Genomic DNA, 72,089 nt, shown 5'->3' with positions numbered 1-72,089 from the left:
CTTTACTAAGATCCAGGTATACTTAAGGTCTTTAAAATATAAATTTTCAGCCATAGCACTGTCAGAAACATGGGTTAATGAAGCTCGAGGTGTAGATTTCAGTTTGGAAGGTTATGAATTGCATCATTGCAGTAGAAGAGATAAGAGGGGAGGCGGTGTTGCTTTATTTGTGACCACTGATTTGAAATGCAGAGTTGTAGAATGTATGACAACAGCCATTAATGATTTATTTGAATGTATTACAGTGGAGATTGATATGGAAAAGAAGAAGAATGTTGTTGTTACATGCATTTACAGAACACCTGGATCAAAAATTGAAACATTCAATGAACAGCTTGAAAAGGTGTTATGTCAGCTGAATGAAAAGAAAAACTATATTTTGTGTGGGGACACAAACATTGATTTGTTGAGTGTGAATAGACAAGTTGCAGCTAGTGATTATTTAGAGATGTTATACAGTAGAGGGTTGTTTCCATTGATCACAGAGCCAACTCGGATAACAACAACATGTTCGACATTGATCGACCATATTTTCACAAATGTCTTAGAAAGTAAAATCAAGAGTGGTTTGGTGATCAACGATATAAGCGACCATTTACCTGTTTTTTGTGTTTTGGATTGTCAAATGCCCAATGAGAAGGAAGCTGGCTGTAGGACTAAATATGTTAGAAAAAGGACAGATGAAGCAATTTGTAGATTTAGAAATGACCTGAGTGAGCAAGACTGGCAAGAGGTGTATGTTGGGGAAGTAAATGCAGCATATGAAGCTTTTCTAGATAAATATCTTACATTATATGAAAGACATTGTCCATATGTGCATTGTAGATATAAGGATAGCTTTAGCAAAAACCCTTGGATCACTAGGGGATTACAGAATGCATGCAAAAAGAAGAATAAACTTTATAGAGATTTTATCAAATCTAGATCAAAAGAAGCAGAAATGAAGTATAAGCTGTATAAAAATAAATTAACAACAATAATGAGACAAGCGAAAAAAGATTATTTTGGTAGTTTATTCGAAAAAAACAAAAATAATATTAAAGGTACATGGAATATTTTGAATAAGCTGATTGGGAAAAGTACATCAGGTCAGGGCAGTACACCACACCACTTCATAAATGAGGATAATAAGGAAATTGAAAACTTAAATGAAGTAGTAAATGAATTTAATTCCTTTTTTGTAAATGTGGGACCCAAGCTAGCAGAGAATATTGAAAAACATAACTCAGGGCCACAGAGTGGAGGGACAAGGGGGAGTAGAGTACTCCAATCTATGTTTCTTGGAGATGTTAGTGAAAATAAAATTCTATCTATAGTAAATGCATTAAAAAACAAGACATCTACAGATACGGATGGGTTAGATATGATTATTGTGAAAAAAACCATTGATTGTATTGTTAAACCTTTAAGTTACATATTTAATCTTTCATTTCAAACAGGGATCTTCCCTAATAGGATGAAGGTAGCAAAGGTGGTCCCACTATACAAAGACGGTGATAAGCATATGTTTACAAATTATAGACCAATTTCGTTATTATCTCAATTTTCTAAAGTCCTTGAAAAGATTTTTGAGCAAAAATTAGAGGAATTTATTGAAAAAAAACAGTTGTTAAACGAGAGCCAGTATGGCTTTCGTTCAGGTAGATCTACAGCTTCTGCGACCATGAATATAGTTGAGGATATAGTAAATGCAACTGACAACAAGAAACACACAATAGGTGTGTTTATTGACTTAAAGAAAGCATTTGATACAATTGATCATTCAATCTTGTTATTAAAGTTACAATCATATGGTGTGAGAGGAATAGTATTGGATTGGTTAAGTAGTTATTTGAGCAAAAGACAACAGTATGTTCAGTATAATAATAATAAATCCAATAATATGCAAATTCAATGTGGTATACCACAAGGTTCAGTCTTAGGACCAAAACTATTTATACTTTACATTAATGACATTTGTGATGTATCTAAGTTATTGAATTTTGTTTTATTCGCAGATGACACAAACATCTATCTCTCAGGAAATGACTTAAATTAATTGGTAATTAGTATGGAACAAGAAATGGTTAAAGTGAAGGAATGGTTTGACATTAATAGGTTGTCATTAAATCTAAAGAAAACAAAGTTTATGATTTTTGGTAATAGAAAAAAAGATGAAAGTACTGTACTATCAATAGCAGGAACAAAAATAATGAAAGTTAGGGAAATTAGGTTTTTGGGTGTGCTACTAGATGAAGGGTTGACTTGGAAACCACATATCTCACACATTCAGAAAAAGATATCTAAGAGTATTTTTGTAATAAATAAGGTAAAACATGTGTTAGATTATAAGGCATTGAGAACTTTGTATTGTGCACTGGTGTTGCCCTACATCAGCTACTGTGTGGAGGTGTGGGGAAACACATACCAAAGCAACACAAAGTCACTCTTTCTATTACAAAAGAGAGTCATACGAATTATATTTAAAGCAGATTATAGAGAGCACACAAATGCCTTATTTTTTGGCTCTAAATTGTTAAAATTTAAAGAATTGGTCGAATTACGGACACTTATTGTTATGTTTAAAGCAAGAGATAGAGTATTACCTATAAACCTTCAACAATTGTTTATCCTTATAGAAAATGAGGGAAGAAGAAAGGGACATTTTAGGTATCAAACTGCAAGGACAACAGCAAAACAAATGTGTACGTCAGTGGTGGGAGTGAAAATTTGGAATTCTTTGCAAAATGAACTAAAGCAATGTAAAAATATATTTCATTTTAAAAAAAGATTTAAAGATAAAATAATGAATTTGTATGAACAATTATAGAAATTGATGATGATGGTTGTGATCATGGTTGCTTTTGCTTTGGAATCTGTTTCAGGTTGATGTTATGGTTTCTAATTTGTTTCATTTGATATCGTCATGCATTGACGGGGATTTGAAATGTTGAGTTTTTTGATATGTTGGATTTTTTAGGGGGCAGGAAATATAAGATATTCTTCATCCTGCCTCCTTTTCATCATGGATTTATAAATTATATATATATGAGTATGATGATGTAAGTTTTGTTGGAAATATCCATGAATGAAATAAATATAATCAATCAATCAAATTATACAAAGTTATGAACAATTGGTGAGATGTTCATTACACCATCAATTGAAAAGGATATACTTATGGATATATTGACAGACTTAGAGGGGAGGTGTGTGTATGGGGACAGCTGGAAAGACTTTGATGTGACTGACTTGCAAGACTACATTGGGTTGGTCATTTTGGCTATGCCTGAAATATGCAGGTGTCCACAGGTCTGAAGGTGGTACTAGACACGGCTGAGGGACTGAATGGCCATAAAATGACATGATAATATTTTCACATCATATGCCCTGGGTGGGGAACTGCTCAAAAAGGAAGGTTACCGTGTTGGGGACCGTGAGAAAAAATAAGCCAGAGCTTCCCTCTGAGCTTCTAGTGATGAAGAACAGGAAGGTAACATCTTTAATGTTTGCCTTCACTGAAGAAGCCACTGTCATCTTCTATTGCCCCAAGAAAGTGAAAAATGTCCTGCTAATGAGTACTATGCACAAATATGCTGTTCTGAGCAGCAGATATGGGTATTTATGTAGTCAACAAAGATACATAAATTACCTGACACATAAAGATTAAAAAAAATATATATTCTGGAGGTTTAAATCTCTGGGGTCTGAGACGTTGCAATTGTTTTCTGACGGGTGATATGGATCATGTTAGGAGGGGTCAGTGGGAGAAACTAAAATTTAAACTAAAATAAACTAGAATTAAATTTTTTTTTTATTCTGGATGCTAAACATACCATTTCAATGCAGTTTGGGAGGGACAGAAATACCTTTAACGGAGCTAGCAGCAACCCTCTATCTGAGGACTAAGTTAAAGTATCTATTTTGTAAGTTTATGTAAAAGACAGGTTGATGAAAGAACTGTAAGCTCAAATTCAAAAGCTTTTGAAGTCTACTTCATTAAAGCATGTTTACACACACACACACACACACTTACTGTTGTAATGATTTGGCGGACTCAGAGGGATCCATTTGCAGCTTTTATTAGAGTGGTCAACAGGCAGGGTCAAATAGCAGCAGACAGAACAACGGAGAGAACACAGGGCAGATCGGGGTCACAGGCAGAAGTCGAGGCAGGCGGCAAAAGGCTAGGTCCAATAGGCAATCCGGGTCAAGGCAGGCGGAGAACAATCAGAGGTCGGTATAAACAGTCCAAGGTCAGAAACAGAACAGCAAACACAGGGATAAACGCTTGGAGTTGAAAGCCGGGGCAATACAATACTTCGCAATGAACTGAGAGTGAATGAGGTTTATATGGGTGAGTGTGGATGAGCTGCAGGTGTTTGTGTAATCAGTCCCAGGTGAATGAGATGAGTGCTGATGAGTCCGGGCAGTGAGTGTGGGAAATGTAGTTTGTGAGGAAGTGATCAGTCTATTGTGGAGCGCCCTCTGGTGGCTCTAGAGGGCACTCCAGCTGGTAATCGTTACATAGCCCCTCCCCAAAGAGCGGCTTCCAGACGCTCCAAAACTGTCCAGGTGGGAGGTGGCGCGGAGGCGGATCCGGGTGATGGATGGAGGGCCAGGCCCGTGGAGCGGAAGAGGGCCTGGAGATTGAGGCTGGACAGACGACCAGGGCGGAGCAGGCTGTGCAGGCGACCAGGGCGGAGCAGGCTGTGCAGGCGACCAGGGCGGAGCAAGAAGATCAGGCGGAGCAAGAAGAGCAGGCGTCCGGGGCGGAGCAGGCTGTGCAGGCGACCAGGGCGGAGCAGGCTGTGCAGGCGACCAGGGCGGAGCAAGAAGATCAGGCGGAGCAAGAAGAGCAGGCGTCCGGGGCGGAGCAGGCTGTGCAGGCGACCAGGGCGGAGCAGGCTGTGCAGGCGACCGGGGCGGAGCAAGAAGATCAGGCGGAGCAAGAAGAGCAGGCGTCCGGGGCGGAGCAGGCTGTGCAGGCGACCAGGGCGGAGCAAGAAGATCAGGCGGAGCAAGAAGAGCAGGCGTCCGGGGCGGAGCAGGCTGTGCAGGCGGCCAGGGCGGTGAAGACCCCTCGGGCGGCCACGGCGGTGAAGACCCCTCGGGCGGCCACGGCGGTGAAGACCCCTCGGGCGGCCACGGCGGTGAAGACCCCTCGGGCGGCCACGGCGGTGAAGACCCCTCGGGCGGCCACGGCGGTGAAGACCCCTCGGGCGGCCACGGCGGTGACGACCAGGGCGAAGACGACCACTCGGGCGGCCATGGCGGAGACGACCACTCGAGCGGCCACGGCGGAGACCTTCCCTCAGGTGGCCAGGGCGGATCCGGCTCAGGAACAGCAACAGACACCGGCTCAGGAACAGCAACAGACACCGGCCCAGGAACAGCAACAGACACCGGCCCAGGAACAGCAACAGACACCGGCCCAGGAACAGCAACAGACACCGGCCCAGGAACAGCAACAGACACCAGCCCAGGAACAGCAACAGACACCGGCCCAGGAACAGCAACAGACACCGGCTCAGGAACGGGCTCCGGGGATGCGGTGGCCTTCTTGTCCGAAGACACAGGCGTGGAGTCGGCCATCTTGTCCGAAGACACAGGCGTAGAGTTGGCCATCTTGTCCGAAGACACAGGCGTGGAGTCGACCATCTTGTCCGAAGACACAGGCGTAGAGTTGGCCATCTTGTCCGAAGACACAGGCGTGAAGTCGGCCATCTTGTCCGAAGACACAGGCGTGGAGTCGGCCATCTTGTCCGAAGACACAGGCGTAAGGGCAGTCTTGGTGGGATGAGTCTCTTGAACGGCCTCTGGCTGGGCAGACGTGACGTGAACTTCTGGCTCTGGCTCGGCTGACGTGACGTGAAGCTCTGGCTCTGGATCGGCTGACGTGACGTGAAGCTCAGTCTCTGGATCGGCTGACGTGATGTGAAGCTCTGGATCGGCTGACGTGACGTGAAGCTCAGTCTTTGGATCGGCAGAAGTGACGAAAAGCTCAGTCTCTGGATCTGGATCGGCTGACGTGACGTGAAGCTCAGTCTCTGGATCGGCTGACGTGATGTGAAGCTCTGGATCGGCTGACGTGACGTGAAGCTCAGTCTTTGGATCGGCAGAAGTGACGAAAAGCTCAGTCTCTGGATCGGCAGAAGTGACGTGAACAGTCTCTGGATCGGCAGAAGTGACGTGAACAGTCTCTGGATCGGCAGAAGTGACGTGAACAGTCTCTGGGTCGGACGGGACCAGCGGCGCAGGAAGCTCTGGACTGGACGGGACCAGCGGCGAAGGAAGCTCTGGGCTGGACGGGACCAGCGGCGAAGGAAGCTCTGGACTGGACGGGACCAGCGGCGAAGGAAGCTCTGGGCTGGACGGGACCAGCGGCGAAGGAAGCTCTGGGCTGGACGGGACCAGCGGCGAAGGGAGATCCAAGCCAGACGGGACCAGCGGCGAAGGAAGCTCTGGGCTGGACGGGACCAGCGGCGAAGGGAGATCCAAGCCAGACGGGACAAACAAAAAAAGCTCAGCAGGCATGATGCTCTCAGTCACAGGCGCGGCGGGCATGAGGCTCTCAGTCACAGTTTATTCAGAAGTGCTCATGTCAACTATTTGTGCTGTTATGGTTAAACATATTGGAAATGGCATTCCCTTCTACACTAGGATATGCAATACTTCCCCTTTTCTTAAATAGTGCAATCTTAACTTCTTCACTCAAAAATTACGGGTGCATCAATTTACAAATATGACTATACACAATGCCAATAACTTAAAACACAGATGATAAAACCACAAATTAGAGGACTTGTATGCCTACCCTAACGTCTGTCTGCAAGGCATCCCTCACTCTCTCTAAGTTCACATCCTGTGTCCTCTCTGCCTCAACAGCAATCACCATCAGATCAGCCATTCTTTCCTGCAACATTGTGGTACGCAATCTGTTCTTTATGAATTTTAGCGCAGAGAAGCATCTTTCATTGCTGCATGATGTGACTGGCAGAGTGATAATGAGCTGGTACATTTAGCTAATTTCAGGATATGCTTCAACAAGACCATTCTGATGCAGGAACTGATAAATAGCCAACATCTTGTAGGGCGGTGTGTTTTCTCTATTTAATCTGTGTATCCGGAGTTTGTATTCTATTTCAGCTTGATTTGAATTTACATCCCCTTTGTAGTATGCACATAGCTGTTTCAGGTTTGGGACCTTCTCTAAAGATGGTCTTGTGAGGCAGCCTGTGTGTTTGAGAAGAGGTTGGTTCTCAATGCTTAACCTTTCAGTTATGCTCTGAATGCAGAGGTCAAGAGTGGCAAAGTAAAAATTAACCTTCACCTCCTCTTTTTGATTGATCTGTGTCTGGCTTTGGCAGTTGTCATCCAGTCTCCTTGAAATCTTTTGTTGCCTTCTTTCCACCCATTCAACATCAATCTTTGATGCCACCATTTCTGCTTCATTCCACATCTCATTAAAAACTTCATCCCCCCTCAAGACAGACAACTCCATTTTGCAATCATTCACAAGATCTATAGCTGTGCAGATGTCCATGTCTTCACCCTGAAGGTATTTTGAAAGTGTACCTGTCAGAATTCTGCTTAAGGCCACCAGATGGAAACAGAATTCAAAATCAATGGCTCTTCTCAGTGCTATTGCAGTTTCTGATGTGTCCCTGTCAACTTGTCTGAATCCGATCCAATGTCTCCACCACAGAATCTATGGTAATGAGAAGTGCTCTGCAGTTGTCAATTCGTGCTGCCCATCTTGTTGTACTCAAGGACTTCAGTGTCTTGGGTCTCCCGGGTCATTTCCCATCAACTCTTTTTGTACATCAATGAACAAGCTATGTATTTTGCTGGAACCTTCCATGAACACGTAGAGCTGCTCAATGAGACCAAAGAAGTTGCGGGAGGGTATATTTTTACAACACATCAACTACAACAAGGTTCATACGATGGGCATAGCAATGCACGAAATATGCCTTGTCATTGGTCTGTATTATGATCGCTTGTACGCCCCTATATATTCCTGACATGGCAGCACAACCATTATATCCCTGTCCTCTGATGTTGCTGACTTCAAGGTTGTATTTCTCAATTGTCTCCACAAGAGTCCTGGCAAGACCAATACCAGTTGTATCTTTCACGTTCACCATATCAATTAGGCACTCCTGAATATTGGCTGTTTTGTCAACAAAATGAAGAATGACTGACAACTGATCCTGTTTAGCTGAGTCTGGAGTTGTGTCGAGGCACACAGAAAATAATTTTGCTTCCTTCACTTCATCTATTATTTTCCCTCTGACTTATTTTGCAATGCAGCCAATCATTTCATTCTGACTCTGTGCAGAAAGGTACCTGGGCACACCTTTAGGGTTTTTCTTGGCCAATTCAATGTGGGCATGAAGTACATCATCATATCTTGCCATTAATCCTGTTATTTCTCGGAAAACACCTTTGTTTTTTGACGTTTCAGATTAATCATGGCCTCAAAGGCAATCTCAATCTGGCGAGTGTTGATGCTATGTCCGCAAGCCTGAAGACTGCCTGGAATCTGTTCTGCCTTTCTTTTGTTTTAAGCTCAATTTGGTTTGCTCTTTGTACTGACAGCTGTGCATCAACTGGATCATCTATCAAGTACATCTGCCACTTTTGAAAGTTGTCTTTGTGTAGTTAGCTTGCATTATGTCGGTCAAAGCCTTTCCCTGTCTCCAAAGCAGTCTTCCAATCCCTAAACCCCTCAGCAGAAAACTTGTCATGGTATGTACTGTGTCCAAAAACTCGACATGGAAAACAAAAAGCAGCATAATTTGTTTTGTGGTATTCTAACCACTGATACTTCTCAAACCACGACTTGCTGAAACTTCTGAGTTTACTTCCATGTAAAGTTTTTGGATATCTGTCTTCCTCCCTGTGAATAGGCCCTTTCCTTATGTACCTGTCCCTTGCCAAACGCTCATCTGGGATGACAAAATCAGCATCTTCTGCAAAGTAGACAATGCTTAATAATTTGATATTTAATAGAATGTTTATATTATCTACCAAATTGTCACAAAGAACAGCCTTGACTTTCCCCCTGACATAATCACCTTCAATCTCATGGCTTTGTGTGACACTCAGAATCTGAGCGGAATCCTCACAATCCTCAATGCTGACTTTTTTCATTCATTCACGAGTTCACACTTACATATAATTTGAGGGGGTAAAGTTTAATGTGTATTTGGCGTGCTGTCCAGAGGGAGGGCTCCGAGCTCGCAGTTCGGCCCAAACCCAGAGTACTCCCCCCGTATGTAAGTGTTTAGGACTAGAAGCGTGGAGAAGGGGTGGTGGAGGGATGCTGCAAAAACTGTCAATGGAATGAGGTGAGACTGCCGAGTGTGTATATACCTCTTACCATTGATTGCTGAGTGCTCTCCACTTGTGTTAATTATCGGTGTTAATTATCTGAACGTGCTCCTCCCGAACCTTGTTAATAAAACATAATTCAAATCAATACATATTCTTCCCTTACCACTAAATAGGAATTCTCACTAAATCCCACAAATTACTTACCTGCCCTCTCAGTTTCTTGACAGGATACACTAGGGCTGTGACATTCTGGCCTTTTCTTTAGAAAAAATGACAAAATATTTATCTGCATCATGACCTGTAGGTACCAAATAGAATTCAGTGTTCTGCTCATTTTAACTTGTGTTAGTGGTCATATACATAGGCTATATATATATATATTATCTTACTGGCATAATATTTGAATAATATTGAGGCATTGAATCTATCATCTTACTGCCATACTCTTTTACTAATGATAATAATATATTTTGTATTACTGTTGTATTATGGCAAGTATTATTCTTAACATATACTTTATTGTATAGTAAATTTGTGAAATTTGCTTTTTGAAAGAAAACTATTTGTTCATGTGATGCCACCCTATCAATATATCTTACCGGCAATTTTATAAAAGCCCTCTTTTATGGACATGGTCGATAAATGTCCGGGGAACACTATTAATGAGACTATTAATGTACTCCTGCAGAGCGAGGACCACCTTGCGAATGGTTCGACAAACCGTGTTTTCCCCTAGGTTCTGTGCATCACCGACCGTGCAAGTATGTACCACTTGCGGTACAGTAAGTGCATGGATTCGACATGTCAAATTCTTCATGTGCGGCTCAAGAAGTTCGCAAAGATAAGATATTCCTTCTGTGGAAAATCTGAATCTTTCATACAAGTAATCAGGAAAGGCAAGGGGATTTTGTCTGTCCCTAAAAACTCTTTCTCTACAAAGTGCTCGTCTAACGATTTGCGCTGAGATGTTCACAGGATTTGGAAGAAAAGTGAAGCCATTGCAACAGACACTGGGAATTAGTTACGTCACCTATATGTTTCTTTGCTCACAGCTGATTGGACAAACTTCAGTCTGAGATCTCGAATCCAGAACATAACTTGCCCTGGAGGTTAGCCGTGCAGTGTAAGATACCATGGCAACGAACACCGATTAAGGCCAAGCTACTTTCATAGTACCTAAATCCCAGGGTTGGCGGAAACTAAACTGAAACATAGCTGGCTAGCCACCTAAACCGGCTTCATGATATAGGCCCCAGGCCTATGATTACTATTTAAATCAGATAAGGTTAAATGGTAGAAACCATTAAAACTTTGCTAGTAGACCAAAGTAACGGGTTAAGAGATCGACATTGTTACATAAACATAGTATTGTGAACCTTGTCATTGCACACCAAATGCAAACTAAATGCATTTCTGAAAAGCCAAGCATATGTTGATTTTTATTACGGGCACTGCCACTTTCCCTTTCTGCTTGCAAACCCTAAATCTCAAGGGTCGCTTGTTGTGGCTTCAAGCTACTTTTACACAATCCAATGCATTTAGTAGCCTGACCTTTAGTAGCCTGACCTTCCTTCATTTCTTTCTTTCTTTGCTTTCCATTACAACAAAGTTGTCTGAAAATTTTCTTGGTGAGCTCATCGTTATCAATAACAACAATAACACAGAATGAAACAACATGTACTCATAAACACACTTAATGCCAATCCAACAATACAAGACAGAGTATAATGGTAAACCAACAATTACATGGTATGTGATACAGATGCATAAGTACCGGAGGAGTTACAGTAAGAACATGACCTATCCTACAGTATGTACTTTTAAAAAATATTGAATTGCTCCAAGGCAGAGGTGCCCAATCCTGTTCTTGGAAATCTACCTTCCTGTAAAGTTCAGCTCTAAACCTGATCAAACAACTGAAGCAGCCAATTGAGATCTTCAGGAGCACTTGATAATTACACACAGGTGTGTTGGATCAGGGTTGAAGGTAGAGGGCTAAATGGTATCTGGCCGGATATGTGGGATCCATCAGAATTAACGTTCCTTTTCCCAGCAGGCATGACTCATAAATGTCAGCAATGGTGGGAAGATCCTAATATGCCACTAATCTGACCACTCTGCTGAGCTGTGGATTTACCAAACCACTGTGGCTGAGAACGTTGACATGCTTTCCATCACGCTCTATAAAAACTGAACATACAACAAACATTTTAAGCTGTCTTAAGAAGAAAAGCCAATGATGGTACTAAGGTTATCCTCCAGGTTAAAAAGTGCACACGCACTGACGAGTTCGCGAACTCGATGGGAGGGGGCTCGTGGAAGTGGGGGAGGGGCATGAGAGTTGTAAACATTCAAAATTTTGGCTTAGTCCCCTCAATCTGCCAGACTTGCCCACTGCAGTTTTAAGGATTTTTTTTTTTAAACAGGACAGCTGTCCTCAGTCCCTTACAAGAGGAATGTAAGACATTTGATCCAATGGGGCTACTTTCCGATTGCAGGCTGTTCAGCGCCATTTATATTATTAACATCATAGCTAGATGGACTTATGTGCTCTCTTACATAAGACTGGACATCCTGTATGGGACTAGACAGAAATATATTTACCATGTCTTTAAGGAGAATAAGGTGAATTCCTAATTCCAGTTATCATAATGTTGTGGGGATGTTTTGGCAATTGTTCAAGAGAATGGAAAAGAACAGGTCTGTTATTCATGTATTTATTTTTAAATATGTAAGTAGTAAACTGTCTTGCTAACTTATGGAAATTGAGCTAACAGAACCACTGATTTTAGTAATTCCACCCCGAATCATGAAATCTTTTAATTTCCCGGGTTTTGTTGTATACCACATTTTCACAACTTGCATTATACTTACAATAATCAGAGTTAATGGCACACAAATTTGCTGCCCCTTTGATTATGCAAATAAACTGTAACTTATAAGCTTTGCTTTGACCGGGAGCCGGCAGGCCTTGGGTAGTTAAGTGACTCGTAATTCTTATTTCCTGTTCTGTTATTTTTGTTAGTTTATTTTTTATTCCTTAAACATAAGGTTAACATTAAACAAACATGAACTAGAAATTATTTAAAAACATGTTATCTTGATTTTGATCTTTCCCCGCCAGTGTTTTTGATAATTTGCAAAAAAAATTCATGGCACCCAGAATATTTTGTTGCATGAATATCTGAACATGCAATATATCAAAAGAAAGAACAGAACCCTCTGCTTTTAAACAAAACAAAAAAAGTATTCTAGCTTCATGCATTCCTTTTTTTTAAATCAACACTTGAATGTGGGTAAGTTTCATAAAAAAATTAAAAAAAGCAACATTTTGAGCAAAAAGCTGAGAAAAACATGTTTTTGTGAAAGACTACCTCCAGATACGTCCGAGTTCATCAACACCTCCAAAGTTTCTCAGCCCTATAGCTCGTCCTGGGTCAACATTTCATTTCATTCAGCAGTTTTGATTTATATGCTGTTTAATAATGTTGATGATCGCGTTATTTTACATGATATCGCTTGTTTCTGCTTCTTCTTCGCCTGTGTTTTGATCAGGAGATTCAGTACTCTTACAGAAGATGCGTAACAGTGCCCCCTACTGTAAAACAGTGAAAACACGGAAAGCCAGAAAATTCCGTAAATGGCGGGGAAAGTGTTAAGGGACGACATGTGGCTTCGAAAATTCAGTGATCGGGTTCAGCAATTCTTTACAGTTTTCCTTTCTTAAGTGAACTTTTCTGAAGTACTTTGCAATGAAATAACTGAAGTAATTTATTTTCAGCAAACAACTCATTTTCTAATACTTTAGATTTTTTCAGTACTTCTTGTACTCAAGTGAATTATTTCTTAAAGGGATCCTGGACATTTTGGCCGATCTCAAAATCACGGCCAGACATGTCCGGGAAAAAGAGGACTTAAGAGGACGTATGGTCACCCCTACTACTCAGCTTTCTCCACAGAGCAAGTTCCTGTTAGCTTACTTCAATAAAAGATGGCTGACAGATCCCACCCACTATGGGCGGGTTGAAAACATGCGGCACTCGCTCCTACTACTGGCTGTAGTTTTTAGCCTCTAGCCAGAAAATTCCCCGATGACGCAAAATGATGATTTTTGCGTCATCTGAGGATTTTTTCCAGACAAAAAATACAGAAATCTCTCGTCTCAGGGGGACATGAGGGAGGGAAGCACGGTCTTTTCGAAAATACTTACGGGTTTCTACTGATACAAAGCTTAATGATAATCGGTGAAGTATCCCTTTAACTTCAAATTCAAACTCTATTTATATAGCACATTTAAAAATAACTTTTCTACCCAAAGTGCTTCACAATCCTTTTAGAGGAAGAGTGTATAAAAAGAAAAAAAAAAGATAAGAAGCAATATAATAAAATAAAAAAATGTCAACAATTGACATACCTACACACAGATACTCAATCACATTATCATGCCTACAGTAAACACACAGTTACTCAAGTTCCCCTTCAAAAACTAGGTTAAAAGATCCGTTTTCAACTGAGACCTAAAAACCTCAATAGATGGAGCCTGGCGAATACAGATTGGAAAAATATTCCACAATTTAGGAGCAACTACTGTAAAAGCTCGGTCACCCTTTGACTTCTTCTCTGAACGAGGGACTGCCAATGTCCTATAGCCAATGTATAAAATCCTAAAGGGTTACCGATATAAATTGGAGACATGTTGTGAAGAGCTTTAAACCCAATAATAAAATCTTAAAATCAATCCTATACTGAACCGGCAGCCAGTGAAGAGAGGATAACACGAGTAATGTGATCCCCTTCCTTGTAAACGCTGCAAACCAGATAACTGTCGCTGACTGAACCCTGCATAGAGGGAGTTGCAGTAATCCAGTTTTGAGGTAATAAAACCATGAACAACAATCTCCAAATATGTACTTTTTACAACAGATTTAATATGTTTATCAAAGCTGAGGGACGAGTCAATTATGACACCCAGATTCCTCACCATTGTTCCTCGGGGAGCAATAGTTCTGCCTATCTTCTCTTTATCTTTTGATCGACCAAATATTATTATCTCGGATTTTCTTCCATTAACTGAAGAGAATGTAGCAATACTTTTAAAATAAAAAATTTCCAGTACTCTTTCCACATGTGAATGTGTCCAACTACCTTTATGTTCTTGTGGGATTCATTAAAAAAAGAAGAAGTTTGTTTTATTTAGCATCTAATAAAAGGTGCGCCACAAATATTTGTACTTATGCATTACAACATTATAACCATATAACATGTATAATTAGCATACAGTACATTTATTTCCACTAAAAATAAGACTGAAACACTTAATATGAAAATCAATGCTACAGTCCTTGCAACATGTTAGCCCCTTAAGTGCATATCCAATATTCTTTAATGTTTTTACATAATCTTCCATATTTACTCTTTTAGAAATGTATGAATGAATTTGATAGTAATGTCATAAGTTCTTTCCACATCTTTCCAGCCAATGCTGGCCTGACGTTCAGTCACACAGTCATCAGAAGAGCTTTCTGCAACCCTTGTTGGCATGTTATAAATTATTCATATTCAAAGTTTAAGAAAATCTACCCACAAGTGTTTTTATGTTTAATAAAAACATTATAATCGTGATAGATTTTTTGTCAATCGAGCAGCCCTAATGCTTGGTATGCGAAACAAAATGTTACCCACTAATTTACAATTAGTGTAAATAATGGCAGATGCTATTTACATAGTGTAAAAATGGTGAATACCGTTTGTCTAGAAAATAAGACCGACTTCCACTTATTGGTCAGTGCCGAAATACAGAAGAACCATCATATATTTCTGCTGTGCAAACACATTTCTACCTTTCTACCTGCACATTAACAAGAACGTATTCTCTAAGATTTTGTATGGACAGCAGAAAATTTGCTTCTACTCCCGTTTTACTGAACCGGCTACATTTTTATGGAATTATTACATGCCTAAGGTTGTTTTAACAAGCCAACTGTTTTCAAACTACCTGTTTTTTGTTTTTACAAGCCTACAAGCAAGCTTTAACTTACCGGTCAGAAGTAAAACAGGTAGAAGTAAATGAAATAGAGTCCCCACTATGACATCTCGTGGCATTTCACTCTGTGCTCTCATGATGAGTTGTGCTGTGACTGCACTGACAGCACATTAAATCACATCATCTTCAGGAAGTCAACCACCCCCCCCCCACACACACACACACACACACACATTCATAAAAACATGGAAATGCAGATGCACACGTTTTAACCAACATACAGCACATATATTTATGACTGACAGATTCCGATGTTACTGTAATCCAGACTGCACTGAATTATCATGGTCTGGAGTTTCTCCTCAAGACATTAATATTTTTGTGGTGAAATATTAATGAATCAATAAAAACAGTATCTTCTCCTGTAAGAGGAACATTAGGTAAATTTGAAGAGCATATTGTATTCCTGCAAAGATGTAAAGAAGAGGAAAAGCCAGGCAAAGGTGGTCAGGGGGGAATAGATGAGACACTTTTACATGTGGTCCATTTGTATGTGGGGCCATGCTGACTGTTCAGGTGGAACAATGTATATCTGCCACAACCGTAAAAATCATTAATAAAATCATAAAATAAAATATTGAAATCATTAATTAAATCATTATTCTACCGAATTACTTCAAACTGTGGTCTGTCTCACAATAATAACTATTCAAAAACATATGACCTTAGATATTGGATAACAAATGTATGATACTGTTGGGGAAAGTGATACTTTTATCACTTGAATGAACTTACAAACACACTTCCAACCATTTACGCACACACACAGAAACAGAACAAGCCCCCAAAGCGGAAAAGACGGGGAAGATTGACCATGTATGGAGCACAAAGCCCGCCTTTACTTACTCTGGAAAAGTACCAGAGATTGCATAGAAAACAATGTGACCCAGCTCTGTATAAATATGACTGCATTTTTGTACTAAGTTGTTGTGCATTTTTGACTTTGTTGTCGTGTACTTCCCAGGAGAGAATTTGTTTCTCTACCTGTTCAGCTTTTTGCTCGAAACTCTTTTTGCTCGAATTGCTCTGCTGTATTATTATTTTAACTTTGTTGACTCGGATGAGAACAAGTTATTTCTTACATCTATTGCTTGAACTGCTGACAAGGTAAATAGCCTTTGTGATTCCCCAGTCACAGGACTGCCCTGTTGAGATTGGGTTAGCTGAAGTATTTTAACCTGTAACCTTTTGATTATTTTGCTACAATTATTAATCATTGTGTAACCAGTATTTTTATCTTTTGTTTAAATAAACTTTTATTTTATAAAGACAGATACTGTTCAGTTTTATTTTTGTATAATACTTCAGTCTATAATAAACAGTTCTATAAAACAATATAAAGAGCAACTTAGATATAGTCTGCTTGACCAAAGACACCGAGGATCCAATAACGATTCAGCTGGACTGGTAAGCATGAATTGATCAATGGTTGTGTATGATTTTATTGTTTCACGAGTGTAGGGACACTTCTAGATTTATTGGTACAGTATAAACAAGCTAGTGAGGATTTAATCCTGTAACCTGACCTGGCAGCACCAGACCTCAGGCCACTTCGATACCTGGGGTTATCCAGGAGAGTAAGGTGTAGTACCAACCCTTACCACAATACTTAACATACTTTGAAATTATAATAAGATAAACATATGTACAATAATTATAGGGGACAGTCCCATTGTTAAATAAAATGTTCCTGATTTAAATTGTGTTCCAGACAGGATTAAGCTTGTCAGAAGTTATGTTATAAATTAACCCCAAGATATCTCAAAAGACACCAGTAAAAATAAAAGTATATTTACCCGAAGGTTGAATACATTATGATGTGTATTAACAAATAGGTCATCCTCTGCTTGTCAGGGAAGTGTCCTGTTGAGTCAGAAGGACATCACAAAATGTATAAAAAGAACGCACATTTTCTTTTCTTTAATATTATTTATTTATCTTAAGGCAATGGTCATTTGCATTGTAAAAATACTGTATTATTTACCAAATGTATTTGTGGTATTGCAGAGATAAGGATCTTACCTCACATGTATTATTGTTAGGATGGAAGATATCTATGGACTGCTATTCTGTTTGTAGACTTACCCTTGACACCTTACTGTACCATCAATACTGTACCATCAACAAGTGAATCTGTGACATACTGTATGACTGCACTTGATAAAAGGAAAAAAAAATAGATACGGTGGTGCTGAGAAAGGCGCATGACGAGAAAGAACGTTGGAAGGAAGACTTTAATTATCAAATACACGAGAACAAGGAATTACACAGGAGAAAAAAAGCCAAATGTTGACGAGAACCAACAAAGACAGAGGGAGAACACAGGGAATATATACACAGGTGACAGCGAGGCACTGGTTAAACTGATTAACAAGATGATTACTAACACACAGCTGAATTAAATGAACTAATGAGGATGGTGATCATGGAAACAAAGAAGTGGCGAATAACTGAACAACTGAAAAGAAGTCCAAAAACAAACAGATGTAACAGTCGAGGGCCTGTTTCAGAAAGGAGGTTAAGTGAAACCTCTGAGCATGTTAACTCTGAAATGAGGGAAACTCTGGGTTTTCCGTTTCAGAATGGGAGGTATGTCAAACCCGAGAAAGCAGAGTAAGTCGAGCCCGTTTCTGAAAGAGAGGTAACTTAGGGTGCTTTCACACTGGGCTGGTTTGCTATGGCCCGAGCCGGAGCGCGATTGTTCCCGGCGCCCCCGTAGCGTTGGTCTGGTTTCACACTCAACTTGATTCTATCAAACCCTGGTGCGTTTGCGTGCATATTACGTCATCGCAAACGTGCACGGCGCATGATAGAAACAGAACGCGAGTCAATATATTGTGTTTTTTTATTTATTCTGTGCTATTATGTGCAGCTGAGTGAACAACACCGGTTTACTGTGTGTGTGTCCTTATGGCCTTCTGCTGCTTGCAAACAGACTCTTTTGAGGAGACAGTGGATTTCCAAATTTGTTACCCTGATTCCACGCGCTGTGCGCGAATACACTGCAGGCTCACTCTCGCTCGTATCCAAGGTAAGTCATCAACACTACCATCCCTTACATGCGTTTTATTTAACTAAATACATCATAATCAGCTAAAACACTTTACTTCCTGAACAAGCGTGCACCCCTAGTCCATGTTGCTTTCACATTCATGCGAACCGCGGCATGGTTCGGGAGCAACAGAACTCAGACCTCCTCCAGGCAGTCTTTGGGTTCGGTACCCCAGTGCGCACCCGGCTCCGCATGACAGCGTTCACATTAGCGATTTTTCATGCGAACCGTGCCCCGTTTCGAACTAAACTGCCAGTGTGAAAGCCCCCTTATACTCAGAGTCAGTTACAATGGTAACTTACTCTGTGAACCTAGCCTGGTCGGGAGCGGGCTTTCTTCGGTAAACCCAGAGTTTCTTTAGGTCTCCTCCTGTTTTTTTAAAGAGGAAGCGGTGTTTAAACATCTCATTCATTCTTTCTGTACATTCATTCATTCATTGTTCACATTTCCGTCCCGCAGAGAGCATTAAAGTGAATGAAATGGCATGTCCTTTTATGGACAATCCTGTAGATGAAGAGGCTACATTCATTCGTAGGGAGTTACATTTACGCCAGGAGAGGATTTTGAGGCCCAGAGTGGATTTGATACATCCATAATCTCATCCATCCTTACATCAGTACCATCAGCCATCGCGGCCGTGCTCTTACATCTGAGCAGATGCTTTGCGTTGCTTTACAAATGGTAGTTTTCTGTATAACATCGGGGATGCAGAACACATTAGTAAGGCTGCTGTATGCAGAGCGGTAAGGAAAGTGTGCCTCGCTTTCTGATAATTTTTGTGTTATTTCCTGGACACAAACCTGTATGAGCCATCAAATAGGAGTTTCACAGGATTTCAGGTCAGTGGTGTATAAATCGGTTTAAATGAGGCTAACCTGATAAATAACGTTCAGTTAAGAACATCTTTCTGCGACCCCTGGAAGTAACCTAATAATTAGAATTCCCTTTAGGATTTCCTAATGTGGTTGGATGCATTGATGGCACACATATTCCCATTATTGCACCTTCCGAAAATGAAGCTGACTATGTCAACAGGAGGTCCATCCACAGTATTAATGTGCAGGTACACTGACAGCCTACTGTTTCTAATGGCCAAAGACTACATCACAATACGGTAACATGTCTCATTCTGTGCACTGTCAAGATCATATGTGATGCTGCACATATCATCACAAATGTGGAGGCCAAGTGGCCCGGCTCTGTTCATGACTCACGGATGTATCGTGAGTCAACCCTGAGCAACAGGCTGGAAAAGGGTAAGTAAATGTACAGATGGTACTCAACCAGAATGCCTATTACCGCCGCGACAGGCACCGCGGCAAAACTACCGCGGTAAAAATAATCCAGTCGCATTTCAAAGTCATTCGCGAAATGACCGCCAGGTGGCGCAGAGGGACATTGTGCAAAACAGCAATTGCCGTATTTTTAAATGTAAGCGGGGTTAATGTCAATTAACAGATGAAATAGGCTACTATAGAACATTGTTTAGGACAGAAAAATAGAATCATAATTTAAAAATAGAGACGAGAACAATATAGCCTTTATTTCATATTGTAGCCTAGACGTTGGTGGGCGAGATAAGCCTATTGCCCGTTGGGAGCAGCGTGATAAAATAATAATAATAACAAAAATAACGAACAAAAATAAATTAGGTGCAAAGAAGCTGATTATTTGTTTACTACTCTATTGAGGAATGAGACGATAGAGTGATGAGCGCTTCTCTGGAACAGATTGGATAAACCGGGCATTTCTAAATGAGTAAATTCATGGCCGAGTGGTAGAACTTATGTATCGGTCATTTGGATGACACGGGTTCGAATCCCGTACAAACAAAGATTATTGTACATTTTATATTAGCCTATTAATGCATGTCATAGCCTGTTATTAATGCAGACAATCAAACAAACAACAATTTTTTATACAGGATAGCCTTTTTTTTTTTGGTTCCTATAAAGAGTTTGTAAAACATGGTTTTAAGCAAGGTGCGATTTGCCAGGGGGACGGGGATTTCCTTCTGGTCTAAACATCCCTGCTTCTGCTGAATTATTTTAATCCCCCCTCCCTCCACAGTAATCAATGCTATACATTACTTCACCAATAGACCATTTAAAATATATAAATGTAAAGATATGCAACAGGCACGTTTAAACGACAAACAATAAAATCAGAACCAGTTTCAGTTCATGGTTCCAGTGCCTTAATGCATGCACGGCTTTCAAAATGTCACAAAGCGTTTTGAGATTATTTTGAATGAAATATTGAAGTTTATAATTAAGTAGCCTATTTTGGCACACCACGCCGAGTAGCGCTATCTATTGTTCTAAAGTCGCGTTTTATTCTGGCATGTTGAATTAGTGTTCGGCAGACGCGGCGGCGCGTTCATTTGGATTTATTTTTCTCATAACAGACATCTAAAATAACTTAGGCCCTAATAGGCTACTCCGTAGTTTTTTAGTCATACAGATCAGAGTAGAGTAGCCTACATCGTTCAAAACTGTAAACTTTTATTCATATTCAAACTTTTATTCAAAAGTAGCCTATCTGTCGTCTCTGTCTCCGGGAACTGCGCGTCACAAAAATGAACCGAAAGCCACTTTCCTCCGCTCAGTCACGATAAGAAATCGGCTATGTCTAAAGCCTTTACATGTCTAAATATTTAATAAATGTTATCTGATTAGGTAATCGTATGAAACCGAGAGGTTCAGAGGATCTACTCAAGCTGTGAGCGCTTCCCAATGATGAACGGACAAGGGTGAAAATCTCGCTATAATTAAATCTAGTCTAGGCTAAATCGCCCTGAATTAAATTGTAAAAATAGATCCGATAATTTATTTGTCGAAATGTTGCGATATTGTTTCATTTAAGTTCATAATTATTATCTAAATGTTATTTAGTTTAGCAGCAGCAAGCACTGTGGTTCGAGATTTATATATAAAATAATAATAATAGCTATTTCACAAATCGCGCACCCTGGTTGTAAGGATCCAAAGATCCCCGTGGAATTTAACATTGAGTTGAACATTGTATTCATGACAACAAATCAACATGCGTTTGAACAAATGAACATGCGTTTGTATTTAGGTTTGCTTGGAAAAAGCTGGCCCAAACCGAGGTAGTGTTTTATTTCTTCAATTATTGAAATAATTAAATGTTTAGTAATAAACTTATATGACAGAAATATTTGCCTACTAGCCTACATGTAGCCTAAATAATTTAATTATTTAATTATCAACACTTTACTAGCCTAATGCTATGTCTAGAATTAAGTGTGAATTGCGACTTCTCTTTGTTTTGAGTCGGTCTCAAACTCAGATCGCCTGTGGGGGGTTGGGGGTTCAGGAGGTGTTAATGTTCTGTCTTTCATATGGAGAGTAAGCCTGATGACCAGGCAAAGGCAAAATACTTTTAAAGATAAATCTCTCGATGTGTCCAAATGTAGGCCCTTAAATTATAAATATTGTAGTTTTATGTAGGCTATTGTATTTAAAGAGGTCTCACACACACTTTCAGTTGAAGTGTTCAATCGATTTGTTTCAACTGGTTTTGTATAATTTTAACACGTTTGAGTAGTGTGTTTGTCAACAATCTGGCATTATCTAAACATGAACTATCGACGAAACGCGTTCTTGCCAACTAAACGAATGCAAGTGAGCAGCAGATAGCCTGCAGAGCGCTTTTATTCGCGATCCACCTCGTTTTATTGTACGGTGAATTCAACCAGGCATTCTGTTTGAAGCAAGACTCAATCATTTGTTACAGTTTTTTTTTCGTGATTTGTATGGATGACACATAGCGACATCAGTATTATCAGCTGTATGATGGGGTTTTACCCTGAAATCTTGTTTAATGTCGAGAGAGACCCCGGCGCGCGCAGTGCAGGGAGACTAAATAAACTAAAATAAAAGAGATCCAGCGCGAGAGAGAAGCAAAGAAAAACGCATGATCTTAATTTATGTTGCTTTGAACTATTTTCGTTTTGTAGACTAGCCTATTGTTTTAATTGTTTATTTAGCTGCAATTTCTTTGGCAATACAGATTTAAAATGTCGCAAGAATAAGATTCTGTTTCTTACTTATTAAACTCTAACTCGATGCAACCCTGTTTTAAATAAATAAACTGCCCCCGACACTTTATTTAAACCTTGAAATGTCCAGGATCTGTTTTTAAAAATTTCTTCCTTTGCTATGGCGGGTATCAATGTTATTCATCTCAATTTCGTGGATGATTCACAAAACAATAATTTAGCAGATTAAAGACTAGCTTCGTCATTTTCATTTTCTGACGCGATCGGCTGATAATCTTCCTTCATCAGTTTTGTCGTCTGTGCAGCGGCTCTACTGGAAAGTAGCAAATGTATGTTGTAATGTGCCATTGATAATTAAACAAAACGCTTGACTTCAAATAAACAGTTACCTATCTAAGCATCAAGAATGGTAAAACATTTAACGCTGTCAGCCAAAGCTAGTGAGATTCGATCTCGCATCGTTTGAAGCTCCGTGAAGCTCGTGCTGTTGCGTTGTCCATTGCGCTACCGTCGGTACGCTGAAAAGATGTTGCTCTTGCAAAGCCTCATTGATGTAGCCTAATATTTTTCTATTGCAATGTTTTGTGTTGAAATGTTTTCATTATTTATAAAATGTATTAGGCCTACATTTAATTTCAGTCTTGTGATTATATGAATTAATTTAACTACATGTTTAACTTGAATTGATCTGTTTTAACACTTTTAAATCACTCTCAATAAACCGCGGCGCGGCGGCAGATTACGCAATAGAGAGAATAAACTGACACTTTTCAAAGTCTGCGATTGTAGCGCCTCTTAGCGGTCAAAGGCAGCAAATACACCCCCGCAATTTTACCGCCGCGGGAACTTCAGGTTTGAGCATGTAGCGAACAGACGTGTGAGAAGTGGCTCCCGAATTACTTTTTTATTTTCTACCTAATTTTTTCGGCATAAAGTTAGGCGCACCTTAAGTTGATTACACCCGGGGGTGGGATGGAGGGCCAGGCCCGTGGAGCGGAAGAGGGCCTGGAGACTGCGGCAGGACGGGGGGCCAGGGCGGATCAGGCAGTGCAGACGGCCAGGGCGGAGACGACCCTTCGGGCGCCCAGGGTGGATCAGGCTGTGCGGGCGGCCAGGGTGGAGAGGACCCTTCGGGCGGCCAGGGCGGAGACGACCTTTCGGGCGGCCATGGCACAGGAACAGACATCGGCTCAGGAACAGGAACTGACTCCGGCTCAGGAACAGACACCGGCTCGATGGCGGCCATCTTGTCAGGGGACACAGGCTCGGCGGCCGCCATCTTGTCAGGGGACACAGGCTCGGCGGCGGCCATATTGTCAGGGGACACAGGCTCGGCGGCGGTCCGGAAACTCTGGACTGGACGGAACCGGCCTCTTGTGAAACTCTGGGCTGGACGGAACCAGCATCTTGTGAAACTCTGGGCTGGACGGGACCAGCATCTTGTGAAACGCTGGGCTGCACGGGACCAGCATCTTGTGAAACGCTGGGCTGGACGGGACCAGCATCTTGTGAAACTCTGGGCTGGACGGAACCAGCATCTTGTGAAACTCTGGGCTGGACGGGACCAGCATCTTGTGAAACTCTGGGCTGGACGGGACCAGCATCTTGTGAAACTCTGGGCTGGACGGGACCAGCTTTGTCATGACGCTTTCAGTCTCAGGCTCAGCTGGACTGGCGTGAAGTGCTGGCTCGGCTGGACTGGCGTGAAGTGCCGTCTCTGGGTCGGCAGACGTGACGTGAGCGGCCTCTGGGTCGGCAGACGTGACGTGAGCGGCCTCTGGGTCGGCAGACGTGACGTGAGCGGCCTCTGGGTCGGCAGACGTGACGTGAGCGGCCTCTGGGTCGGCAGACGTGACGTGAGCGGCCTCTGGGTCGGCAGACGTGACGTGAGCGGCCTCTGGGTCGGCAGACGTGACGTGAGCGGCCTCTGGGTCGGCAGACGTGACGTGAGCGGCCTCTGGGTCGGCAGACGTGACGTGAGCGGCCTCTGGGTTGGCAGACGTGACGTGAGCGGCCTCTGGGTCGGCAGACGTGACGTGAGCGGCCTCTGGGTCGGCACTTTCGTGCTGGGCTAGTGGCCTTGGTTGGCTGTGTGTGTGTGTGTGTGTGTGTGTCGTTGTCGGCTGTGTCGCACTATGTTGCTCACGCTCATTCACTCGTCTCCTATCACGTGACATGGGCCAGCTCAATACACCGCCAGGTACAGCCAGGGGTGTCCCGGCACATAGAAATTTAAGGAAGTAATCTTAAACAGCTGAAAGTGATGCATACACCACCAGTTATAATTTTGTTAGTTTATATCGATATTTTTTAAGGAAATCGATGCCAAATGAGGCGCGAGTATATCGATATATCGATACCACAGGATCGATACGCCCATCCCTAATGTGAACTTTCTTACAGGAGAGATTGATGGCTTTCTGCTGGGAGATAGGGGTTACCCATGCCAACCAACACTAATTACCCCTTACGCAGAACCTGAAGCAGGCCCCCAGCAGCGCTTCAATATGGCACACTGCAGGACGAGAGCCCGAGTGGAGATGACCTTAGGCCTGTTGAAAGCACGTTTTCAGTGCCTACGTCACCTCAGGGTAACCCCTGAAAGGGCCAGCGACATTATTGTGGCATGTGTTGTTCTCCATAATATTGCCATAATTAGAGGGGAGCAACACCCTGCCCTACATATACAAGCCCCCGAGGAAGAACCCATCAACCCTGCAGATTTCCAGGATGGAAGGGTAGTCTGTGATATTATATGCTGCAATGTCTTCTCAGATTAATCCACATGATATCCACCATGATACCCCCCAGGAGCCCGCGGCAGCATGCCCATTGCGCCCCAACCCGTGGAGGAGGCATCCGTTGAGACAACAACATGCCTGGAAACATAAGGGTACTCCGGCCCGTAGAAAACAGAGGTTTGTCCACGGGGTGAAGGTCTGACGGCAGGTCGGAGTAACTGGTACTCGGAACGTGCCCTGATGCCATGCCCACCTCGGGACTCGATCGCGAAGCCAGTGCTGAAGCGGTCTCATATGAAGCAATCCGAGCGGCGTTGCCGCAGCTGCAGATGCCATATGCCCCACCAGCATCTGAAAAAGTTTCAGTGGAACCGCACTCTTGCCTGGCGTGCCGGGTCGATTTCCAAACCGAGAAAAGAGATCCTCTGCACGGGGCAAAGTTTGCTCTTCTCCCAGTTGACCTGAAGGCCCAGACGGGCTAGGTGCCGGAGCACTAGGCCCCTGTGTTCGCAAACCTGGTCCCGAGAGTGAGCTAGGATTAGCCAGTCGTTGAGATAATTCAGGAGGCGAACACCGTGTTGCCGTAGCGGCACAAGGGCTGCCTCGACGACCTTCGTGAAGACGCGAGGAGACAGGGCCAGCCCGAATGGGAGAACTGCGTACTGGTATGCCTGCCCCTCGAAAGCAAACCGCAAGAGCGGTCTGTGTCGAGGAAGAATGGAGACATGAAAGTAGGCGTCCTTCAGGTCGATCGCTGCAAACCAATCCTGTGGCTGCACACATTCGAAAATGCGTTTGGCCGTGAGCATCTTGAACGGAAGCCTGTGAAGGGAACGGTTCAAGACGGGCAGGTCCAGGATTGGTCGTAACCCGCCGGATTTCTTGGGGACAATGAAGTAGGGGCTGTAAAGCCGGACCTCATTGCGCCTCATCTCGATCGCACCCTTCGCCAGCAGGGTGGCGACCTCCGCTCTCATGACAGGGGCATTGCCACCGACCATAGTGAAGCGGACTCCTCTGAAGCTCCTCTTCAAATACGGACTTCGGAGGCTGTGGCCTTCACATTGGGACACAGCTATAGTATGATAAATATAGTATTTTAAAATCTTTTAAAGTCCAAAATCTTATGCAGCAAGTTTTGTGCCATCTACTGGTTCAGAGGAGAATAAAATCAAATGCACCTTTGACAGCAGTGCGCCTTCAGCCCTGTTGTACCCCATTTATATATCGAAATGAATCGAAATCGAGCATCAACCGACATCAAATCGCAAGCTTATGAAATAAATTGTGAAATCTCACTCCAAGCTAAACTCAAAAGTTGATAGCCCTGTTGGATGTTTGTTCCAGAGAGGCGTGTGTCATGGTCTTGCCGTGTTATTTCCATTTTTGCCTTCTCTCTGTCTGTGATGGAGTTATTGTGAACACCTGGTCTGGATGGTGTGGGGTTGTTCGATGTTCTCTGTTGTTTTCTTGTGTTTCGCAGGAATGGGCTCGTGGCAGATCCCGTTGGATTCGAACTCCTCTACCATCACGAGATCCTCGTTCTGTTTTGCCTTCCTCGTGGCCATGGTTGGATTAGTCAGCGTTTGAATGTCTTCCATTATTTTTCATTTCATTATGTTTTCCCTTAGAACCTTGTAATACATATATATTTTGTAACTGTATTTATTTTGTGATCGCCCTTTTTTCTTGCAGCTACAAGTCGAACTGTAACACGTGTTAAGGGTGGGTTTTAGTGCAGCGCTGATGGGCTATTGGCATTGAAAAAGTAACTCGCACTGGCGCGACAATGGAAAAGCTGCTATTGATTCAGATTCATTTACACAAAAAGCAGTACTGAACATCTAATGCTGATCTGTAGTTTCTGGTTCTGGGCATCTGGAGAGGCAAAGAGGAAGACTGTGCTGTGCTGTATCCATCAGAGTGAAATGATTATCCAGTTAATGATGTTTTTAAGGCCCTATTTACACGAGAACGCTCGCGGGTGAAAACGTAAAAATATTCTATCGGATGTGCCTTTCGTTTACTCGGCGACGGCGTTTTTGGGGCTTAAAAACGCAAAAAAGTGAAACCACCCTCCAGAGTGGAGATCTTAAAAGTGCTCCACCGTCGCGTTCCCGTCTAGGGAAAAACGGTAAAAGCTCAGAAGTCTGCTAGACCGTGAAGGCGTCGCATACGTGTTTACGTCACAGGCATGCACCAGTACAGGAAATTAACAAAACATTATCAAACTAAAATATAGCATTAATTTCATTGACAAAAAAAAAAAAAAATCTGTCATTATTGAGCGACACGCAAAGAGCGCCGAGGGTTAAAGCAGCAGCTTTACCGTATTAAACATGACAAACTGTGTCAGCGTCACTTTCACTTTCAGTGCTCCACATCGCCACCTAGCCGTCTGGAGTGCACACTACATCCAATCTCACACACTTTTGCGTCACCATATGCACGCAGATTTCCCCCCATAACGCTCGTCTAAACGCAGAATAAAAAGTGATAACGCAAATCTGTAATGTGATCACTAATAGGAAGCGGGTAACAATAGTTATATTTGCCAAAAAATATATAGTTGTACATTTTTGTAAGCTATAAGTTGTACTGATGAATCTAATGAATCATTAAAGATACAATATGTAAAAAAAAATTGCCGCTAGGTGTTGCTGACCTCTTACAATAACAAAGGCGATGGTTGATGACGCAACATTTCCTGAGGAATTATGGAACTTGTCGTCAAGCTGATGGATCTAAGAATGTTTATGGATGAGTGAACACATTGATGTGTTTATCATGACTGTGGTGTGAAGCAGACGCGAGTGCTAATGAGAGACAGATATCAGCGCCACACGCGAGTCCCGCGGATATAAAGGAATAAGGACATTAATCTACCGGACTACCCGCAAGTGCTGAATTACTCACACAGGACAGTTTATTAGACGAATTAAACTTGTGAGGTAACGCAGGGCTGTCTCACTCGCTCTACACTATCACACTAAACTGCATTTCAGTGTGTTTAAGTTATAATGTTATTCTGTGTGTGTCACAGTTATGTTCATCTGTCCTGTTGTTTATCTTGTTTATCTTGTTTTGATCAGTCACATGTCTTCCTTGTTCAGTTTTCCCGCTCCTCATTACTCTTCGTTAATTATCATCATCTGTGTCACCTGTCTTCAGTTCATCATGTTCATCAGTGTTTGTATTTAGTTCCTTCAGTTCAATCAGTCCTTATCCGTTGTTAGTAGGGGTGTAACGATACACCAATGCCACGGTTCGGTTCATATCACGGTTTTGGAGCCTCGGTTCGGTTCGGTTCGGTTTGCTGTGGGGGCAGGAGGTTCCTGGCAGGGCACCAGCAAGAATAAAGAACACTATTCACTTTTAACTTAATAACAATACCAATAATTTAACTCATAACTATATTTTTACTGTATTATTTATTAATCTTTGTTAATCTTAGTTAATAAAAATACAGCTGTTCATCCTTTGTTTATTCATGTTACTTCACAGTGCATTAGGCTAACTAATGTTAACAACTTTTGATTTTAATAAGGCTACTAGTAAATGGTGAAATTAACATTAACAAAGATTAATAAATGCTGTAGAAGTGCAGTTTATTAATAGTTGATGTTAACTAAATGTAGTTAACTAGAGTTTATAATAAAGTTTAATTTATTAAAATATTACCGATTTAGACGTCTGGTGAGTTGTTGGATAGATCAGTTGTTTTAACCATTCATTCAATGGAATCGGTTCAAATGAGTCATTAGTGCGCGAATCGGAGGTGTCATTAGCGGACGTGTACGCGTTGTGTGATTATCCCGTCAGTTTAGGACATTGCACAAGATTTGAGTCAACACAGTAAACATTAATCACTAGATAGGTTTTTAGGTTTATTGAAAGTGTGGTTTGTCTCAGCTGAGTAGCCTACTGAACGCTTTCCAGAGAAGATAAGGCAACGTTTTTTTTTAGCACAACACCGGTTCAGGAAAAAAAAAAAAAATCTCCCAATGCTCCACGTGAAGCTTCGGTCTTCCGACCTTTTACCACCGTGTAAATTCAAGATTTTGATTAATATGCGCTAGGGAGGGAGTGCAAGACAGTTTGAAGAAGGTGAGAGTGCGCGCGCGCGGCCGAGCTCTCTCTCTCTGCTCGTTCTTTCAGTAACATGCAATCTGTCACAAGCGCAGCAGTCTGTCATCTAACGTTATACATCACTCACCGATCAAATAAGGCTTTGGCGGGATAAAAATTCAAACGTAATATGTAGCGGACGGTGTTGATTCTGTGGCGCACCGCCAACGAATTAGTCTATGTGTGGGAAACACTGCAGTCTAACTGCCAAGCGTGATCGATCACCAAATATAACGTGACATGCACTTGGAAATCAAAAGTAAGTGTATATTTAGTAAAAATACAGCTTTCATTAGTTGTTAACAATATAGGCTACTAATTACTATTTAATCAAATGTCAGAAAAAATAGTTTTGTGACAAGGTAAAGTGAGAGCTGGGCGGAGCAGCAGGGGGCGGGGCGCTTTCGGTTCAAAATGAGAGTATCGCGGTTCGAACCGTAGGTGGTGTATCACGGTTTTTCGGTTCGGTTTGAATATCGTTACACCCCTAGTTGTTAGTCATATTTAGTGTGTGTATTTATCCTGCCTTTTCACTGAAAATCACCTATAGTAATGTTGTAATAAATTGCTATAACTTGCTTAGGGATTGTTACATGTAGACAAAATTTCATCTGGAAATCTAGAATATCCAAGTATAACTTTCTAAAGGGAAAACATCAGGAAACTTCAGGAGGTTTTTCTTAAATCTGGTAAATCAATCCACTGTAAGACAAAATAAATGTAAAACTGGGAATTAAAATGAGCTAGATTGAAACTTCAAGTTCTCCTGTTTAAAATGATATATAGCACTTGATGCTGACTGCTATAATTAGGGATGGCGAAAACTAAAAAAATTCTTGACCGACCACCGAGCCTCATTAGCCGGTTGAAACCGGTTAACCGATTAGTTTAAAATATGCTACGCTATTTGAAATAACAGCCATTTCGAGCCGCGCCTGCAATTTCACAACTCTGTCGCATCTCTCCGCCACTCTGCCTCCCGCTCACACACACACACACACACACACACACAGCGCCGGTGCCGCCCTTCCACTCACGTCACTTTTTAAAAATCCCCAACAGCGTGAAACATGAGTCCCGCAAACGCGGCGCCGAGGAGCTTGTATGTAATCAGCGGACAAACGGCTCCTTAGTTTCGAAATGGTTTGGGTACAAGGTGATCGCGTTGAAAATAAAGGCGTTTGTCTAGCATTAGAAGCTCATTTGAAACATTGCCGCGGCTCATTTAAGAAAATGACAGCTCCGAACCGAAGAGACGCCGCTTTAGTTTGAGGTAGTGCTAACAATAATAAAGAAAGATGATGATCATCATCACCTTATCTGTTACCACTGAAATGTATTTGTAATGTATTTTCATATTAAGCACTTGTCACGACACGCACACAAATGGGTGATAGTTCAAGCACAGTTTATTAATGGGTAATCCGTACTCACAATACCAGGAACAGGCAAAGGTCAAGGTCCATGAAAGCAGTCCAAAAACACGAAATAAACACTTAAACAAACCGAGAACAGACTCTGGGAAGCGGGTGACAAATACAAGGATTCCACACCAAGTGATCAAACAGACAGGGTATAAATAGACAGACACTAACAAGGTGAGTGGGAACAGCTGAGTGTGATGATGACTAATGAGTCCAACAAGAGTGATGGGGATTGTAGTCCAACAGCACTGTATCACACAAGTTGCAACTTACGTTACATCTGTCCCAGATAGCAGACGGATGTGGGCCACTTCAGGCAATGATGCGGCACTGCAGGCATTCTTATGGCCCGGACCAAATGTATCTGAGCCTAAAGTGGCCCACATGTAAAATGGCAAATATGGCCCAAATATTTAAAATCACATGTGGGCCTTTTTAGGCAAAGATGCGGCACTCGTGGCAATGTGTAATCTGAATGTGAGCCTAAAGTGGCCCATATGATAGATAATGATTATGGCCCAAATATCACAAACCAAATGTGGGCCACCTATGGCAAAAACGTGGCACAATCAACAATGACTACTCTGGATGTAAACCAAATATGGCCCACATATAATGCAGCAAATGTGGCCCAGTTATCTTAAAACATATCTGGGCCAGTTTTGGCAAAGATGTGGCACAGTGGCACTGGCTCATCTGGATATGAGCCAAAAGTGGCCCACATATAATGCTGCAAATGTGGCCCAGTTATCTTAAAACATATCTGGGCCAGTTTTGGCAAAGATGTGGCACAGTGGCACTGGCTCATCTGGATATGAGCCAAAAGTGGCCCACATATGATGCTGCAAATGTGGCCCAGTTATCTTAAAACATATCTGGGCCAGTTTTGGCAAAGATGTGGCACAGTGGCACTGGCTCATCTGGATATGAGCCAAAAGTGGCCCACATATGATGCTGCAAATGTGGCCCAGTTATCTTAAAACATATTTGGGCCAGTTTTGGCAAAGATGTGGCACAGTGAGCACTGGCTCATCTGAATATGAGCCAAAAGTGGCCCACATATAATGCAGCAAATGTGGCCCAGTTATCTTAAAACATATCTGGGCCAGTTTTGGCAAAGATGTGGCACAGTGGCACTGGCTCATCTGGATATGAGCCAAAAGTGGCCCACATATAATGCAGCAAATGTGGCCCAGTTATCTTAAAACATATCTGGGCCAGTTTTGGCAAAGATGTGTCACAGTGGCACTGGCTCATCTGAATATGAGCCAAAAGTGGCCCACATATAATGCAGCAAATGTGGCCCAGTTATTTTAAAACATATCTGGGCCAGTTTTGGCAAAGATGTGGCACAGTGGCACTGGCTCATCTGGATGTGAGCCAAAAGTGGCCCACATATAATGCAGCAAATGTGGCCCAGTTATCTTAAAACATATCTGGGCCAGTTTTGGCAAAGATATGGCACAGTGAGCACTGGCTCATCTGGATGTGAGCCAAAAGTGGCCCACATATAATGCTGCAAATGTGGGCCAGTTATCTTAAAACATATCTGGGCCAGTTTTGACAAAGATATGGCACAGTGAGCACTGGCTCATCTGGATGTGAGCCAAAAGTGGCCCACATATGATGCTGCAAATGTGGCCCAGTTATCTTAAAACATATCTGGGCCAGTTTTGGCAAAGATGTGGCACAGTGGCACTGGCTCATCTGGATATGAGCCAAAAGTGGCCCACATATGATGCTGCAAATGTGGCCCAGTTATCTTAAAACATATCTGGGCTAGTTTTGGCAAAGATATGGCACAGTGAGCACTGGCTCATCTGGATGTGAGCCAAAAGTGGCCCACATATAATGCTGCAAATGTGGGCCAGTTATCTTAAAACATATCTGGGCCAGTTTTGGCAAAGATATGGCACAGTGAGCACTGGCTCATCTGGATGTGAGCCAAAAGTGGCCCACATATAATGCTGCAAATGTGGGCCAGTTATCTTAAAACATATCTGGGCCAGTTTGGGCAAAGATGTGGCACAGTGAGCACTGGCTCATCTGGATGTGAGCCAAAAGTGGCCCACATATAATGCTGCAAATGTGGGCCAGTTATCTTAAAACATATCTGGGCCAGTTTTGGCAAAGATATGGCACAGTGAGCACTGGCTCATCTGGATATGAGCCAAAAGTGGCCCACATATAATGCTGCAAATGTGGCCCAGTTATCTTAAAACATATCTGGGCCAGTTTTGGCAAAGATATGGCACAGTGGCACTGGCTCACCTGGATGTGAGCCAAAAGTGGCCCACATATAATGCTGCAAATGTGGCCCAGTTATCTTAAAACATATCTGGGCCAGTTTTGGCAAAGATGTGGCACAGTGAGCACTGGCTCATCTGAATATGAGCCAAAAGTGGCCCACATATAATGCTGCAAATGTGGGCCAGTTATCTTAAAACATATCTGGGGTAGTTTTGGCAAAGATATGGCACAGTGAGCACTGGCTCATCTGGATGTGAGCCAAAAGTGTCCCACATATAATGCTGCAAATGTGGCCCAGTTATCTTAAAACATATCTGGGCCAGTTTGGGCAAAGATGTGGCACAGTGAGCACTGGCTCATCTGGATGTGAGCCAAAAGTGGCCCACATATAATGCTGCAAATGTGGCCCAGTTATCTTAAAACATATCTGGGCCAGTTTTGGCAAATATGTGGCACAGTGAGCACTGGCTCATCTGGATGTGAGCCAAAAGTGGCCCACATATAATGCTGCAAATGTGGGCCAGTTATCTTAAAATATATCTGGGCCAGTTTTGGCAAAGATATGGCACAGTGAGCACTGGCTCATCTGGATGTGAGCCAAAAGTGGCCCACATATAATGCTGCAAATGTGGCCCAGTTATCTTAAAACATATCTGGGCCAGTTTTGGCAAAGATATGGCACAGTGGCACTGGCTCACCTGGATGTGAGCCAAAAGTGGCCCACATATAATGCTGCAAATGTGGCCCAGTTATCTTAAAACATATCTGGGCCAGTTTTGGCAAAGATGTGTCACAGTGAGCACTGGCTCATCTGAATATGAGCCAAAAGTGGCCCACATATAATGCAGCAAATGTGGCCCAGTTATTTTAAAACATATCTGGGCCAGTTTTGGCAAAGATGTGGCACAGTGGCACTGGCTCATCTGGATGTGAGCCAAAAGTGGCCCACATATAATGCAGCAAATGTGGCCCAGTTATCTTAAAACATATCTGGGCCAGTTTTGGCAAAGATATGGCACAGTGAGCACTGGCTCATCTGGATGTGAGCCAAAAGTGGCCCACATATAATGCTGCAAATGTGGGCCAGTTATCTTAAAACATATCTGGGCCAGTTTCTTAAAACATATCTGGGCCAGTTTTGGCAAAGATATGGCACAGTGGCACTGGCTCACCTGGATGTGAGCCAAAAGTGGCCCACATATAATGCTGCAAATGTGGCCCAGTTATCTTAAAACATATCTGGGCCAGTTTTGGCAAAGATGTGGCACAGTGAGCACTGGCTCATCTGAATATGAGCCAAAAGTGGCCCACATATAATGCTGCAAATGTGGGCCAGTTATCTTAAAACATATCTGGGGTAGTTTTGGCAAAGATATGGCACAGTGAGCACTGGCTCATCTGGATGTGAGCCAAAAGTGTCCCACATATAATGCTGCAAATGTGGCCCAGTTATCTTAAAACATATCTGGGCCAGTTTGGGCAAAGATGTGGCACAGTGAGCACTGGCTCATCTGGATGTGAGCCAAAAGTGGCCCACATATGATGCTGCAAATGTGGCCCAGTTATCTTAAAACATATCTGGGCTAGTTTTGGCAAAGATATGGCACAGTGAGCACTGGCTCATCTGGATGTGAGCCAAAAGTGGCCCACATATAATGCTGCAAATGTGGGCCAGTTATCTTAAAACATATCTGGGCCAGTTTTGGCAAAGATATGGCACAGTGAGCACTGGCTCATCTGGATGTGAGCCAAAAGTGGCCCACATATAATGCTGCAAATGTGGGCCAGTTATCTTAAAACATATCTGGGCCAGTTTGGGCAAAGATGTGGCACAGTGAGCACTGGCTCATCTGGATGTGAGCCAAAAGTGGCCCACATATAATGCTGCAAATGTGGGCCAGTTATCTTAAAACATATCTGGGCCAGTTTTGGCAAAGATATGGCACAGTGAGCACTGGCTCATCTGGATATGAGCCAAAAGTGGCCCACATATAATGCTGCAAATGTGGCCCAGTTATCTTAAAACATATCTGGGCCAGTTTTGGCAAAGATATGGCACAGTGGCACTGGCTCACCTGGATGTGAGCCAAAAGTGGCCCACATATAATGCTGCAAATGTGGCCCAGTTATCTTAAAACATATCTGGGCCAGTTTTGGCAAAGATGTGGCACAGTGAGCACTGGCTCATCTGAATATGAGCCAAAAGTGGCCCACATATAATGCTGCAAATGTGGGCCAGTTATCTTAAAACATATCTGGGGTAGTTTTGGCAAAGATATGGCACAGTGAGCACTGGCTCATCTGGATGTGAGCCAAAAGTGTCCCACATATAATGCTGCAAATGTGGCCCAGTTATCTTAAAACATATCTGGGCCAGTTTGGGCAAAGATGTGGCACAGTGAGCACTGGCTCATCTGGATGTGAGCCAAAAGTGGCCCACATATAATGCTGCAAATGTGGCCCAGTTATCTTAAAACATATCTGGGCCAGTTTTGGCAAATATGTGGCACAGTGAGCACTGGCTCATCTGGATGTGAGCCAAAAGTGGCCCACATATAATGCTGCAAATGTGGGCCAGTTATCTTAAAATATATCTGGGCCAGTTTTGGCAAAGATATGGCACAGTGAGCACTGGCTCATCTGGATGTGAGCCAAAAGTGGCCCACATATAATGCTGCAAATGTGGCCCAGTTATCTTAAAACATATCTGGGCCAGTTTTGGCAAAGATATGGCACAGTGGCACTGGCTCACCTGGATGTGAGCCAAAAGTGGCCCACATATAATGCTGCAAATGTGGCCCAGTTATCTTAAAACATATCTGGGCCAGTTTTGGCAAAGATGTGTCACAGTGAGCACTGGCTCATCTGAATATGAGCCAAAAGTGGCCCACATATAATGCAGCAAATGTGGCCCAGTTATTTTAAAACATATCTGGGCCAGTTTTGGCAAAGATGTGGCACAGTGGCACTGGCTCATCTGGATGTGAGCCAAAAGTGGCCCACATATAATGCAGCAAATGTGGCCCAGTTATCTTAAAACATATCTGGGCCAGTTTTGGCAAAGATATGGCACAGTGAGCACTGGCTCATCTGGATGTGAGCCAAAAGTGGCCCACATATAATGCTGCAAATGTGGGCCAGTTATCTTAAAACATATCTGGGCCAGTTTCTTAAAACATATCTGGGCCAGTTTTGGCAAAGATATGGCACAGTGGCACTGGCTCACCTGGATGTGAGCCAAAAGTGGCCCACATATAATGCTGCAAATGTGGCCCAGTTATCTTAAAACATATCTGGGCCAGTTTTGGCAAAGATGTGGCACAGTGAGCACTGGCTCATCTGAATATGAGCCAAAAGTGGCCCACATATAATGCTGCAAATGTGGGCCAGTTATCTTAAAACATATCTGGGGTAGTTTTGGCAAAGATATGGCACAGTGAGCACTGGCTCATCTGGATGTGAGCCAAAAGTGTCCCACATATAATGCTGCAAATGTGGCCCAGTTATCTTAAAACATATCTGGGCCAGTTTGGGCAAAGATGTGGCACAGTGAGCACTGGCTCATCTGGATGTGAGCCAAAAGTGGCCCACATATAATGCTGCAAATGTGGCCCAGTTATCTTAAAACATATCTGGGCCAGTTTTGGCAAATATGTGGCACAGTGAGCACTGGCTCATCTGGATGTGAGCCAAAAGTGGCCCACATATAATGCTGCAAATGTGGGCCAGTTATCTTAAAATATATCTGGGCCAGTTTTGGCAAAGATATGGCACAGTGAGCACTGGCTCATCTGGATGTGAGCCAAAAGTGGCCCACATATAATGCTGCAAATGTGGCCCAGTTATCTTAAAACATATCTGGGCCAGTTTTGGCAAAGATATGGCACAGTGGCACTGGCTCACCTGGATGTGAGCCAAAAGTGGCCCACATATAATGCTGCAAATGTGGCCCAGTTATCTTAAAACATATCTGGGCCAGTTTTGGCAAAGATGTGGCACAGTGAGCACTGGCTCATCTGTATGTGAGCCAAAAGTGGCCCACATATAATGCTGCAAATGTGGCCCAGTTATCTTAAAACATATCTGGGCCAGTTTTGGCAAAGATATGGCACAGTGGCACTGGCTCACCTGGATGTGAGCCAAAAGTGGCCCACAAATAATGCTGCAAATGTGGGCCAGTTATCTTAAAACATATCTGGGCCAGTTTTGGCAAAGATATGGCACAGTGAGCACTGGCTCATCTGGATGTGAGCTAAAAGTGGCCCACATATAATGCTGCAAATGTGGGCCAGTTATCTTAAAACATATCTGGGCCAGTTTTGGCAAAGATATGGCACAGTGGCACTAGCTAGCTCATCTGGATGTGAGCCAAAAGTGGCCCACATATAATGCTGCAAATGTGGGCCAGTTATCTTAAAACATATCTGGGCCAGTTTTGGCAAAGATGTGGCACAGTGGCACTGGCTCATCTGAATATGAGCCAAAATTGGCCCACATATAATTCTGCAAATGTGGGCCAGTTATCTTAAAACATATCTGGGGTAGTTTTGGCAAAGATATGGCACAGTGAGCACTGGCTCATCTGGATGTGAGCCAAAAGTGTCCCACATATAATGCTGCAAATGTGGCCCAGTTATCTTAAAACATATCTGGGCCAGTTTGGGCAAAGATATGGCACAGTGAGCACTGGCTCATCTGGATGGGAACCAAAAGTGGTCCGTCCATTCATGGCTTGGATGCAACACTTCTGACAATGGCTAATTTAGCTTAAAAAGGAAAGAGTTTGAAACTGTAATGGCCTGAATATTTTTGAAACAACATTTTAACAATATTTTTAGTATGGATGCAGCAGACACTTAGGCTGGATGTACATGTACTTACATCTATGACATATATGCTATTGCTGACATATGTTTTGTAGGTAGAGTGTCTAGAAAAGTTTAAGTGTCTAGGTTCAAACTTATGAGTTTTTATGGTTTTGGGATGTGCAAGAAGATACTTTAGTTGCTGTTTGTGCAAAGCTTGGGGCACAATGATTTTGCCAAGTACATGTTCCTGTATCAAAATATTTTTTTCATCTTGGAACAACAGTCTGTCCATAAAAATAGTCCTAACCCTAAAAATAGTCCTAACCCTAAAAATAGTCCTAACCCTAACCCTAACCCTAACCCTAACCCTAAACCTACAATCAGAGGGAAATGATAATAACACTGATCTAGAAGCATGGTTACTTGTAAGCCTAAACTTGACATAACTGCAAACTTCAAATCTAATTGGTCGAGTTGAATGCTGTTCCAGGATCAACAAAGATGTTGAGCCAGGAACATGTTGTTGCCTACTCGGTGAAACCTTGCTTATCTCTAACTTCATCTAACTTCTAGAGCAGACCCAGACAAACTTCCAATGGGGCCTCAGGCTCAAGATGACTTAAAATGATGACAAACTAAAACCATCAAAAATCAAGATATTTCTTATTATTTGGCTATTTTTATAACAAATGTACGGGATTTGTTGTGGAGAATATAAGGGGACATTGAAGTCAAAAAGGTTGCGATTCACGGTTCCTGAAACATGTTAAATATTTTTTTATATTTTTAATATTTTAACATTTAATAAAACATTTTCTTTTTATATTTTAATATATATATATATATATATATATATATATATATATATATATATATATATATATATTAAAATAAAACAAATATTATATTTTTTTAATATATATATATATATATATATATATATATATATATATATATATATAAAAATATATATTAAAATAAAACAAATATTATATTTTATTATTTTAAAATAAAAAATATTTTATTTAAAATAAATAAACCTTTAATTGTTTTTACATTTCTGGCTAAATATAATTGACATTTACACACCTGTCATATTCAGGCTATAAATAATCTTTCTTAAAAAAAATATAATACTAATTGACAATTGATATAAGAGTAAACGAACGACAAATCAGCAGAAGCAGCTATGATAAAATATTATTATTATAACTTTTTCAACCATGACAATTCATGACAAAATTGTCCCACTTTTTTGCTTCGGCTTACTACTTACTACTACTAGATCTCTATTTTGTATAAATAAAATATTTACTGCATTTGTAGTTGTCTGTGAAAAAAAAAAAAAAAAAAATCTAACTGACGATTTGACGGCCCTTTAAATTTAAACGTAGCCGGAAAGCGCGAAAAAGGCGCTCAAACGTCAGAAGATTGTCAGTTGGAGGGAGGACGGACTGCAAAAAGTCAAGGTAAGATCGATATATGTTTCTTTTTGTTAGCGATTGCTTCGTTATATCCAGTTGGAGTCCGCATGTTGTGTGATAGAGTTGATGGAATAATTTATATTCGAAGTTACATTATTTTGGCAGTTCAACTCTAAGCTAACGTTACTTGAATGCGAAATGAACAAGTAAAGAATAATTGCGTCGTGGCCGTTACACCTCGGGTGTGCATTATTTTTATAATAATTCAATGGCCTGGAGTCAATTATTCCGCTTATACTACAGTTACCACATCTCGAAATATTGTTCAGATGATGTATTTCAAGACGTTTGTAAAGTTTTTGTCATTAAAACGCTCTTGTATGTAGGACTAATTCCTTGCGCATCTAAACCCATGCTCCGTTGCTAATTCCAGAACGTCATTTTAGAGTTAGTAACGGAGGTTTGAGCCGCTGATAGCAGAGTTATGCTGGACACACTTAACGACTAGAAACATTATCTGACTGTGACTGAACGCGCTGAATACGCGCGCATGATCAGTCATAAGTATCAAATTACATTCACGGCCTTACAGTAAGTGTGTCCCCGGCTTTATGCAGTTATTAATGCAGTTATGAGAGAGAGAGAAATGTGCGTCAATATTATTATTTATTTATTAATTGAATTCGTTTTAATTAATTCGTTCATTCTTTTTTTCTATTAGTGACAGATGGCCTAATAAATGAAACACAAAGCCCTTTTAACAAGTATAGGCCTTTCAATAATTATTTATTTGTTAGGCTATATTATCTGCAATAATTACAAAAACTCGTGCAGCAGGACTATCAATTTATTTAAATATTCAGTTTAATTTTCTATTGATTATATTATATATGACTGTTCTTCATTTATTTAAATTAAATTTAAAGTTTTTCTTGTTATGAATTGTATCCTATTTTCCGTTATTACAGTTAACTACGCAAAGTGATATGGAACTGTAATGAGGTCAAGACCTGCCGGAACTACTTTAGCTGTGCGGTTCCCTGAAAATAATTGCACACCGTAGAACGTTTGTCAACCAATCAGATTTAAGCATTCAACGGCCCTAGACCTCAAGGACACTGCAACTTCACCTTGTGAGTTGAATATGGAGCTGCATCAGTGATAGAGTGGCAGGCCTACAGTAGAAAACAGGTTAAGAAAGCAAGTATCCAAAAATGAGACTTTTCTAAATGCCAACTAAGCGTGAAGTGATATAATGTTAGGGCTGCACGATTATGGCCAAAATGATAATCACGATTATTTTTGATCAATATTGAGATCACGATTAATTATCACGATTATTTGTTGATTTGAACCAAAACACATTTTTGTCACATAGGCCAATTATACATACCTGCTTTCACATCCATATTGTGCTACATTTCCTGCTAATGTACAAATATGTGCAGCAAAATAAAATAGGTTCTCTTATTCACCAAAATTCAGTGCATCTCCTTAAAGAATAAATACAAATAAATCATTTATTATTATTTTATATTGTATTTATAATATTTTATATACATTGTATTTATAATTAATATTAGGATAGACTACCGGTACCTATTATTACATGGCTTGGTTAAATTCTAATGTAGAATGCGGTCTGTTATTTCTTGATAACAGAACTTAGTTCTTTAACGGAAGCAATACAATCGTTTTTAAATCAATAAACTCATTTTTAAATCAATATTTTGTGTCAAATTATTGATTTATTTGTAGGTAGCCATGTAAGTGGGATCCCGATGTCGGTGAATAAAATTCAGAGTCATTGTTATTTGAAAAGTCTCTTGTTATTTGAAGTCGCTCGCGCGCAGACACCCTCGGTCTCTCTCGCGCACTATTGCTCGCGCACAGACACCCTCGGTCTCTCTCGTCCAGTTCGCTTCGCTTTTGTCCAGTCCGGCAAAACATTCTAGTTTCTATATCTAGAAACTAAGCTGCGCGGTGCAGGGAACAACTCTGATTATTGGCTCATTAAGCCACGTGATCAGACAGTGGTTTACTCGTGATCGTGATTAAAATTTTATTAATTGACTGTGCAGCCCTATATAATGTATTTTTAATTTTCTTCTGAATTGGGTAACTGTGAGTAGTGTTAATATAAAACATGTATCCATGGCTTTTAAATGATCTTTTTTAGATTACTGCATTGAGCTTCATTGGAGGAGTTGACATTAAGGATAGCGTTTGGCGGGTTATGGGGCACTGTATTACCAACTCCCTTGGCAAACAACTCAACTGGCGTGGCATCAATGGCAAAACAGCTTTCCACAGACTCCAGCTGAAAGATGTAATTACTGGTAAGTGTTACATTTCACTATCTTCAGTCTAATAAGTCCATTCTCTACTTCTTGCATGCTTGATGCATATTAATGCTCAGATTACGAAATTATTAAAAAAGGTTGATTAAAAAAAAGTAAACAGTAAAGCACTTGTACTGCTCTGCCCTGGCAAGGGTATGGCAGCCAGCAGTTTATCACTAAAAGCTTAATTGTGGAAACAATCCCAAACATTGCTGTCCATCCCCACACATACTGTATGGAACTCTCATACAATGAGAAACTGATGCAACAGGCAATGGATATATCCATATTACCTGTTGCATCCCTTATGAAAAAGTATAGGCTAGTTTAAATAAATATATACTTTAAGTTTATTTTATGAAGTATTCTCAAGTAATGTTCAAGTACAGTTGTGGTCAGACTTAACGGCACCCCTGGTAAATATGATCAAAAATAGCTGTAAAAAATAAATCTGGATTGTTTATCTTTTTGATCTTTTATTTTTTAAAAATCTCAAAAATCTAACCTTTCATTGAAGTAAAATAATTGAAAGTGGGGGGTAAATCACATTATGAAATAAATGCTTTTCTCCAAAACACGCTGGCCATAATGATCTTTTGCAAAGATAACAGCTCTGAGTTTTCTTCTATAATGCCTGACGAGTTTGGAGAACAACTAAAAAGAGATCAGAGACCATTCCTCCTTACAGAATCTCTCCAGATCCTTCAGATTCACAAGTTCATGCTGATGCTGCTTCTCTTCAGTTCACCCCACTCATTTTCTATAGGGTTCAGTTTAGGGGACTGGGACGGTCATGGCAGAAGCTTAATTTTGTGCTCAGTGACCCATTTTTATGTTGATTTTTATGTTTGTTTTGGACCGTTGTGTTGGAAGATCCAACCACGACCCATAATAAGATTTATACTTGGGTATAAATCTGATTGGTTTATTTCACGTTACGCCCAAACCACATGAATAATGAAGCTACTTCAGACCAACCCATTTTAGGTTTGCGTCGGACGCAAGAGTCGTTTATCCCGCCGGTATAATAGCGTCAGCGGCCGGGATCCGCCCACAAAGTTACTTGCGTTTCGCGTTTGATACTTGCGTTTCAGATATGCTGGAGTTTTTTTTTGGTGGAGCGAGGATGATATTTCTTGAAGCTCTCCCAAAACAACATGTTTTTTGATGTAGGGGTTGTTTGATATATTTGTTTAGGCTTTCTGACCCCCAAGACTCAAGTAATCTCTGCAATTCTCCATCTGTGATCCTTGAAGACTCTTTGGTCACTCAAACTCTCCTCCTCACCGTACATTAAGGTAATATAGACACACGTCCTCTTCCTGGCAGATTCGTAACATCTTTAGTTGATTAACTTCTTAATTATTGTCCTGATGGTCAAAATGGGGATTGTCAATTCTTTTGCTACTTTCTTAGAGTCACTTTCTATTTTGTGAAGCTCAACAATCTTTTGATGCACATCAGAACTATATTCTTTGGTTTGACTCATTGTGATGAATGATTAAGGGAATTTGGCCTCTGTGTTTCCTCCTATTTAAACTCCTGTGAAACAAGAAGTCATAACTGGACAATTCTATGTTCACCATGGTGTGCTAAAAAAGGTATAATGGAAATATACTTCTGAGATATTTTACTCGTTAAAAAAAATCTAGGGGTACCAATAATTTCATAATCCATAATCCATTTTCTGACGCAGTCCGATTTTCCTAGCAGGTGTCAAACTTGTTCCTTTTGGGCATCTGGAAGCAAAGAGTGTCCTTGGCCATGGCCAAAATGTTCTTTACATTGGCGCTGACAAACTATGCACTTGGCTTGTGGGCCCTAATTGGGTCCCAAGATTTTAAAGGTTGTGTAATCCATCCTTGCATTTACAAATGTTATCTTTTTTTAGGAACTGTCAGAAACAACAGACTGACAGCTGCGGCCACTGATCAAGAGATAGAATCATTTATTAAAAAATGGCTTCATCTTGCAAGTGACCGAGACGGAGGGAGAAGAGAAAGAGAGAAACGAAGGAGGGTCCAAGACACCTGTAAGTCAGTTACATTGTGTTTTTGCTATATGTGTATAATACCATGGTCTGTCTGAATACTTGATTTTGATTGGCTGCAAGGTGTGCATTAAAACATTTGTAACACTTTACAAGTTAACATTAGTTAACTACTTTAGTTAACATGAGGCCAGAACCATTCTTCTACAGCATTTATTAATCTTAGTTAATGTTAATTGTGATGCTTACTAACCCATTATTAAAATCAATAGCTGTATTTGTTAACATTAGTTGATGCACTGTAAACTAACATGAACAAACAATGATTGACTAACATTAAGAAAGCTTAATAAATAATGTAGTTCATGTTAGTTAATACTAGTTAATACATTAACTAATGTTAACAAATAAGACTAGTGTTACCAAACCGTTTAATGCAATGGTAGTTCCAGTCCATTTATTCACCATTCAGTATTAATGTGCTGCTTTCATTAAAGCACATAGAGAGCTGTTTTTAAAGTTTTTAAAACTTGCAGCTTCACTATTAGTAAAAAGTAAAAATAAATTATTTGTTTTTCTTTTAATTTAATTTGGCTTCTAAATAGTTGTGCGTGTGTGTTTGTTTTGTATTTCAACACTATTGTATAATCAGCGTTCTGTTACTGAGTCAACAGTTTTTATCATTTGTGTATCCAATTAAGGCTTGCAAGATTGCCATGACGAAGGTGGGCCCAGTCAAGGAGATAATGATGACCAAAGCTACTGGAAACATGTTTTATTTTTATTTAGTTTCTACAATGCTTTCTATGCACATATTTTGTGTTTGTTTATTTTTTTTATATATATTTTTTTTTAGATTGCTTTCCAGTTTTGAAAATGTAAACTTGCAGTGGGTTGTTCTTTGGCAATATTAATAAATGATGCAAATGTTTTCAGAAATGTTTTTGGATTGTAACTTACCTTAACATAAAGAGGGGCCATATCTCTTTACTGTATGTTTGATATTGTTGATGCAGAGTTCACTTAGTGCGCGCGCACACACAAACACACACAGTTATGGTTTATTTAGTTAATTCTTGGCTAACATGTGACTGATCAAATGTCCTGCTTGTGGACCAGATCTGGCAAACAGGAGTGCATTGCAAAAGTGCCACCATTCCATGCTGCTTTGGTCCACGTGAGGAATGTTGGGAAAGACCAGGGTTTGTGTAAAAATCAACTGTTGCCAGGTGTGGTTTATTTGGTTTGTTGTTGGTTACATGTGGCATTGCTAAGGCTTTCTTATGGCCCAAATGTGGAAAACAGGAGCGGGTCGCACAATTGCCAACATTCCATGTGGTATGTGGGCCAGAGAAAGGTATCAGATCTGAGCCAGAATTAAAATTAACTATGTCACACATTTGTTTTGTTTAAGGCTGACATGCGGCATTGCTATGGCTTATCTGTGGCCCATATCTGGAAAACAGGAGCGGGCCGTCCAAGTGCCATCATTCTCATCTGGCCCACATACCGCGTGGAATGATGGCATTTGGGCGGTCTGCTCCTGTTTGCCAGATTTGGGCCACAATTAAGCCATAGCAATGCCGCATGTCAGCCGTAAACAAAACAAATGAAGCAGAACTGGGCCACATCTAACCCAGACACCAAAATTGCTGTGGCCCAGATCCAGCCCACACTTGACACTTTCATCTGGCCCACATACCGCGTGGAAAGATGGCACTTGGGCGGTCCACTCCTGTTTGCCAGATTTGGGCCACAATTAAGCCATAGCAATGCCGCATGTCAGCCGTAAACAAAACAAATGAAGCAGAACTGGGCCACATCTAACCCAGACACCAAAATTGCTGTGGCCCAGTTCTGGCCCACACTTGACACTTTCATCTGGCCCACATACCGCGTGGAATGATGGCACTTGGGCGGTCCGCTCCTGTTTGCCAGATTTGGGCCACAATTAAGCCATAGCAATGCCGCATGTCAGCCGTAAACAAAACAAATGAAGCAGAACTGGGCCACATCTAACCCAGACACCAAAATTGCTGTGGCCCAGTTCTGGCCCACACTTGACACTTTCATCTGGCCCACATACCGCGTGGAATGATGGCACTTGGGCGGTCCGCTCCTGTTTGCCAGATTTGGGCCACAATTAAGCCATAGCAATGCCGCATGTCAGCCGTAAACAAAACAAATGAAGCAGAACTGGGCCACATCTGGCCCAGACACCAAAATTGCTGTGGCCCAGTTCTGGCCCACACTTGACACTTTCATCTGGCCCACATACCGCGTGGAATGATGGCACTTGGGCGGTCCGCTCCTGTTTGCCAGATTTGGGCCACAATTAAGCCATAGCAATGCCGCATGTCAGCCGTAAACAAAACAAATGAAGCAGAACTGGGCCACATCTAACCCAGACACCAAAATTGCTGTGGCCCAGTTCTGGCCCACACTTGACACTTTCATCTGGCCCACATACCGCGTGGAATGATGGCACTTGGGCGGTCCGCTCCTGTTTGCCAGATTTGGGCCACAATTAAGCCATAGCAATGCCGCATGTCAGCCGTAAACAAAACAAATGAAGCAGAACTGGGCCACATCTAACCCAGACAACAAAATTGCTGTGGCCCAGTTCTGGCCCACACTTGACACTTTCATCTGGCCCACATACCGCGTGGAATGATGGCACTTGGGCGGTCCGCTCCTGTTTGCCAGATTTGGGCCACAATTAAGCCATAGCAATGCCGCATGTCAGCCGTAAACAAAACAAATGAAGCAGAACTGGGCCACATCTGGCCCAGACACCAAAATTGCTATGGCCCAGATCTGGCCCACACTTGACACTTTCATCTGGCCCACATACCGCGTGGAATGATGGCACTTGGGCGGTCCGCTCCTGTTTGCCAGATTTGGGCCACAATTAAGCCATAGCAATGCCGCATGTCAGCCGTAAACAAAACAAATGAAGCAGAACTGGGCCACATCTGGCCCAGACACCAAAATTGCTGTGGCCCAGTTCCGGCCCACACTTGACACTTTCATCTGGCCCACATACCGCGTGGAATGATGGCACTTGGGCGGTCCGCTCCTGTTTGCCAGATTTGGGCCACAATTAAGCCATAGCAATGCCGCATGTCAGCCGTAAACAAAACAAATGAAGCAGAACTGGGCCACATCTGGCCCAGACACCAATATTGTTGTGGCCCAGTTCCGGCCCACACTTGACACTTCACGGGGTATTTGGGCCAGATGGAAGTGTCAAGTGTGGGCCAGATCTGGGCCACAGCAATTTTGGTGTCTGGGCCAGATGTGGCCCAGTTCTGCTTCATTTGTTTTGTTTACGGCTGACATGCGGCATTGCTATGGCTTAATTGTGGCCCAAATCTGGCAAACAGGAGCGGACCGCCCAAGTGCCATCATTCCACGCGGTATGTGGGCCAGATGAAAGTGTCAAGTGTGGGCCGGAACTGGGCCAGAGCAATTTTGCTATCTGGGGTGTCATTCTGTTTGGTGAAATGGTCCCACACACTACTCTTCTCTGCACGCTTCCTCCTGTCGTCTGCCCTGGCTGGCTCTAACCTCGAGTGTGTTAGCCTGTAGCCTTTACTTTCTGCAAACCTTGTGAGCGCGCGAACCCAAACGCTGTGACCTCGCACCGAATGTTTTTATTGGTTTATTAAGTAGCTACAAACGGGCGAGTTATGAAAGATTGAGTGAGAGGGATTTGTTCACTTCACACAAAAAGATATTGGAATGAGATGCTAACTGTAGTAGCGTTTAGTCAACTGTCTATAATAGACTAATTTAGAGATCACTTTTTTTTTTTTTTTTACCGACTGCCGAAAACTTTGATCGGTTAACGTTGATACGGTCAACGTTGATAACATCGGTTAACGTTGATAACATCCCTAGCTATAATGTGTTAGAAAAACAAAGAGCGAGCCAGGTGCCCCAAAAATGTCCACGGGTTAATACAGAATTTTAATGTTCCTGTGTAGGCCTTGTTGTGGCAAAAATTCATCAAACAAACATCACTGCGTAAGGGAAACTCAGAGTCAAATTATAAAATTAAAGTATTTATTCTTGCAAGAATAGGAGCAGTCTAATACACAGTTGTTACCCTGTGCAGAAGAGTGACACCCCCCCAGACAGACTCAACTAGCTTTTATCTCGGTTTCAAGGTCTTCTTCCCCCAGAGCCTTCCTCCTCAGTAGTTTTCCATCCAGTAGTTTTCCATAGACAAGGAAGCCATAACATTAGTTGGCCCCCCTGCACCAAATGGCCTTCTGACAACTAGGTCAGAGGTCCTTGTTCGTCTGTTCTCTGGAGTGTCTCTCCCTTCTGCCTCCCCAGGTACATAAACATAATCTTCTCTCACTACAAGTGAGAGTCACACATGTGACATTCTTTGAATCATCTATATTTTACTAAAGATCAATGAATATCATAAAACTTCCACCACAACTCCTCACTTTTTATCATTATTAATCAAACATAATAATAATAATAACAATAATAATAAATGCAAGTTCAAGTCATTACATATCACATAAAAGATCACTCTCCTTGAACCTGTGAAGAAAAAGTTTAGAATGAAGAAGCATAAGGCTGTTTTTGTTGGGGAAAGCCCCTTAATTAATTAGCAAGCAAGTAAACAATTTACTAATGTCGGGCTGAACGGAAAATCTCTGTTTTCGCGCTCTCAACCTAGATTGAACCCTCAGTCACACTAGTAAGGAATAAATAGTTATAGCACAGTAGGAAAACAAACAGATAAAATTCAAATAATAAAAATCGTAATAAAAATAAAATAAAAAAATCCCTCAGTTTCAAAACCCTGTCCTTGTACGCCATCTCGTAACACGGATGACTGCTGCTTTTAACCCTCTTTACATATCAACTGTTCTCAGAAAGAAAAAGAAAACATCAACACATTTAACTGTAATCTCTACTTGAATCATCTGCATAATTTTGTTCATCCCCATCATCATTCAGATAGACTGTCATTTTCAATTGAACAGACATTCCAGTTTTCTCATATTCACCCCTGAATAACAAAATTATCAGAACAACACATACAATCATAACTCCTACACTACACATTCAACATTTTCCCCATATCCATTTCCCTAACCATATTTTGTTATTTTACTTTTAATCCAATCAGGCAGTGGTTCTACTTAATAAGCTTCAATAATAATCCCTATAATTTAAATTAATTAATGCATCTTCTCTTCCTGAAAACATTTGCCTTAAATATTTTCTAATTAATCAGTAACCAATCAAATCATTTGTCATATACCAATATCAATACTAAGCTCTATTTCAATATGATCAGATAAAATCCTCAAAATCATCACAAAAACACATTCTTAAACCATTAGTTGGTCCACATCCTCCTCCAGGCGTTTTGATCATCTCGTTCGCCCCATGGACTCCTGAGATCACCACCACACCCCCAATGGAATGAACCACTTCCTGCTTGCTGTCACCTGTGAATGGAGACTTTAAGTATTTTGTTAGTGACCGCTTGTCTTCCCCTCGTCCCTTTTGGTGTGACCTGTGGAATTTTCAAAAATCATTATTTTTCATTTCATTTTCAATTATCATTAGACATTTCTTGCTTATTAGAGTCAGAGTCCTTTTCCCCTGAAAAACACACATCCACTTTGCTTACGTTAACAAGTCAATATTCATACATTTGGAAACAGAATCAGTTCAGCTTTGATGCAATCCATCCTGACATTCTGCAAAAGGAAACATTTTTAGTTATGCGCTGCGCAAGGTGTAGCACCTTTCTGCCACAATAATAACCCAGACCAGGACAGTTAGCAAAATTAATTTTGCCCTGTCTCCCAAACCTGCATGTTCTCTGTAAAGAAAAACAAATTTCGAGGTTATTGTCAGATAGTAAAGTCTGTGCTGCCACGGCCTTCGATGTCCTGGCGTTTCCTGTTGAAAACAATCCAGACAGCAATTTTGTTAGGCAGAAAAATGGCTTCTTTCAGGGCTTTTACCCAATTACCCCTAGTGTTCTCCCAACATTTATTCCTAATAAAACATAAAGCATCCCCCTTTTGATGGTCGACACAACTCGATCATCAATTTAACATAACATTTAACATAGTGTCTTGGATAAAGTTTGCCATCAACACTAACCCAAACGTTGTCCTTCAGACAAACTTCCTCCAGACATCTTTCTCTGAAAACATCACCCTCTGAAACAAAAACATTACATTCTTCACTTAAAGCCACAATCTCATTTTCTTATCGAAGTATTTGAAGGGCAACAGCCCTCAGTCTAACCGCGTATCCTGCTTTTCAGGTCTGTTGTTTGGTCTCGGTCCTCTACAACCATTTTTAAAGTCATCAATAGTTTCTGTCAGTTGCTCGTGCTGTACAGCCTTGGTCAATGTCAGTCAAAAAAAACATTCTCCTCCTGTTTACAATAATCGTAAATGGCTCTCTGCATAATTTGATATCTACTTAGCCAATGTGTCACTTTGTTGTTGCCGTCAAATCTATAACCCGATGGATGACGATCTACAACTCCACAATTCCAATTTACATAAATACCTAAACTGATGCAGAAAGTAATTCAAATCCACATCATAAATGACAAAAGTAATTACTACCAGACACAGCGTGATGACCAATCAACTTAAAGCTCGTCCCATGTTCTCTATCATCTTTTCATCAGATTCACTCAGCATTTGCCTTCTTTAAAATTTGTCACTTGCCTTAACCAATCTGTAATGATAAAACTCTCCAGAGGTTAAAGACACAATATACTCACTATTCAGGCGGAATATTAGTACCCCCAAACTAACACATACTGTCACGGTAGACGCATTCTCTGTTCCTTCTAGTCTTGTGTTTATGTTGTGGTGCGAGCGCATGTGGGTGGTGGGCGTGAATGTATGACATCACTTGATCCGCTCCAGCTGATCATCATTCCCTCATCACCAGCTGCAAGCTCTCACCACGCTATATATACTCACCGCTGTTGTATCATCCTTGTCAGATCGTTGTTTGATGTCGTTCGTGTTTGGTGTTCCTGGTGTTCGAGTAGTCCTGTCCGGTTCCTGTCTTCGTGTTCAACTTTGGAGTTCGTTGTCTTCACCGTCACCTGCACTTCACGTCATCACGGACCACTGACCATCGAAGTCCCTGCGTCACCTTCATCATCTGCTTGCACTGTTCCTGTCTGTCATCATTTCAACTGTTTAAAAAAACTACCTGAGTACTTGCTATTGCTTCCGCTTCTGTTCTATCATGACAGAACGATCTGACCGTCAAATGGAAGCAGCGAGTGTTTCATCGGGGACCCTGGAGGAATTCATCCATCACACTGTTCACCGGATGGATAATCAACAAAGAGAGATCGGCGACACGGGTCGCGCAGTGCAAGCCTTGGTGACGCAGGTGTCCGAGCTCACCCAGCAGATCCAACGCTTACAAGCTCCCGCTGCGCCGCCCACACCAGCCGTTCCCCCACCACCTCCAGCGGACTCTCATCGAGCGGAGCCCCGCCTCCCGGTCCCGGAGGCGTATTCTGGTGAGCCGTCTTTTTGCCGGGCATTTCTGAACCGCTGCTCGATGCACTTTGCATTACAACCACACACGTTCAGTGCCGAGCAGTCCAAGGTGGCGTTTGTATTGACGCTTTTGACCGGGAAGGCGGCGCTCTGGGGAACGGCAGTGTGGGAGAACCAGGACCCATGCTGTGCCTCGTTCCAGACCCTCGCCGCCGAGATGAGAACCGTCTTCGACCGGGCCGTGTCAGGAAGAGAGGCGGCCAGGGCTTTGGCCGAGCTTCGCCAGGGGGAGAAGACGGTATCGGATTACTCCATCGAATTCCGGACCTTGGCGGCGGAGTGCGGATGGAACGAGGAGGCGCAGTGGGACTTGTTCCTGCAGGGGTTGGCTGACCGCGTCCAGAGGGAGATCTACGCCCTGGATCTGCCCAAGACCCTCACTGGCCTCATCGACCTGGCGCTACGGGTGGACGCTCGGCTGTCTCGGGTTGAGCGTCGAGTTCTGCCCACCCGTCCCTTCGGAGGATCCAACGAGCCCAGATCCAGTGGCAGGGACGTGGTCAGCCCCACCTACGATCCCGAACCCATGCAGGTGGGTCGAGCTCGGCTTTCCCGGGAGGAGAAGGAGAGGCGGAGGTCCCAGGGCCTTTGCTTGTATTGTGGAGGGACTGGTCATTTTGCGTACAATTGTCCAGTAAAAGGCTCAGCCCGATAGTAAACTCGAGGCTACTATCGGGTGGGATCTCCGCTAAGACCTCATCCACGACGACATCTACCTCCACGCTCCTCCCGGTAAGACTTAGATGGTCAGTTCACCAGCACGACTGTCACGCACTTTTGGATTCGGGAGCGGAAGGTAATTTTATGGACCACGGCTTTGCACTTAAACTTCTAATTCCCCTCAGACCCCTCACACACAAGATTGCCGTTCACGCCCTTAATGGACAAGACCTTCCCACCATTTCCCACTCCACCGAAGACATCACCCTGATCACTGCCGGCAATCACTCAGAGACCATTTCGTTTTATATCATGGATTCCCCCCTTGCACCCGTCGTCCTTGGACATCCCTGGCTCCTCAGACATAACCCCCGCGTGGACTGGCAGCATAAGGCCATGCTGGAGTGGAGCAAGGAGTGTCATAAGTCCTGTCTGATGTCTGCTTGTTCGTCTGTACCTGTTTCTGTGTTTCAGGAGGAAACAGGGGATCTGTCTAACGTGCCCGCGGAGTACCTGGACCTGAAGGAAGTGTTCAGTAAGTCTCGAGCTGCTTCTCTCCCTCCGCATCGTCCCTATGACTGTGCTATAGATTTACTGCCAGGTAAGTCTCCGCCTAAGGGCAAGTTATATTCGCTTTCGGTTCCTGAAAGAGAGGCTATGGAGAAATATATTTCTGATTCTCTAGCAACCAAGTTCATTCGCCCTTCCTCTTCTCCAGCGGGGGCGGGGTTCTTTTTTGTGGGGAAGAAGGATGGTTCTCTGCGACCTTGCATTGATTACCGAGGGCTGAACAACATCACGGTAAAGAATACTTATCCTTTGCCGCTGATGTCTTCCGCCTTTGAGAGGTTGCAGGGAGCATCCGTCTTCACAAAATTGGATTTGCGTAACGCTTATCATTTGGTTCGCATTAGGGAGGGGGATGAGTGGAAAACTGCCTTTAACACCCCCAGGGGGCACTTTGAATATTTGGTTATGCCTTTCGGGCTGTCCAACTCCCCCGCAGTTTTCCAGGCACTGGTCAATGACGTGCTGCGAGATATGATCGACCAGTTCATATATGTCTACCTGGACGACATATTGATATTTTCATCTTCTCTCCAGGAACATGTGCAGCACGTTCGACGAGTGCTTCTGAGGTTGCTAGAGAATGGGCTTTTTGTCAAGGCGGAGAAATGCGATTTTCATGCACAGTCTGTCCCTTTTTTAGGATACATCGTCTCGTCTGAAGGGATGCGGATGGACCCTGAGAAGATCAAGGCTGTGGTAGATTGGCCAACCCCAGATTCCCGCAAGGCCCTGCAGAGGTTCCTGGGGTTTGCCAATTTCTACCGGCGTTTTATTCGCAATTTCAGCCAACTAGTCGCACCTCTGACTGCCTTGACCTCCCCCAGAACGGCGTTCAGGTGGTCGGACACAGCCGAGGCTGTGTTTAACAAACTCAAAGGCCGCTTCGTTTCAGCCCCCATCCTCGTAGCCCCTGATTCCTCACGTCAGTTCGTGGTGGAGGTCGACGCGTCAGAGGTGGGAGTAGGAGCAGTGCTGTCCCAACGTTCCTCTTCAGACGACAAGATGCACCCTTGCGCGTTTTTTTCTCATCGGTTATCTCCGGCTGAGCGTAACTACGACATTGGTAACAGAGAGTTGTTGGCAGTTAAGTTAGCGTTGGAGGAATGGCGCCACTGGTTAGAAGGGTCGGGGGTACCTTTTATCGTCTGGACTGACCACAAGAATTTAGAATACATCAGAACTGCGAAAAGGTTGAACTCCAGGCAGGCTCGGTGGGCTCTTTTTTTCGGTCGTTTCGATTTTTCCTTGTCCTACCGTCCGGGTTCTAAGAACATTAACCCCCTGGGGTCGGCAATCACGCCGGCGTGATCTGCTCGCTTTTTTTCTTATCAGTGCAAAAGAGATTAAAAATACTTTGTTGGTTTTGATCTTACATTTAAGTGTTTTACATCATTCGATCCAGTTAAGTTTCTATTTTTTTTGTGTATACTCACAATAAAAACAAAGTGTTGTGTCTTTCGCCAAATAAAGAAAAATAAACATGATGCGAGTTCTGCCTTCTCTCTGTCAGGGAAGTCCATTCTGAAACGCGTCCGAAAATGAACTGTAACTCAGCGAATACTTGTCACTCAGGAACGAGAGATTTGTCTTTATGAAGCTAGAATTCTCTTCTTTTAAATGAAGTAATTTATATTAAAAAACACATATTCTTAGTTTATGTAATCCGTTTGAAACCAAGGAGAGGCGCAGTTTTTCGTTCTCTCTTCATTAATTTTAATGAGCTGAGGCCGACACGCCCCCCGGCGCTATTCACATGCTAATAGTTGAGGTGATCTATACGCATCGCACACGCCCTCTGATCAATGCCATCACGCAGTTTCTCGTCAGATTCACGGATAGTTCATCGCGTTTTGAGGATGGCACGCTTCTCCGGTAAAGTCGTCCTCCAGAGGATTATGGACAGCGAGGAAGAGTTCACCTTTTCCTCAGAGAAACGGTTGCATCTCAGACGGAGAACGGCTGCATTTTCAAGAGCGAATTGATCCCACAGAGGATACAAGTTCGAGTAAGTTGTTTAGTGTTTCTATAATTCTTTTCTGATTATATAGAACTCATGTGAATTTTCAGACTATATTTTGCTTAGTTTTGGTTAGCTTTTGACATCTTACAGGAAAGATTGCCTTACAATATCCCTAACATTCGTATATGGTCGTGTTTCAATGTGATATTACTCTCTAAACATATTTGTATTATATTTCAATCCGTTTTGATTAGCTTATGACACTGATTATCATGCTAAAAATACTGACTTTTGCGAATATCTGCTTAGGTGTAAATATGATTTCGTGCAAATATATTTCAGCCTCCGGTAAAATGTGATACTGTCTAAATACTAGACATTATATTTTTATATATAAATGTTCGGTTTTGGTTAGCCTATGACACGCGCTAAAATATTGTCACAGATGATTGTGAATACAGGTGTAAATGTTTGAAATGTGCGCAGATAATGGCCATCAACAGCTCGCGATCTATGGCCCATAAATAGATATTTCTCGGTCCTATGGCCCATCAACAGATATATAGACTACATGCATTGTGCGTCCATACCCATTAATCGCCCATCTTTGGGTAATGTATGCTAACACAGTTGTTTTTATTTTTTTAGGAATGTGTTTGCATCACACTCTCCTTCTCCAGCAGAGGGACACGCAGGTGTCGTTCAGTTCTCAATCGAGAATGATGGTAAGTGCACAGACGTAATATTTTACTGATGAAATGTAATTGTGTTTACAATATACATAATATACTCGTCATAATATACAAGTAGGGCCTACCTATTCTTGTGTGAAATTACAAAATCGGTTGTCTTTTTCTTAATCCATGGCCATAGTGATTGATAGCGATAATAATACAGTTTCTTTGATTGTGTTATCAACAGATGTGACAATGAACATGTCCAAGCACCGGTCCCGAAGAGAGCCATGGCAAACAAGCAACAGGTCCAAGTCTACCCTGTCATGGAAAACCGAGACTGATGTGGACATGGTTGCACAGACTGCGCGATTCCTGCCCGGGAAACTGGACCGCAAGTGACCTCTGTTTACTCACATTCGCCCATGAGTCTGTTTGTAACAGTATACACTACCTTTCTTTCTTTTTTTTAAAGGATGTGTTAAGTTATATTGTTAGGAAATTTCTATTTTGAATAAATGCTTTTCTTTTTAATCAGTGAATCCTGAAAAAAATATCACAGGTTATAAAAAAATATTAAGCAGCACAACGGTTTCCAACATTGATAATACCTGATTATCAAATCATGATATTAGAATGATTTCTGAAGGATCATGTGACACTGAAGACTGGAGTAAGGATGCTGAAAATTCAGCTTTGATCAAAGAAATAAATTATATTTTAAAGTATATTAAAATAGAAAATCATTATTTTAAATTGTAATAATATTTCACAATATTACTGTTGTTTCTGTATTTTTTTATCAAATAAATGCAGCCATCTTCCAAAAATATTAAAAATATTAAAAATGGTAATGTGTCCAAACGTTTGACTGGTACTATATGTTTATATATGTACGGTAGCACTGTGGTCTTGTGAGGCACAACATTTAGTTCGTCCACATAGAGGAATTACAATAAAAACAGATTAAAAAACAAAACCTTTGAATGTCCTCTCATTCTCAGATTCTCCTCTCTGCCTCACAGCACCGTGATGGGGCATTAGCCATTGGGGGAGTGTCTATTGTCTCCCCTCATTCATATTCATGGCCATCAACACCCCTACGCATAAAGCAGTACTGGCACAAAAACTGACTTGCAAAGTTTAAATCATTATATTGTTGTTTTGTGAAAGAGTGATCAGAATGATTTTCACATAATTTTGTAGTAAACATTCTTGCCTACAAGAATGGTAACTCAAAAGTCTTGTGCCAAACTATTCAGTATGAGTTATATGAGCTCATTGCAGTGACAAATTTTTTTCCCAAAACTTACTAACCACGCATAATATTTTTTTTCTATAAAATGCAAACATGTAACTTCCATTTTGCTCACATATTATTGTAGCAGAGTTTGTGCTGCAATACAGCATAATTATGTGTTGGCCAAAGGTATGTTGTAAGTAGCTGAAATAAGCACAAATGTCAGGGCATGTCAAAACCTCTCAAGGGCCCCAAAAACCCCTCAGACCCCAGGGGGTTAAGCCCGACGCCCTATCTCGCATCTTTGATTTTTCCGAGCGCCCGGTTACTCCCGAGTGTATTTTGCCCGAGACGCTATTCGTTTCAACACTCACATGGGAGGTCGAATCGAGGGTCGTTAAGGCTCTAGAAGGGGTAACGCCTCCGCCCGGCTGTCCACCGAGTCGATTATTTGTGCCAGAGAGGTTACGGTCCGGAGGAGAGAAGTTGGGTTCCTGCTCGAGACATATTGGATCATTCCCTTATCGATGACTTCAATCGGCAGGTAAAGGAGTCTGAGAACGCCAGGAGGCGTTCTTAGGAGGAGGGGTACTGTCACGGTAGACGCATTCTCTGTTCCTTCAGCCTGTTCTCACCCAAATGCGTCTCTATAGCACGCAGTGTGTTTATCGTGCAATTTATACGCGAAAATGAGTTTTTACGTGGATATGATACGCAGTTTTGCGCGTGCATATGATACGCACTTAATTTCGTGATATACACACGCACCCCACACCACTAATCCTACCCAAGCGTATAATACACACGCACCCTACCCCACCCTAAACCCAACCATGTGCTATCCATGCGTATACTATGCACGTAAAAACTCATTTTCGCGTATATATTACACGATAAACACACTGCGTGCTATATAGACGCATTTGGTGAGATCGGGTTGGTTCCTTCTAGTCTTGTGTTTATGTTGTGGTGCGAGCGCATGTGGGTGGTGGGCGTGAATGTATGACATCACTTGATCCGCTCCAGCTGATCATCATTCCCTCATCACCAGCTGCAAGCTCTCACCACGCTATATATACTCACCGCTGTTGTATCATCCTTGTCAGATCGTTGTTTGATGTCGTTCGTGTTTGGTGTTCCTGGTGTTCGAGTAGTCCTGTCCGGTTCCTGTCTTCGTGTTCAACTTTGGAGTTCGTTGTCTTCACCGTCACCTGCACTTCACGTCATCACGGACCACTGACCATCGAAGTCCCTGCGTCACCTTCATCATCTGCTTGCACTGTTCCCGTCTGTCATCTTCATTTCAACTGTTTAAATAAACTACCTGAGTACTTGCTATTGCTTCCGCTTCTGTTCTATCATGACACATACAAGACATAAAGTGCTGTCACCATCACACACACTCATGCTAGACACACATATGTTAACTGCTCATTTCCAATGTTCGCTTTTTTTATTAACTCTAATTATAATATTTAAGGTTTAAATAAGATTTAAACTTCACATTTTCCTGTAGCTTTTATATAATTTTACATGGCCTTTCAAACCGTTTCAAATGTTCATTATTTTGTCTTTAGAAAAGTCAGCTGGGTTGTTTTGGTTTATTATCATTATTTTGTTTAAACTTGCCTTACCAGGCCTGATAACAGAAAGACAGACAGAGCACCAATCCCTCAAGCAGTCTCTCTCACTATACACAAATTATCTTTTCAACAGCCTCCTAAGACTGAAACTTAATTAATCATAGAACCCTTAATAGTTCACAAATGTTAATATACAAGTGTTTAACTCAAATTAGAACCATTACAACAATCTAAAATACATTATGCTATGAGTATTTATAAGGTTATCTTTAGTTTGAATACTTGTATAAATTCTTAATCTTTAACCACCACCATGTCTAACCTTCAGGAGTTAAAACCATCTTATAGATATTAGTTCAAAATCAACTTCTATAATTTTCCTTGCCCATAAGGCAACCAACATGTTCCTGATATAAATTAATAAGTTATGTTACTGTCTCCCCAACAAATAATGACAATCAGCTCGATGGTCTCAGCTGGCTCTTGAAAGCACATTCCCATCAGCTCTTCATCTATAATTTCCATCAGACTTGTCACAATTGAAAACAAGCCATACAGTGAATTGCGAGGGGGGGTTTTTCTCTGGTGAGTGATATAGAGAGGAACTCACATTCTCTTGGGTCAGACCGTCGCGATTCCTCACAAAGCATCTGACCTCCCAATGATCTGCTGACCCCAGTTGGCCTCCAGTAATCAGCGCTTAACTCTCATACCTTTCTCACATATTAACACCTCCATCCGGAGATGCAGTGTCCGGGACCCCCTGCGTTAGGCTGTCTCCTGGCCAGGAAAATCATCCCGTCTTTGAGTAGTCACGTACCCACTGGTGACCCGCTCGCATCACACAATCAGTTTCTTCCACAGAACTCAGCTGTTTTCTGGAGCTTAGGAAAGGCACATTCAAGAGTCACCTCCATCTCTACTGCCTAATAGTGGTAAGGAGACAGGTTAAAAAACAACAGTATTTAATCACTCAAATCTGTTAGACCTGTCCGAATCAACAAAATCTCAGTGAACTTTATTCACATCGTCTCTTCATGTACATCTATAGCCATGGTCATAGGTCCTGTGTCATGGTGAAGGCTAAGATCAGACAAAGACGTTACTGGTCCTAAAATAACAAGTACAAAAATGTCACTTCTGTCATTCAGGTCTACATTATTATTTTAAAGACTTCTTTAAAGTCATTCAGTTTTACAATCTAAAATATTTAAGTACTAATTGCCCTCTGAATGGCACTGATTTCCTTTAACATGATTTCTTTTAACATCTGTGTCTATAATTTTCAACTGAAACACTGTGCTTTACTATAAATAGCTTATCGTCACGACAGGCTAAGATAACAGCCTTCTGACATTGAATGAGAGAGAGACTCTGAGGCCTTCAGGACTTGGTACACTTTTTCTCATACTAAACATTCTCAACTTTATCTTTTAATTCTGGCCCAGCTTAAGGCACCTTTGCCAGAAATTACATACGTTTTCAATATAAAAAATAATTTTATAGTTGTCTTTTGCCCATACATCAGGGAATTTAGACATTAAAAATTTTCCACTCATATGAGTCTGCCACACTGGCAGTTTCAGTCAAGTCCCAATCTTATATTTTGAAACCAAAACATCAGCTTCTAGCTCCTTCATGGTCACCACTACCAAGCTGTTTGTTTAAACAGATCCCTTTCTACACATTTTTACATTTAGTAACTCTAAAACCCAGTGCTACTGCTTCTGCTTATTTCATCTCTATTTTAGTTGTCAGATTCTCAATTACAATCTGCAATTAGGATCTTCCAAACCCTTTTTTAAGCGTTTCATTAAAAGACAATCATCTTTTTAGTTACCACTATTTTACAAATATTTTGCTTATCTGCAATTTACATCTACTGGTACTTTAGTTCTTTTTCCTTTTAAAAGGATTTCCTTCCGACTTAAATCTTTCAACTTTCTTTTCTCTTTAAATCTACTTACGACTTCCATCTATCAACTTTCCTTTCTCTTTCAATCTACTTACACATTCTTTTCAATTCCCTTAGCCCTGCATTCACATTCTTGGTTCTTTCTCAGACGAAAACTTTAATATCGTCATTCAAATACTGTTCTACTTTCAAACCCACATTAATACGTCACTTTCACATTCCATCCACTTTCTTTTACACCTTTCTGAGTGGGCATTTACAGTTACTGCTAAATGACCCCGCTGACCACAATTAAAACATTCTCTGTCCCCTTGCCTGTAGTTCGATCTCTGTGAGCTTTCAAACAGCTCCAACTTACTGCACACCCTTGAAGCAGTGTGTCCCAATCAGAAATGTAAACAGAGCTGATAAGCAGTTCTCTCTATTCTTTGACAGTCCACCAGTGGCGGATTCTATCACACTAGCCAAATCATTTTTTTCATCATTATTATTGGCAGAACATTAATTTTCTGCACGGAAATGCATAAATTGTTTCTAAGTTGTTTTCACAACGTTTCTGTTTAAACTTCAACACTTGTCCAGGGAAAATTATCCCCGACCCATAATTTCCTTTATAAAACAGACAATGTCTTTTCTTCAATGACTTAATATCAACAAAATATCCGACATTTTACATTATTGAATTCCAAAATCTGTCTTTACATCTCTCTAATTCGGTATTATCATCAACAACACTGATTACAATAGCAAGTACACATTTAACATCCGGAAGCCGGGCTGAATAAGCACGCGCTGTTGCTGTACTCCCAGCTGGAGTCTTTAGGTTCAAAAGACAATGGTTGTCAAACCAAAAATAAACATAATTTCACTCTTTATTTTACCACTAAAATATAGAATTGTTCCCCATTTTGCTTAATGAAACATTCATTATCTTTATATCATGTTAATCCCTGTTAATCATACTCAATACCTTATTGTTTATTATTTTTAATCTGAACCTCACTTTTTATACATTTCTTAATCTGACTTAACAGGCGTTCATAAATAGTTCAATACATTTTATCAGAAATGTTATTTTCATAACATACATTTTCTACAGTTGTTTTCTTCTCAAAATGGTTAGTCTGCAGATTCAACAAGTATTATCATTACTGTCTCTGTCCCACTTATCTCTACTGTTTTTACAGAAACCAAAATATCATATTACTCATATCTCAATCCTTCACAAAGACAGCCTTATTGCTGCTTGCTACTTCAACTTTTGTTACAAAAAAAAATCTTCTGACATCTAATGTCTTGAAAAATAAAAACCTTTTATCAGTTATATTCAATCTTACTATATGGAAATACATTCTACATCGTTCTCTTTTATCTGCTTCAAGCCAACAACTCATTTTCTTTTCACACTTTTACACACGTTGAACGCAGACACAACAACCTTTCTGTTTCTCATTGCCCTGTTCAACTGATTACCGCACCATCTTTAATCCTGTGGCGCTCAATATCATACATTTCTGCCCTTAATTTTATCTCATTTGACAAAACACCGGTGTACCAAATTTCGCAAGCTTGCTTTTGAGACATCCCCATATTGGCCGTTTATCTGTTCTCTGTGGATTTCTCTTTCACGCGCGTTCTCCTGATTTGTCAGGCGTCCCTCGACAAATCCGATTTTTCTTTTAACCCAAATCGGACGGGTTACACTATTAGTGTCCTCCTAATTACGGTTTACCAAAAAATCTGTTACGATTGTCTTGGTTCCCCCTAATTAGCCTCAGCACCCACAAATAGTTCTGCTCCGTGGTGGAACAATTAATTTTCAGGTACCTATCTGTGTGAAATGTCTTGGTCTGCCACAGTTCTCAATTAATTCCAGATTATTTATCTGCTTGAAATATCTTGTTCTGTCACAGACCTCAATTAATTTCAGATTATTTTCCTCGTATCTGTTTGAAATATCTTGATCTGTACGTAGATCTCAATTAATTTAAGATTACGTACCACAGAAAACAGTTCTCAGCCAATATGGTTCAATTTCACTCTTCCCCCAATTAAACTTAATTTAATTATTTAATTACCTTTACTCAGAGATGTTGTTCCGAGCCACCTTGAGTTCTTTTGATTCCAGTGGCCGATCCCCCCGGGGCTCTGACATCGGCCGGCCTCTCTCTCTCAAGTTTACGAGGTAGAGCTGGAACTTACTCAGTCCAGGTGGCCAAACACCGTCCGATCTCAGGTCCAGGAGGCATCGTCCAAGGAATCCCACTATTCTGACACCAAATTGTTGTGGCAAAAATTCATCAAACAAACATCACTGCGTAAGGGAGACTCAGAGTCAAATTATAAAATTAAAGTATTTATTCTTGCAAGAATAGGAGCAGTCTAATACACAGTTGTTACCCTGTGCAGAAGTTTGACAGACCCCCAGACAGACTCAACTAGCTTTTATCTCGGTTTCAAGGTCTTCTTCCCCCAGAGCCTTCCTCCTCAGTAGTTTTCCATCCAGTAGTTTTCCATAGACAAGGAAGCCATAACATTAGTTGGCCCCCCTGCACCAAATGGCCTTCTGACAACTAGGTCAGAGGTCCTTGCTCGTCTGTTCTCTGGAGTGTCTCTCCCTTCTGCCTCCCCAGGTACATAAACATAATCTTCTCTCACTACAAGTGAGAGACACACATGTGACATTCTTTGAATCATCTATATTTTACTAAAGATCAATGAATATCATAAAACTTCCACCACAGCCTGAATAAGTTAGCAACTCTGGTCTTTTTCTTATCTTATCATTATCTAACACATTTTAGAAGAAAACAGAAGGTGATGTGTGAAACATACCATGTGACAAACAATAAAAAAAAACATTTACGCTTTACTTCTTCATAGCGAGTGTGTGAATGTGCATGTATGAGTCAGTAGGGCCTCGTCTGACCCGTTTTATGTGTTACAACCATTCCCACGTTAAAAAATACCATTCTTCCTCCCAAACCATAAAGAGAATTTTGTACATATACAGATGGTACTCAACCAGAATGCCTATTACCGCCGCGACAGGCACCGCGGCAAAACTACCGCGGTAAAAATAATCCAGTCGCATTTCAAAGTCATTCGCGAAATGACCGCCAGGTGGCGCAGAGGGACATTGTGCAAAACAGCAGCTATTGCCGTATTTTGAAATGTAAGCGGGGTTAATGTCAATTAACAGATGAAATAGGCTACTATAGAACATTGTTTAGGACAGAAAAATAGAATCATAATTTAAAAATAGAGACGAGAACAATAGCCTTTATTTCATATTGTAGCCTAGACATCGGTGGGCGACATAAGCCTATTGCCCGTTGGGAGCAGCAGCAGCGTGATAAAATAATAATAATAACAAAAATAACGAACAAAAATAAATTAGGTGCAAAGAAGCTGCCCAGATAGCACACGTACATCGCGGAGACGTCTGTGAAAGATCGTAGCATCTGGTAAACATCGCGTTCGAACGACCGTTTTTAATAGTTACTGAGCCGTCTTCCTTACCTCTATAGGATGTCTATACGATGAGTCTTTAACATTTGAAATTGCATGATTATTTGTTTACTACTCTATTGAGGAATAAGACGAATGAGCGCTTCTCTGGAACAGATTGGCTAAACCGGGCTTTTCTAAATGAGTACATTCATGGCCGAGTGGTAGAACTTACGTATCGGTCATTTGGATGACACGGGTTCGAATCCCGAACAAACATAGACTATTGTACATTTTAGACTATTAATGCATGTCATAGCCTGTTATTAATGCAGACAATCAAACAAACAAAACATTTTTTTTATACAGGATTGCCTCTTTTTTTGGTTTCTATAAAGAGTTTGTAAAACATGGTTTTAAGCAAGGTGCGATTTGCCAGGGGGGACGGGGATTTCCTTCTAGTCTAAACATCCCTGCTTCTGCTGAATTATTTTAATCCCCCCTCCCTCCACAGTAATCAATGCTATAAATTACTTCACCAATAGACCATTTAAAATATATAATGTAAAGATATGCAACAGGCACGTTTAAACGACAAACAATAAAATCAGAACCAGTTTCAGTTACGTTCATGGTTCCAGTGGCCTTAATGCATGCACGGCTTTCAAAATGTCACAAAGCGTTTTGAGATTATTTTGAATGAAATATTGAAGTTTATAATTAAGTATTTTGGCACACCACGCCGAGTGGCGCTATATCCATTGTTCTAAAGTCGGGTTTTATTCTGGCATGTTGAATTAGTGTTCGGCAGACGCGGCTGCGCGTTCATTTGGATTTATTTTTCTCAACAGACAGCTAAAATAACTTAGGCCCTTTAGGCTACTCCGTAGTTTTTTAGTCATACAGATCAGAGTAGAGTAGCCTACATCGTTCAAAACTGCAAACTTTTATTCATATTCAAACTTTTATTCAAAAGTGTATCTGTCGTCTCTGTCTCCGGGAACTGCGCGTCACAAAAATGAACCGAAAGCCACTTTCCTCCGCTCAGTCACGATAAGAAATCGGCTATGTCTAAAGCCTTTAAATGTCTAAATATTTAATAAATGTTATCTGATTAGGTAATCCGTATGAAACCGAGAGGTGCAGAGGATCTACTCAAACTAGCTGTGAGCGCTTCCCAATGATGAACGGACAAGGGTGAAAATCTCGCTATAATTAAATGTAGTCTAGGCTAAATCACCCTGAATTAAATTGTAAAAATAGATCAGATAATTTATTTGTCGAAATGTTGCGATATTGTTTCATTTAAGTTCATAATTATTATATAAATGTTATTTAGTTTACAGCAGCAAGCACTGTGGTTCGAGATTTATATATAAAAAAAATAATAATAGCTAATTCACAAATCGCGCACCCTGGTTGTAAGGATCCAAAGATCCCCGTGGAATTTAACATTGAGTTGAACATTGTATTCATGACAACAAATGAACATGCGTTTTTGTATTTAGGTTTGCTTGGAAAAAGCTGGCCCAAACCGAGGTAGTGTTTTATTTCTTCAATTATTGAAATAATTAAATGTTTATTAATAAACTTTTATGACAGAAACATTAGCCTACATAGCCTAAATAATTTAATTATTTCATTATCAACACTTTACTATAGCCTAATGCTAATGTCTAGTGTGAATTCCGACTTCTCTTTGTTTTAAGTCGGTCTCAAACTCGGATAGCCTGCGGGGGGTTGGGGGTTTAGGAGGTGTTAATGTTCTGTCTTTCATACGCAGAGTGATGACCAGGCAAAGGCAAAATACTTTTAAAGATAAATCTCTCGATGTGTCCAAATGTAGGCCCTTAAATTATAAATATTGTAATCTTGAAATCTGAAATCTTGTTTAATGTAGAGAGAGACCCGGCGCGCGCAGTGCAGGGAGACTAAATCAACTAAAATAAAAGAGTTCCAGCGCGAGAGAGAAGCAAAGAAAATCTTAATTTATGTTGCTTTGAACTATTTTCGTTTTGTAGACTAGCTTACTGTTTTAATTGTTTATTTAGCTGCAATTTATTTGGCAATACAGATTTAAAATGTCGCAAGAATAAGATTCTGTTTCTTACTTAATAAACTCTAACTCGATGCAACCCTGTTTTAAATAAATAAACTGCCCCCGACACTTTAATAAACCTTGAAATGTCCAGGATCTGTTTTTAAAAATTTCTTCCTTTGCTATGGCGGGTATCAATTGTCAGTCATCTCAATTTCGTGGATGATTCACAAAAGCAGATTAAAGCTTCGTCATTTTCTGACGCGATCGGCTGATAATCTTCCTTCATCAGTTTTGTCGTCTGTGCAGCGGCTCTACTGGAATCTAGCAAATGTATGTTGTAATGTGCCATTGATAATTAAACAAAACGCTTGACTTCAATAAACAGTTACCTATCTAAGCATCAAGAATGGTAAAACATTTAACGCTGTCAGCCAAAGCTAGTGAGATTCGATCTCGCATTGCTTGAAGCTCCGTGAAGCTCGTACTGTTGCGTTGTCCACTGCGCTATCGTCGGTCCGCTGATTAGACGTTGCTCTTGCAAAGCCTCATTGATGTAGCCTAATATTTTTCTATTGCAATGTTTTGTGTTGAAATGTTTTCATTATTTATTCAATGTATTAGGCCTCCATTTAATTTCAGTCTTGTGATGATATGAATTCATTTAACTAAATGTTTAACTTGAATTGATCTGTTTTACCACATTTCAAACACTCTCAAAGAGCCGCGGCGCGGCGGCAGATTACGCAATAGAGAGAATAAACTGACACTTTTCAAAGTCTGCGATTGTAGCGCCTCTTAGCGGTCAAAGGCAGCAAATACACCCCCGCAATTTTACCGCCGCGGGAACGGCGGCGGTAAAAGTCTCATTCTGGTTGAGTACCATCTGTATAAGTACTTGTTGAAGTAAAGATATCAAAATGAATGTAAAACAGTCAAGATCCAAATGATTTCAGTTGATCTCTAATTATATGGTATGAGTTCTAGTATTGTCATATACATACATCCAAACACAACTTAAAGGGTTAGTTCACCCAAAAATGAAAATAATGTCATTAATGACTCACCCTCATGTCGTTCTAAGCCCGTAAGACCTCCGTTCATCTTCGGAACACAGTTTAAGATATTTTAGATTTAGTCTGAGAGCTTTCTGTCCGTCCATTGAAACTGTATATACAGTATACGGTCCATGTCCATAAAGGTAATATAAACATCATCAAAGTAGTCCATGTGACATCAGTGGGTTAGTTAGAAGTTTTTGAAGCATCGAAAATACTTTTTGGTCCAAAAATAACACAAAATAAGACTTGATTCAGCATTGTATTCTCTCCCGGGTCTGTTGTCAATCTGCGTTCAGGACTCCGCAGTGACGCTGCTGACGGAAGACGCTGATGACGTGTTATCTGGTGCGCCCGAGCTTCGTTTACAGTCTGAGGGAGACGCACGCTATATTCAAGCTATTCTACATTGTTTGCGTGGATATCATTTTTTTAATGGTGCGTAAATGTGCATGTCGCGGATGAGACACTTTGCCTGGTTCAGATTACACGATTTTTTTGTCGGTTACGATAGTCACTGTGTCAGATTACACGATTTTGAATCCTAAAATCTTGTCGTGTCGTGGACAAGAAACATGTCAGACTACACGTTGCTTTCTGACCAGTCATCGCGTGCCGTCGCAGACATTCACTCGCACATATACTATGTCATATACACACGCACTCACACGTATACACACACACACACACTGGGGTGAGGGACAGTCCCGAAGTTTGAAGCTTTGTCCCGCAAGTCATAAGCAGTGTCCCACATTTTAATTTTGTCTGCATCATTTTATTTAATCGTCCTTTTAAATTACAATTATACAAAAAAAAAGTTAATAAGAAAACACTGAACGTGCGCAGCCGTTATTATTGGTTCTAGCCAGAGCGGGAATTCGGGAAAACAAACACTGAGAAAAAAAAAAAATTCTGCAATAGAAAAATGGATCTATCCGGAGCTCCCGAGAAGAAAAAGCGTCTTTGTTCGTAAGGAATGGGAGAAAAAAATATATACATGGTTAAAACCAGTTACAGGTGACCCTAAAAAAGGAGATTGCTGTGTAGCCACCGAAGTTTCACCATCACGCATGGAAAAGACACAAAAATAGGCTACTGAATCCGGTAAGAACGCATTTAATCTGTAGTCTTTCCTAATGGAATTTGTGTTTATTTGGAAATGTGTTTTTTAGCGATTGGATTATTATTTTCACTTAATTATTTAGATTGAATAGACCCGTGCTGTTAAAATGAGTTTTATATTAGGCTATTAGTGACGTTCACAGCGCCGGTCAGCGCCGTCATAGACTAACATTTTTATAAAGCTAGCAAAGACATCTAACGTTAATATAAAATCAATATTTATTCACCTATAATAATAGTAAGTTATCTCCCTCGTGTCCCGCGAAATCAGGTCTGACCTGCAACAGAGCAATATAGCCAGGTGGTCACCCTAGCACACACACTCACTAGCACACACTCTGTCTCGCTCGCTCACTCACTCACTCTCGTCGTGGAGGACCGAAAAAAAATCAAATCTTTTTGTCGTGATGTCGTGAAGCATCGCAGACGCGACGTAGGTTGTCGCCCACTATGACACACTACACGAGATGAAACGATCAAATCTTGCGTCCCGACGCCCGTTGTCGTTTACGAATCCCCACGACACCCTGCGTCAAACGAATCGTGCCAAAATCGGGCTAAAATCGTGTAATCTGAACCAGGCATTACAGCGTGCGTTTCCCTCAGTCTATAAATGAAGCTCGGGCGCACCGGATAACACGTCATCAGCGTCTTACGCCATCAGCGTAACTGTGAAGGATTGACAACAGACCCGGGAGAGAATACAATGCGTAATAAAGTCTTATTTTGTGTTATTTTTGGACCAAAAAGTATTTTCGATGCTTCAAAAACTTCTAACTATAACCCACTGATGTCACATGGACTACTTTGATGATGTTTTTATTACCTTTATGGACATGGACCGTATACTGTATATACAGCTTCAATGGACGGACAGAAAGCTCTCGGACTAAATCTAAAATATCTTAAACTGTGTTCCGAAGATGAACGGAGGTCTTACGGGCTGAGAACGACACGAGGGTGAGTCATTAATGACATTATTTTCATTTTTGGGTGAACTAACCCTTTAAGTACAAATAAATCGTTTTTACTGAGAATTTTTTTTTTTTTTGTCAATAGTCATCAAAGAGGTGTGTTTTAGCCCCCCAACTGGATATCACATGATCTTGACCACAGGCGTTGAGTCTGCTGAAAGCAAAAGCAGAAGTTCAGAGCATGCAATCCACTTGAAGAAACAACTTCTAATAATCTCACATCTAACTCCGGCAGACTGAATATGTCTTATGGCAATATGAACATTCCCAGGAAAGATGGCATGGACAGAAAAGATGAAGAAGAGATGAATATATATGCTAATGTGGATCCTATAAACGGTTCTGATGTCAAGACAGAAACAGAGAACTCACAAACACCTCAACACACAGGTACTGAGATTCATTTCATTATAACACACACATTTGAGTCACATGAGCAATTAGCAATGATCTTCATATCTGTGGTGTTCAGGGAGTGATACTGTGAGGAACAGAAGCTCCAGAGCAGCTCTCGTGTGTTTGGTTCTGCTGTGTGTTGTTCTGCTGACCGCGGTCATAGTGCTGTGTGTCCACATCAAGACAGAGAGCACAAACTACACTGAAGAGACCAGGCTACTGCTACTGACCAAGATCTCCAACCTCACAGAAGCGAGAGATGAGCTACTTACCAGGAACATGCAATTGACAAAAGAGAGGGATGGATTTTCATCAAGTAACCTTGAGCTGATTAAACACAGAGACCAGTTAAACATGGAGAAAAATGAACTGTCAGAAAGTCTTCGTGTAAAGGGTAAGCATAAAGTATATTAAAAACTTTCATTTTTACAGGATACATTACTAATTATTTAGGTGAAACCGTTTAAAAATAAGTTTGTAGGTCCGTGTGATGGGAATAAAGTGCTTAAACCTAAACTGGTTGTGTTTACAGACGGATGGATTTACTATAAATCCAGTCTTTACTTCCTTTCCTCTGAGAAGAAGAGCTGGACTGAGAGCAGAAGATACTGTACAGAGAGAGGAGCCGATCTGATCATCATAAACAACACAGAAGAACGTCTCAGGTTACTATTGTAACCCTAGTTCCCTGAGAAGGGAACGAGACGATGCGTCGATGACGCTTTGGGAACGCTTGCGTGATTACGTCTGAGCACGTATGTCAACTAGTCCAATGGAAAGAATGAGCGTCACGGGCGGGTGACGTCATGACCAGGAAGAGATATAAGCACATCCGGTGCGTTACTCGCGTTAGCTTGAAAGAGTCGAAGCAAAGTCGATCGCAGGGATGCAGGAAGTATGGCAGGGCGACGCATCGTCTCGTTCCCTTCTCAGGGAACTAGGGTTACAATAGTAACCTGAGACGTTCCCTTTCGAGGGAACTCGCGATGCGTCGATGACGCTTTGGGAACGAGAATACCCAATACGCCATACTTACAAAATGCCAGCAGACAAAACTGTCGGCAAACTAAGATAAAAGCACCTGGGACCCTGGGGCAGCGTCCAGGTCCAGGCTATAAAACCTCACAAATGTGAGCGGTGAGGACCAGCCTGCCGCATCACAAACCTCCTGAAGGGAAACCCCCGATAATAAGGCTTTAGAGGCCGCCATACTCCTAGTCGAATGAGCTCTGACCACCAGAGGACATGGCTGGCCAGAGGACTCATAAGCAAGAGAAATAGCCTCGACTATCCACTTGCTAATTGTCTGTTTAGAAGCTGGAAGACCCTTCTTAGGTGATCCAAAGCAGACAAATAACTGATCTGATCTTCTCCACGGGGCAGCCCTGTGGACATAAGTGTCCAGTGCTCGCACTGGGCACAAGAGATTCAGTTTTTCCTGGTCCGAAGAGGCAAACGGAGGAGGATAGAACGCCTGCAGTACAATAGGCCTCGGAATATTGGTTGGCACCTTAGGTACATAACCCTGTGTAGGGTAAAGGAATGCCTTGACCATCCCAGGAGCAAACTCGAGACAGGTGGGAGAAACCGAAAGGGCCTGAAGGTCTCCGACTCTTTTTAGGGACGAAATAGCCAGAAGAAAGATGGTCTTGAATGTCAGAAATTTCTCTGAAACCGACTCAAGGGGTTCGAAGGGAGCCCCTGAAAGGCCTTCCAAAACTATTGCCAAATCCCAAGCCGGCACCCTAGTACGTGTTGCAGGCCTCAGCCTCAAGGTGCCACGAAGGAAACGAATAATCAGGGGGTCTCGACCCAAAGATGTATTACCCACCGGGGCGTGGAAAGCCGCAATGGCCGCCACGTAGACCTTTAAGGTAGATGGACATAAACCTGATGAAAAGCGATCCTGGAGAAATTCAAGTACTGTGTTAACTGAACAGTTGACTGGATCCCGCTGATGCTGGTGACACCAAGAAGTGAAAACTTTCCACTTAAGTGCATACAATTTCCTCGTGGCTGGAGCTCTGGAGCTAAGAATGGTCTCCACAACCTCAGTTGAAAGACCACTCTCTATAAGTTGGGCCCCCTCAGAGGCCAAACCCATAAATTCCAAATCTCTGGTCGGGGGTGATATATTGTGCCCCCTGCCTGAGACAGAAGGTCCCTCCTGATAGGAATCTCCAAGGGAGGGCCGTCGAGGAGACGAATAAGGTCCGCAAACCAAATCCGACTCGGCCAGCGTGGTGCTACCAGAAGTAGACTTATTCCGTCCTGGCGGACTCTCTCCAGAACTCCTGGGAGCAGAACAACAGGGGGAAAGGCGTACAGACGTAGCCTCGGCCACGCCTGTACCATAGCGTCCAGCCCCAGAGGGGCTGGATGAGTGAGGGAGAACCATAGTGGACAGTGCGTCGTGTACTGAGACGCAAACAGATCCACTTCCGCTTGGCCGAAAAATTCCCATATCTGCTCCACCGCCTCGGGGTGGAGTCTCCAATCCCCTGGCCTCAGCACCTGCCTCGACAGGATGTCTGCTCCGATATTCTGGCACCCAGGGATATACACTGCCCTCAGAGAGAGTATCTTCCCCAGGGACCACAGGAGAATCTGGTGCGCCAGTTTGCAGAGTGGACGCGAACGCAGACCCCCCTGACGATTTACATAAGAGACCACCGATGTATTGTCTGTACGGACGAGCACATGATGGCCCCTCAGGTCTGGAAGGAAATATTTCAACGCATTGAAGACAGCCATCATCTCCAGGCAATTTATGTGCCAAGAGAGATGATGACTCCTCCACAGACCCTGAGCTGAGCGGCCTTCCATTACCGCTCCCCAGCCGGTGAGGGAAGCATCTGTCGAGATCGCAACTCGATGGCAAAGAGCTCCCAGCACCGGACCCTGGGATAGGAACCAGTGTTTCCTCCATATGACCAAGGCACGGAGGCACCGCCGTGTGATCTTGATCATCCGAAGTGGGTTTCCCCTCGGGGAGAACCCCCTGGTTCTGAGCCACCACTGCAAGGGTCTCATGTACAGCAGGCCAAAGGGTATCACATTGGACGCCGCTGCCAAGAGACCCAACAGTCTCTCGAACTGTTTCACAGTGCGTGACTGGCCTAGCTTCAACCCTTTCGTGGCTACGAGGATAGCAGCTACACGAACGGGCGATAGTGTGGCCCGCATCGTGACTGAATCCCATACCACACCAAGGAAAGTGGTTCTCTGTAATGGAGACAGCACACTTTTCTTGGTATTGAGTCTCAACCCCAATTTTTTCATGTGAGCGAGAACGACATCTCGATGCCGAACC

General features: G+C 41.8%; 1 protein-coding gene and 1 long non-coding RNA gene across 3 annotated transcripts; both read left to right on the top strand.

Annotated features, from left to right (window-relative positions):
• Window positions 1-16,411: 16,411 nt before the first annotated feature.
• On the top strand, window positions 16,412-69,454 carry LOC307002127 (uncharacterized protein; the record flags this gene model as incomplete). Its single annotated transcript, XM_079619420.1, has 4 exons — window positions 16,412-16,771; window positions 68,466-68,770; window positions 68,853-69,170; window positions 69,309-69,454. The coding sequence occupies exons 2-4, from the start codon at window positions 68,623-68,625 to the stop codon at window positions 69,452-69,454; spliced, it is 612 nt and encodes a 203-aa protein (XP_079475546.1). The 5' UTR covers window positions 16,412-16,771; window positions 68,466-68,622.
• Window positions 39,191-44,358, top strand: LOC307001780. 2 transcript variants are annotated; one of them, XR_013798321.1, is made up of 5 exons: window positions 39,191-39,260; window positions 41,395-41,554; window positions 42,755-42,855; window positions 43,449-43,589; window positions 44,249-44,358. It is a non-coding gene; the product is annotated as an uncharacterized lncRNA (long non-coding RNA). The 2 variants fall into 2 exon arrangements; XR_013798320.1 differs by lacking the exon at window positions 42,755-42,855.
• Window positions 69,455-72,089: the final 2,635 nt, after the last annotated feature.

The sequence above is a fragment of the Phoxinus phoxinus genome, assembly GCF_949152265.1.
Source record: "Phoxinus phoxinus genome assembly, chromosome: 7".
NCBI classification, from domain to species: Eukaryota; Metazoa; Chordata; class Actinopteri; order Cypriniformes; family Leuciscidae; genus Phoxinus; species Phoxinus phoxinus.
Note: the sequence above shows the minus strand (reverse complement) of the source record. Positions and strands in the feature narration are given on the sequence as shown.